The sequence below is a fragment of the Magnolia sinica genome, chromosome 14, assembly GCF_029962835.1.
Source record: "Magnolia sinica isolate HGM2019 chromosome 14, MsV1, whole genome shotgun sequence".
NCBI lineage: Eukaryota > Viridiplantae > Streptophyta > Magnoliopsida > Magnoliales > Magnoliaceae > Magnolia > Magnolia sinica.
Window position 1 is genome coordinate 45,219,863 of NC_080586.1, and position 72,089 is coordinate 45,291,951.

The window sequence follows — 72,089 nt, forward strand, 5'->3', positions numbered from 1 at the left end:
CTTTTTAACAAGGACCGTTACAGAAATTTCTTCACGCCCATCTAACTGTAGGCCACCATTGAAGTGCTGCAATCTTTGAATATATAAGCTTTTCAAGGAACATGCCATCCAGTGGGGTGAATATAATATCGAATCAACGGTTTAGATTGCCCCTAGATGTACAAATTCCTAGGGTAAAGCAAACAACAAATTTCCGCATGAGAAAGGAACCTATACCTATAACACCTCTAGGTAAAGATCATTTGTTTCGTGCAACCGCATTATAAAACTGCCATAGGAATGTAGTCCAATCATAAATGTTCAATTTGTGGGCCACAATTAAAATGGTCTACATCAATGAACCATGGACTTCACAGGCGGGAAGCGGATCGACTAATGTACCGCACATCACTGACTTGGCTATTATGGATTAGTGTCGTGCTAAGATGAGCACTAATGCTTTGTAAAAGAGGTCAAGGTAGCATGGAAGGCCACTATAACATTTATTTTTCATCCAATCAACTCAAAATCACCTGGATTTCGATGAAGAGTGTATATATATATATATATATATCATAATTCAAAACTTTCATTACTTGAAGCAGGGTTCCAATGGTAGATGTTCAAGCCCTCACTTCTTTTTGCAGTATGGTGGTGCACTTGATCTTTGGATTTATTGGTTTTTTTTTTTTTTTTTACTCATATCTTATGACAACCTCGTCTAATATACAAACGGCTTAGATGTAACACATTCTTCGTGACAGGACTCACAGTACTTGGTACCATTACAAATTACAAATATACCACACCGTTGATAACAGTAAGATTAAAACATTAGAAAAGCCCCAAAGTTGCTATAATATTTATTTTCCATCCAATTAATTCATAAGGTCACCCAACCTCAATGAAGAGGAAAAAGAAATATTATCGTACAAAACCCCTGTGACCTAAGTAAGGTTTTAATGGTAGATGTTCAATCCCTCACTTTTTTTTATCCTAGTGGTGTACTTGATATTTGATTCTACTTTATTTTATTGTAGTGTACTTAATATTTGGATCTAGCTTATTTTTTGGCTCATGTCTTACGATGAGCTCGTCAAATGAAGGGACGGCTTGGATATAGCGAATGCTTCAGGGCAGGACTCAGAGAAGTTGGTGATTTCAACACACCAGCCGACTCGGTAACGTGTGGTACACTAGCCAATCCGCTTCCGGGCTTCGCTTGGATGTAAGAAACCGAGAAAAAATATCTCATCAGGAAACATAACCGTTTTCTGATGAGACGGGTTACATACCTGTGGCGACATATTTTAACCATCCAAACCGTTCATATGATGGGCCATGCAGCAGGTAAACAACATACAGAAAATCTGCCACATTGGGAATTTGAACCCATCCACAACTGAACTATCGTTATTTTAATATGTACCGTCTTTTAAACCATATTTTATTGGTTAACTGATCTACGAATTTTCATTTTCCAATCATGAATATCTTTGACATCGCCCCATCAACGGTCCAACTCATCGCCTCAACAGTACGGATCATCCAAAAAAACGTGTGACATGTACGTAATGAGCCGAGTCAGCAAATGTAGGGATGAGATTGTTGACGAGCAGAGAAACCGGTGATTCCTCGTATGTATGTACAGTCGACCAAGGATCCTATAATTCCTCGTCTGCCCGAGTATGAAATTACACCTCTGCCTTCTCTCTCTCTCTCTCTCGCCCTTGGGATCGGCGGGTTTTTGTTTTTTTCTGAGGTAAAAAGGAAAGGAAAAGAGAAGAAACGCTCCTCCTCTTCTCTGTTTATATATATCTTCCCACGCCCGCTCCCTCTCCCTCTCTCTCTCTCCCACTCTCTGCAAAACTAGGGTTTTCCTTTTCCTGAATAGAAATGATAAAGCTCGAAAGGTAAGCTTCCATTCTCTTCTCTCTCCTTTTCAATTTGCCCTAGAAATGCAAATTCCTTGCCATTTTATTCCAATCCCTCTGGATCCGTTCTCTATCGAATTGGCCCTTATTGCCAATCCCTCGACAAGATTACATCCTGTATTTCAAGTCGGACGGATTTCATTACCAATTTGTTTTGTTTTTGGATTTGTTTTCAGGCTTCAAATGGGCGTGGATTTTCGATTCTTGTAGTTTGTTTGTTTGTTTGTTTTTTTTTTTTTTTGGGAATTTAGGAAGGCAGATACAGTGGGCGGGTTGGATAGTCATGACCGATTTCCAGCAATTGCAGCAAAAGCAAGAGACGAACGATGTCCATGCTGAGTTCCGGCGCGGGCTGGAGGAGCTGATGCGGGGCCACCTTGATGATTGCATGTCCCTCGCCTCGTGCAGCTCCTCAGCCCGGGATCAGGACGACGATGACGAGGACGGTGATCAGCTCGTCCGCCGCCGCCGCCGTTCGGATCTCGAGGGTGATGACCTAGCGGAGTCATCTGCCGCTCGGAGGCGCCACTCCCGCATCCTGAGCCGATGGGCCGCCCGTCAGGCACAGGAGATGATCACCACCATCGAGAGGCGGAACCGGGAGTCGGAGCTGATGGCCCTTGCCGGCCTGCACACTGTTTCCATGCTCGATTCATCTTTCCTGAGGGAGTCACAGTCTCCAACCTCCCGCTGGCAGGGGGCCGTCGAGAGGCCAGCCACCCAAGCTTCGTCACTCCTCCAGATGTGGCGGGAGCTTGAGGACGAGCACATGCTCAATCATGCCCGGGAACGGGTGCGGGGCAGGTTGAGGCAGCAACAGAGTGCAGGGTCAAATAATGATGTTTCGAGCGTGATTGCATCCGAAAGCCGGGTCAGTGTGCCCCAAGGCAGCTCTGAAGATGCGAGCGAGAGTGAGAATGAGTATGGGATCTGGTCCCAAGGCCAATTAGGGTTGCAGAATGATCGCGGGGACAACAATTCTAGCAGGGAACAGTCTCCTGATCTCGGAGAAGGTGAGAGGGAGCGAGTGAGGCAGATTGTTCGTGGATGGATGACGGACAGTGGGATGAGTGACCATGGGTCACAAGTTTCTCAAAGGAATGGCAGTCAGAGGGCAGAATGGCTCGGTGAAACCGAGCGGGAGCGGGTGAGGCTTGTGAGGGAGTGGGTCCAAATGACAAGTCAGCAGAGAGATGCCCGTGCCAATAGAAGGCAGGAACAAGCCTTGGGACCTGGTGTGGAGGTTGATCAGGTTCGGGATGGGTTGGTCCATGCTGAACAGGATGAAGGCCAGCCCGAGCATATACGTCGGGACATGCTGAGATTGCGCGGCCGGCAGGCACTCATTGATTTGCTTGTGAGGATTGAGAGAGAAAGGCAAAGAGAACTTCAGGGCTTGCTGGAGCATAGGGCTGTTTCAGACTTTGCTCATCGCAACCGCATTCAGGTCAGTGGCCCATGCTTCCTACCTTCTGTCCATTTTCCCTCAAATTCTGCACTTGCACTTTGTTATCGGTGTCGTAAATAAAATCACAGTACGACTTTTCTGGAAGAAAACAATATGCATTTTTTTTACCATATACAAATTCCATGATTGTACATGGGAAATGGGTCTGATTTCACCTTGCCAGGAATATTTGTTCAAGATTTTTTTGTTGTTATTGAGGTTATGGATCTAGATATTTATTATCCCATATGTGCAAATGATGTACTATTGGAAGATTGATAAATGAGTTAAAAAAATGTCCTTTTTTGTTTGCCAAGCAGCCATATGTGAGGACCCATGTTTCTTTGATCCCAGCTGTGAAAGCCATCCTAAATGAGTCATGCCCCAAAAATCTTACTCATCAGAGAACCCTGCCCCAAATAATCTGCAGATTTTTTCTTGTTGAATGTGGATGCTTGATTAAACCATCCGTGTGCAGGCGCCTATCAGAAAATATCATCCAATGGAGGACTTTTTGAGATGTGGCCCATTTATTACAGAGCCCGCTTGATAAGCTGCCTGAATCCCCAAGTGGTAGACCCCACACATTTGCTATGCGATATAAATAATGCGGTTGAATTTGGTTGCGTGCCATGAAATACGTATATGGAAAGTGAGAACGTTCATTTATGTGATGGCTTTGAAATAGAAACCCCTGGATTTAGAACCCCTTGGATTTGAAATCCCCTGGATTTGAAATCCTCGTATTGTGTTTGGCACCCTGGATTGGGAATCAACTTTAATCCAAAAGTAGCTATGCATGGTGTATTTACAGGGGTTTGAATTTAATTACTAAATCAACTTTAATATCTCTAATCAGTGAACGTATCTAATGTTTGACACAATGGTTGTAATAAGCCCGCTGAAATATATACTTTGCCCGAAAATGGTGAAATTCCAAGTCTCGGATGGGCCACGAGCACAAGATCATGTCCGAGTGACTAACCAATGATTTTTAACCATTGATTTAAATGGACAATGTTTGGACGGCACTGATAATCATATTAAAGTAATTATAGTGATGCAATTGATAATCTAGTTGTTTTGGGATATCATTAGTGGGCCATGTGCCCAATAGTTTAATAGTCTAGTGACACACATATTACACATGCAACTATTGGAGGGATTTTAGATGTAATCCAAGCTCTCACCATGGATTTCAAACCCCCTCTTTGAGGGGATTTGAAACCCCCAATTACTTTATGATGCCAAACAACCTGGGGATTTGAAATCCCCTCAAATCCCCCCAAATCCATGCCGCCAAACAACCCTTTATTTCGTGTAATTACTTGGCCCTTTTAAAGTATATGAGTAGAAAGGTAAATGTCATAGAGACCCTTTCTTGGAGGGTTGTTTAGGGGCGATAATGGAAGGGCTACAGTCTTCCAACTTTTCTTTTAAGTATTAGTTTTTGCTTATTTTTATTCACTGACTTCTTTTTGCCACTATCTTGTTTTCTTGGCTTTTGGTTGGAATGAAGAAAGTTATGCTAGTTTCATTCTTTCATGACTTAATTACGTTGAGCTCTGATAAAAAACCTGAAACAGTGTTCAGTTCAGCTGGTTATTATGGATTTAGTGATCATGGCCAAAGAGCTTTTTTCTACTTCTTTGCAGATTCAACTCGAGGGATATCTTTGTAAAATGATAACAAAGGCAAAATGTCTCTCCATGGCCTGCAGTTCTCAGATTGTTGGCATAACCTGTTAAAGTTTCATTACATCAGTGATTTACAGTGGCTAATAATGGAAGTCTATTCTGTTAGTGAATGGTTAAAATTTATCCAAAAGGAAGGAAGAGGCAACAAAGAGGCTAATAGGGGGAACAAATTCCTAATTGTGAATGGCCCTCTTATAGCTGCATTTTTAGCAAGTGAATCTGTGACCCCACTTGCTCTCTAAGAAGGCAAATGATAGATCCGAAGATGACAAAATATTACAAATCTCATTGGAGATAAAAGACAAGCTTCCTCTCTCCAAATGCAGATGCGCGAAGCTTAACTAATGCTGTTTGTGCATCGCCTTCCACAATTATGGCTGTGGAGAAGGACGAAGCAAAGAGATGAAGTCCGTGATGAACAGCTTACGCTTCCCCTTCATTGGAGTCTTTGTGATCTCATGGCCATGAAAACCCATCTTCGATTGGCTTTTATCATTCCTAATAATGCCGTCAATGGTACCAATGCTACCTGGGCCCAGGTTGCCAAGATAGCAACCCCCCTTCCAAAAAATAAAAAATAAAAAATCCTTTTAGGAGGAGCACACCATTTGGGCTTATGCTTGGATGTCTGGGCCTGTAAACAATCGTTCTCCTTTCACTCCTGAAGAAAATCACCAAATGAGGCATCTAGAATCTCCTTCATGATATTATCCCCCTTCAAACAAGGAAGAAAATGGAGTCTCATTGTCTTAAGGAGAATTTAGAAACTCAAAATGGATGAAACATGTATTAAGACTCATAAGTTGTATTTTTGTATTAGCTTTCATTATCTTAACAATACATCACATTTGTAATCCAGTTATCTGCTCTGCCTATGAACCATAGGGAAGTGATGCTTGTGTTTCTTGGAATTCTGTATTATCTTGTCTCAGTCTTATACAATGTGATTTTCCAGTCATTACTCAGAGGTAGATTCTTACGAAGTGAAAGATCTAATGATGATGAGAGACCACCTTCAGTAGCAGCAAGAGAACTAGGTCAGTTAAGGCAACGACACACAGTCTCTGGTTTGAGGTAAGAGTTACTTTTATGCCTTCTTCGGGATTTATGTTATTCTTTCCTCTTCTATTGGTAGGCTGGAATGCGTTTGGGCCATAGCAACATGGCATACAGCAAAAAAGAAGAAGTGTACGGGAAATGTTCGTGTTTAATTCGGTCCCAATTGTTAAAAATACAGTAAAAAAAGGGAAAAGCCAATAATTTGGTGAATGAAAAGTTCGGGTTTAATATGGGTCGGACTAAAAAAACGGAGTAAAAAAAGGGCACATATGCATATATGTGTCAATAATTTATATATAAATAAGGTTAAGTAGAAAACTTTAATAAAAATAATTAGAATTTCTATATGCATGAACGATAATGTATATAAACAGTCGAATGATGTTCTTTGCCTCTATCAAATTCTTCCTTAGTGATCCACATAAAAATCATTTTGTCGCTACCACAAATTTTCACCTTCTATTCAATTTTATCAATCGGTGGTGACCAATCTCAATTTTTTAAAGCAACCCCAAAAGTTTTCTTTTGTTTTGTGTTTTTTTTTTTTTTTTGGCATATCTTTCAAAGTATACAGAGTTTTAAATGTTTGATCAATTATATATGTGTTTATATATATATATATATATATATATATTTTTTTTTTTTTAATGCAGATTTTTGCTAACAAAGGTGGCCATTTCTTTTTCTGTTTGACCATTTATCATGATTACTTCTCTTGTTTACCAGAGCTGCCTGAGCAGTTCTGCCAAGGAGTTTTTGAAATGGTTAAATATGTTAGGGATGAATCAGGACTAGTTACGTGCATTAGGGTGTTAAAGGGATGGTTTTGTATGTATAGGAAAAAATGGTTAATTTTTTGACTCATCTAGAAGCGAACCTAAGACAAGGTGTTTGACAATGAAAGCCATTCCAAACATGTGCATCATGTGCAGAAAGGATGTGGAATCTGTCAATTGTATATTTTATTCATTGTTAGGTTGCTCATGCCATGTGGACCCACTTAAAAAAAAAAAAAAAACCTATTCAGTACTTCTTGGGTCGTAAATGCATCCATTTTCATGTCATTGCTAGATGGATGGCTAGTCCTTCAAATGCATCCTTATGGAATAATGTGGGGGCTGTGGAGAAAGAAATTCTAGGATTTCTGATGGAAATGTCACTCAAATCAGATCACTAATCCAATCGATTTCCTTGTTGATATTTGGGCGGGTTCGCTTAGGTCTTTGAAAGCCTTAATGAATATCGAAGCACGTATCCAAATTGTTTAGTTGCTAATAACAAATAGGAGGTAGCTTCTCTAGCGAGACCTTGATTAGGCTCCTTTCAGCAACTTGCAACTTCCAAATTCTCCTAACAAGTGGGGAAGAGCTCTACAATCCTCTATCCAAATGCTAGAGATTGCAAACTCTCTAAATCTTCTTCTAGGGCGAAGAAAAGCAGGAGAGAGGAAAAAAAAAAAAAGAAGCTCAAGAACTTTTTACTTCCAAGATATTGTAATGCTTTACAACTCCAAACATAGTGCTATATAGGCTTAAGCAAAAGAGAGAACCCTAATAGTGGAAGATACTAAATTACCACTTGAAATTTGTCACCACACCATGGGCCTTCTGTAACTCAGCCATAACTCTTTCTAACAGTATCAGAATCCCATGATCTTGGGGTCGTTTGAAGCTTACTCAATAGGTTAGGTTATCAAACACAACCAATTTCATGTTTTTCTGATATTGCGTGGTGCCCCAAAAGTGGCCCGCCAAAAGAGCGACGAAATTACAGAAGGAAACTTATTAAATACTCAATGTAACACTAAGGAAAGCAAATAAATCCTATAAATTTGAGAGCCATTTGATTAACCTCATCAGCCACACTCCGTAATCTGACTGTTGATCACATCACGTTGATCATCAGACCATCGATCTGGTCCAGGTCGTCAACCAAGACAATGTGAACTGTCAAATTCGTCAGATCTTCAATAAATCAGCTTGTGTGGCCATGTGGTTGCATCAGTGCATCTTATAATAAAGTTTTCTTGGTGTTTTGGCTTTTGTTTCTGTATGTGTTGTTTTCTTATCTCCTGGGGACAACTGATGAGAGGTCATTTGCCTTTTGGGTTCTTTGCCATACCACTTTTTGGCTTTTTGCCTCTTTTATTAAAATTTTAATTATCTTCTCAAAAGATGTTGATTTATATAATGGATTCATACTTAAATCTTGTATTGGCAATAATAAGTGCACTGATGGTAAAAAAGGAAAATTGGAGGTCCAGATAAACAATTGGCAGATGTATTATTATTGGTCAGCTAACAGAATGAGGGCACAGTCAAAGATATATCACGCTAAAACCTATATGGAACCCTATGTTTGGTTAGGGTTCAACACAAAACAAACGGAAGAATTTTCTTTGCAATTGCTTGAGCAAAGTATTGTTCAACAGCTTGATGCAGCTGAAGATTGGCCACGATCATGATACCAACAGTGAATTCGGTTCATGAAACTGTTTGATTAGTCAGTGTGGCCACCATGATGGTATGGTTGATCTTCCGGCCCATATGGACCATACTATTGTATCATTTCATATATTTATTATTTTTTTAATTTTATTTTTATTTAGAAACATAAATTATTTAGCAACAATTAATAGACTTTCTTATACTCAGCACTCATTAATTGGGCCATTTTTGGGTACCAAACATAGCAGATGACACGAACTGCTCCTGTTTGAAAGCCTGCTAAGTGTGCTTTCAAAGAGGCCCAAGATCATGCCCTTTTATGGGTCTTATGACTGATTTATAGAAGGCTATCTGGTTATGACGGGACTAAGGATTTGAGTCATTAGTATAATTTTTTTATTAAAATGATGGTAGGGATTATAAATAATGAATGGTTTGGATTAGATCAAGATTTCTCTTTCTTTCAGGAAAGAACATGATTAGATCAAGGTTTCTTTTGCTTTTTGGAAATGTGTGTGTGTGTGTGTGTGTGTGTGTGTGTGTGTGTGTGTGTGTGTGTGACTTGTTGATTGTGATCAACCTATGTAATAGACTATCACATTGTGCTTGTGGGAATTTTGTGCTCTCATTGCTGGTTCCAAGCCCAGATAAAGAAGGGTTGTGTCAGGTTGGTAACCTGTGTCAAACTTATGACAAAACTTCCAACATGAATCTGAAAAGTATAACACCCACGGGACCTGGGAATGAGACAATGGTCTTACCTCTATCATCCCTGATAGAGTAGAATGGCAAAACAAGATTCATGGTCTTCCATTGGGATAAGGCTTAGACGATCTATCTATCTGTCGATATATATGTATGTATGTATGCATGTATATGTATACTATAGATAGATAGATACATATAGAAAGATTTTGGGAAAAGAATATATACATGTAAAGATTCGTTTATGATCGAATGGTTAATAGTGAACAAAAAGAAATTCTTTTTTTTCTTTTTTTTTAAAATTATTATTATTTTTAACCTTCTTTCTTTCTCAATCTTGTGTTGGATGAATTTGGGGGTGTGTGGTGATCCTATTTCAACCAAAGGATCCAGGTTTGATGTGATTCAACTCAACTTGGTCCAAGATTGATTCGTAGGGAGGGGTGTTTTCTATCTCGTAGGGAGGGGTGTTTTCTCAATCTTGTGTTTTCTATAGTGAACAAAAAGAAATTCTTTTTTTCCTATCCCAAAAGAGCTCCATTCGGGATTTTGCTAGCTATTCATTTCGGTGTATGGCCCGAACTTAAAAGATAGAAGGAATGATTTCTGGGATGAACAAACAGCTTCTAGATCCAATTTTAGCAGACCGTGGTGTATCACGGGTGATTTTAACTAGTGTTTTTGGTAGCGCTCGTAGTGTAGCTAAAACACTACGTAGCGTATGTAGGCAGCGTAACCTACGGGGCACGTAGTGTAAGTTATAGAGCATGTAGCGTAGCGTATGCTACCTAAAATCTTTTTTTTTTTTTTTCTACTATGCTAGTTCAACACCTATTTTAAAATGGTGGTGACTCATCCCCATCGCACATGACACTCTACATTAGATCAATCTGGACCATCTAAATTGCGGTCCATATTGTGGATATAGTACTTAGATCAATTCAAACCATCCAAATTGTGGTCTATATTGTGAATTTGTGATGTTTCCATTAAAAAAAAGAGGTCACACTTAGAGATGTGTGAAGGTAAAGAGATAGAGAGATTTTGCATGGAAATATGTGGTTGACGATCTAGATTCATAGTAAAAAAAACTTGTAGGAATTATTCATTTTGTAAATTTTATCATATTTTCTATTATTTTAATTAAAAATATTAAGTATCATGTAGCTTACGCTACATGCTATAGAGGTCCAAACGCTACGCTATACGCTACTCGCTATTTAAAACACTGATTTTAACATCTAGAAACTAGAATCACTTGAAAAGATTTGAGAGCGATATGAAGTTTTTGGGCTTGATCATGAAACCGAGGTGGGGACACCGGTTAGATGCAAGGTAGTAATTTACTTGGTCGAATGGGCAGTCGACTCCAATGATGTCCAGATTAAATAGATTCCTCGTTTTGCCAAATTGGATTGAAAATTTCCCTTTAATTCCCTAAGGAGCTGTTCCGAAGCCAATATCTAACCATTGCTCGGTATTGCTTTCCATGGATGAAGAAAATTGGGGTCCTAAACTGTTCAGGTTTGAGCTCTCTTGGCTTAAGATCAAGGGCTTTCCTCAATCAATAAGAGATATTGGTGGAGTGGTTTTGACGTAGAGGGGTTTGCAGGCTTTAAGTTGTGTTGGAAATTAAAGATGCTCAAGGATAAAATCAAGACATGGAAGGGGGTTGAACTTAGTCAAAGGGAGATGGAAACGACTAGTATTCTTTTTGAAATTTAGGCCATTGATTTAAAAGAGGAGGAAGGAGAAATCCATCTGGAGGACAATGCTAAGGGTTTGCAACTTACTCAAATTTATTCAGCTAGGGTTCTGGAAGATGAAATCAAATGGCGGCAGATATCACGGAGTGCGTGGATAAAAGAAGGTGATAAAAACACGAAGTTCGTTCATAGAATCACTAGTGCATGTGCAAGGTTTCATAAGATCAACAATCTTATGGTTGACGTGGTCCGTATTGAAGATAAAAGTTAGACTTGCGGAAGAGCCGAAGAGGTCTCCTGATATTATAGGGATCTCCTATAGGGGGAAGATTGAAGTAGGCCAAGATTGGATCTCCTTCAATTTAAAAGGTTGTTGGCTGAAGGGGCTTCTGCTCTTGGGCGCCTCTTTACTTGAAAGTGGTCAAATTAGATGTGAACTCCTTGGGAGGAGACAAAGCTCTGGGTCTGGATGGGTTCTTGATGGTGGTTTACCTGATATTTTAGGATACAGTCAAAGGAGACGTTATGGACTTCATGGGTGAATTCTACCATAGGGGTTGACTCTCCACTGACCTTGGTGCTTCCTTCATAGCCTTAATCCCGAAGATATCAGCTGTGGAATCTCTGAAGGACTTCAGTCCTATTAGCCTAATTGGAGGTCCTTACAAGATTTTGGCCAAAGTCTTGGCATCCCGATTATGGGGGGGTGCTAGGGAATATTATATCAGACAATCAAAGTGCCTTAATTTCTAGTCAACAAATCCTTGTGATGGGGACATCATATTGTAGACGCCATTACACGCATATTAGAGGAGGTTTCGAGCCCCAGTGTCCCTGTGGCTAAGCGATTACCCGTTCGAGTCCCGAGGAGGAGCTGAAGACCCCACGTAACATGAGGGTTGTGTGGAGGATGTTTTCAGACCGTTAGATCATGAGGACTTTACGATCGGGCCGTTAGATGCGACTTGATCGTGGCTCGCCGTGATTGTGGACGTTTTAAGAGTTCATTGGATAGTCTTAGTTTCTTAGGATTATAGTGATTTTTTTGAGCACTTAGTTTACTTTTTGAGATTTTATTTGCATGTTTTATTGGTTTTATGCTTTTACAAGGGGGTGTTTGTAATTTACAAAGTAGGGGGTTAAAAACAAACATGTTTTTTATTTTATTAATGGTCTTTTTGTAAAAGACCAACTTTTAGACTATAAAGTAATGCAGGGGCATTTTCACACCGGGCTCGAGTGGGGCGGCCGATGGGATGCAGGGGCACACTCGGGGTGGGCAGCCCATGTGAGGCGGGCCCCACCCATGTGAAGTTTTTTTGTGGGGGGGGGGGGGGTTGTCCACGATGAGATGTGGGGCTTGGGCTATGAGATAAAGTGATTGATTCGCCATGCTCTATCAGTTCGAGCTTTTAGAGCAAGTGGTTAATTGTCCTGCATCATAAAGGCTTGGACGTCCAACCTTACCCCCCCCTTTTTTTTTTTAAATTTTAATGTGATGTTAATGAAAAAGCTTGAAGTTCTCCTCTTTCTCTTGCGTTTATGGAGAATGTGGTGTGAAACCCATTTGGTGTGAATCCGAATGAAAACTACCTTGGATTTCTCTCATCTCTTCTCTCTTTTTCTCTCAAACCTTCTTCTCCTTCATTTTTTTTTCCTTTTCTTCTTAAACCCAAACCATCCCAACCTATAATTGAACAAAAAGTCCAGCCGTATGTGTGAATCCGTACATTCGTATGACTGCACGGACAGTCTGTACGGACTGTTTTGTGGACCTCACTTCAGCCCTTTTCTTACATTCTTCCTTATTCTTCTTTCTTCAACCAAACCCTAACCTAAAACCATAGATTTCCAATTCAAATAAACCCTTATTTCAGTTTTCCGCAATTTTCAAATCCTAACTCTAATCCTAGAGTCCTTTAGAATCCTTTTCGGACTCTCAGGTGATTCCCTTTAAAATAGTTCTACCCTCATGTTTCGGATGGAATTTCTTAATTCCATTGTGCCTATTTCAAATTAACATCATACTAGTTCCTTCATAGGAGCATGTGGTAGCATAGGATTACATGTAATTGCTTATTTGATTAATTGTTTGGTTTATGATGAGGTTGCCGAAATTTCATACTGTTGTTGCTCATGTTTTAAATTGAAAATCTGATTTCATCTATCATCCTAGGTTAGAAAACTATCCTGCATCAAATTTTGATATCAAAGCAGGTTAAACATAGGGTAGATTGATCTTAAACTTAGCTTAGGGTGTTCATCATCATACTTGGCATAGTTTGCATCTTACTGATTTTTTTTGGAACTAGTTATTTCACTGTGTACTGCTGAAATTTATGGTAGTAGTTAATTCACATGCTGCATTGCTGGAATTTTCCAGTGTTAGTTATATCTCGTGGTATATTGCTGAATTTTAGTGCTAGTGGTTCTTTTGACCTATTGCTGGAAAACTAGCACTATTATTTCCTTTTGTCCCATTGCTGAATTCTCCTAACACTCGTTAAGGGGTTTTTTGATTTTTTAATTCCAATTGTAATTGAGGGTAAATAGGTAATAATTATTTTCCAATGTAATTACAGTTGGTTTCCCAAGTTGACATTGACAGCCACCATTTTGAAAACTTTTTGTTGTGTGGACTGAGGAGGAAAGCTTTAAAATTGTGGGGCCCACCATGATGTTTGTGTCTTATCCATACTGTCCATCCCTTCTGCAATATCATTTTATGGCATGAACCAAAAAATGAGGCAGATCTAAACCTCAAGTGGACCACACCACACGAAACAGTGAGAATTGAACACCTACTGTTGAAAACTTTTAAGAGGCCCCTGAAGTTTTGGATCAAGCTGATATTTTTGTTTTCCCATTATCTATAACAGTGTGACCCTATGAACAGGTTGGATGACAAATAAACATCACTGTGGGCCCTTGGGAGGAAATAAGTTTCAACGGTGGATGTCTTTAGGGCCATTGTTTCCTAAGGTGTGGTCCAATTGAATTTTAGATCTGCCTCATTTTTGGCGAATGCCCTAAAATGTGCTGGTAAAAGGGATGAACGACATGGATAAGTCACATCATGGTGGGGCCCACAAATTTAAATCAATACTAAAAGGCTCTTTTTGGAACCAATTTTCGAGGTGAAAATCCATCTCAATATCCCTATCAAACAATTAAACGTAAAAAGTAATTATTAGCCATTTACTTGTATTTACCATAGTGAGTAAAAAATTAAACAACCCCTAATTCTTCTTGCAAAATTGCTGAATTTTAGCACTAGGATATTTCAGTAGTTACATTGCTGGATTTTTAGGATTAGCTCACCTTGGTCATATAGAGTCACATAGGTTCATCTAGAGTTGTCTAGGGTCATATAGGGTCGTGTAGGGTTTTCACATTAGGTTTCCCTGTGCATGCCCACACGATTTGGGCGTGGTTTTGGTCATCACCCCACGATGAGTCTAGAACAACTCACTGAGCTCATGCAAGCTATGAACACCTGTTTGGCAGCCAGAAAGGCACAAGGTCGACGTAACAATAACCAATTGGTAGCCCAGAATAACCGCATTAGTCAGTTAGAGAGGTTTCAAAATGGTAATGGTGGCCGGCCACCACTTTACGGCCACCACTGTTACCGTTATGATATAGGCTGTAATGGCTGTTATGACCCCTTTTTTTTTTCGAAAAAATTGTTACAGGGCTATTATGGACCGTTACGCGACTGTTACAGGGCCTTTACGACTTATTATTATTATTATTATTATTTGTAATGGTTGTTATGGCTGTTTTGACCCAAAACGCGTAACGGTTATGACCGTTACCGTTACATAACGGCCGTTACGTAGCCGCTTTTGAATACCTTGGTTAGAGACCTCCCTGCAAGCTAACCCCAACACTAGGGAGGATGGCTTGTCCCAAGTGGAAGGCCTTGCAAATAATGATGTTGTAGGAGGTCGCATTGGAGGACGTGGAGGAATCCTAGCTTGATGTGGTGGCCGTGGTGGGGCGCATTATCAGGCACCCCAGAGAGTTTCATGATCGCTATGATTTAGATAAGCGGGTCATGAAGAACGTGAAGGTAGATGCGTTGAGTTTGATAGTCTCTTGGATCCCAAGGTGTTCCTTGATTGGTTTGCGGACATGGATCACCACTTTGAGTGGTATGAAATGACTGATCCCCTTCGAGTGAGATTCGCTAAGATAAAATTGGTGAGCTAAGCGAAATTGTTTTGGACAAACCTGGAACGCAAGATGGCGTGGACGGGCGAGGAACCTATCACCCTTTGGGTTGAGATGAAAGACGTTCTGAAGGAGAAGTATCTTCCCCCCTCTTAGTGCAACAAGCTCTTGGATTAGTGGCAATCCCTTCGCCAGGGATCCGTGTCTGTGGTTGATTACATCGCCAAGTTTGACGAGTATATGATGTGATGTAGCATCCAAGAGAACCAATTAGTCACCTTTTTTAGATTTAGGATGGGCCTTAGATCTGAGCTTTAGTGGGAGCTTATTCCTCATGTTGTCGATACTTTTGAGCACACCTATCAGGTGGTGCAGGAGTTGAGTAGTACGTGAAACCGCAGTTCAAGAGGCGATTTGACACTCGCGAGTCCAGTGTTAAGGCTAATCCCCTAGGGGACCAAGCCTAACTTTGGGAGTTAGTCCCGAGCCCTAGCTGGTGCCCAACCTAACCCTAGGGATACTAAGGGTCAAGGTGTGGCTAGTATTAGTGCAAGAGGAGGTGGGCCCATGCGGCGTTACAACTGCTAAGGGTTTGGTCATTACGCATACCAGTGCCCCACAAAAGAGCCAACCTAAGCGCTTTTCATTGATGACTCTTGTGAGGATGCGAATGACCAGGGTGAATACGAAGAATAAGTCTATGAACCTGAAGGAGGTGCTAGTGACAAAGGAGACCATGCCACTTGCAGTAGTCAGGTGCGCCTTAGCTTAGGCTAAAGTTAGCGATGATTGGCGTCGAAACACTATTTTCTATACTTATGCCCAGTGTTCGTAATATCAATACTATCGGCCGATATTTACGTTATCGATGGCCAGCGATACGAAACCCCTAAGAAGTCTCTCAGAAATACAAAAAGTCCCCGCTATCCTATGTATTGTGCGATATATCGCACAAATATCTTAAAATATCGTGCGATATATCGCACAAATATCTTAAAATATCGTGCGATATCGCTGATATCGATTATATATTGGCATTTATCGTGAATTTTCTCTTGATTGTATACACGATATCATCGATATCTTACTGTAGCCACCTAGCATTCCATGAATTTGAAAAAAAAAATAAAAAAAAATAAAGGAAACAAATATTTCTTACGTCAAACCTGCTTGAAGGGGTGGCCTTCGACTGGATTTGGTGGGCTGAAAACACCAAAAAAGCCTAAAACCCTTTTTTTTTTTTTCCTTCCAAAGAGAATAACTTTGAAAGAAACTAGAATTCCGTCAAGGTTTTTGGGATTTGGGTAGGGATTTTGAAAAAGAAAGAAAGAAAGAAGTTAGAGAGATTTTTTTGGGGATTTTGAATGGATTCCAAATCGCATAGATTGCGGGCTACGCCTTAACGGAGAAGAAGATGGTTTCGCCTTTTGATTCGAGTCCTCTTGGGTTCGGTGCAACTACGGTTACACTTAAGATAGTGTAGCCCTTATGGTGGGGCCCACCTTGATGTTTATATTTTATATTCTTCCGTTCATTTGCTTCGAGAGATCAATTTAGGTCACGGGACAGAATTATGCATATCCAAAGCTCAAATGGACCCATCATAGAAAATAGTGAGAATTGAACACCTATTATTAAAAACTTCCTGAGGGCCACATAAGTTTTTTATCACTCTAATATTTGTGTTTTCCCTTAGTCCATATCTCCATGAACTTAAGAACAGGTTGGATCTCAAATAAACATTATGGCCCATCCCACCGTAAGTAGTCAAATTTCAACGGCGGACGTCACTTTCCCCATTGTTTTCTGTAGTGGGGTCCACTTAAGCTTTAGATCAGCCTTGTTATTTGGTTTATGCCCTAAAATAATCTCTCCAAATGGATGGACGGTGCGGATAGAACAAATACATCATGGTGGGGCCCACAGTTAGGGTACCACCCACATCATTGGTTCCATGTGTAGTGCGGATTGGGGAGTACCCAACTCACTCCGAGTGTGGTTTCGGTGGATTAGCTCAATGGGTCCCTAACTGTGGGGCCCATTGTAATGTATGTCTTATATCCACACCGTTCATCTATTTCATCAGATGATTTTATGGCTTGAGCTTAAAAAAAAACATATATAAAGATCTAGTGAACTACACCACATGAAAAAGTGTGAATTAAATGTCTACCGTTGAAAAATTCTTAAGGGCCACAAAAGTTTTCAATCAAGCTGATATTTGTTTTTCCCTTCATCCAGGTGTGTGTGACCTTATGAACAGGTTGGATCTCAAATAAACATCATGTAGGCCCTAGGAAGGTTTCAACAGTGGGCGTCACTATCCCCACTGTTTTCTGTGGTGGGGTCCACTGAGCTTTGGATCGGCACAATTCTTTGGTTCATGCCCTAAAATGATCACTCCAAATTGGTGGATGGTTTGGATACAACACGTACATCATGGTGGGTCCCACCCATGTAGTTGTTGACGTGAATTAGGACATACACGGATTGCTTGCTTGATACTTCCTGTGCCGAGTTGCTAGGTGGCTACTGGACAGTACTATGTGGGCCCCACCATGATGTATGTGTTATATCCATGCCATTTATCTAATTTTCCTTATTATTTTAGAGCATGATCCTAAAAATGAGGCGAATCCAAATCTCAAGTGGACCACACAAGAATAAATAAGTTGTGATTGAACGACCACCATTAAAAACTTCCTAGGGCCCACTGTAATTTTTATTTGCCATCCAACTTGTTGATTAGGTCACGAAGATCTTGATGAAGTGAAAACACAAATATCATATTCATTTAAAGACTTGCCATTCAACGGTTGTGGCCCCAAGAAATTTTTAACAGTGGGCGTTTAATTTCCACTATTTCCTGTAGTGTGGTCCATATGAGATTTTAATCTGCCTCATTTTTGGCATTGTGGTCTAAATTTATTTGGAAAAATGGATGGACATAGTAGATAAAAAACATACATTATGGTGGGGCCCACACAACACCATTCAGTAGATCCTGGTTGTTGACAACGTTAGTGGGCAATCCAGGTTCTGTTAGGAACTAGTTAGACACGAACGGTCTTGTGGGGCTTGTGGTGGGGCCCACTATGATGTTTATAAGAAATCTGGTCCATCCATCCATTTTTCCGGAGTATATTAGGGCATGTGCCAAAAAATCAAGCAAATCCAAAGCTTATGTGGGCCGCACGATATGAAACAGTGAAGATTAAACGTCCATTTTACCTCATTGTTTCTTGTGGTGTGGTACACTTGAGAATTTGATCTGCTTCATTTTTGGGCCCATGCCCCAAAATGAATTGGCAAGAAGGATGGAGGGCGTAGATATACAACACATACATCGAGGTGGGACCCACATAATAGTAATTGTGTCCAATAGTCTTATTTTAACAATAAAGTGTCCTCATTGGTTAGAATTTTTTTATCAACCAATTAAATATCTACTAACTAAATGTAAAATTTATAACTACCCACAAATTTAGTTGCATTGGTTCAGTTAGACAACACATAGCTTATGACCCTATACAAAGGAAACCCATTACGTGTACTTCTTTTTTGATATTTTATGATTTAAAAGTATGTATTAAGGTATTTTTTAATCACCCCTGAAGTTTCATTGAAAAATTCAACTATTTTCTCAATGTTTCCCAATGTTTCCCAAAAAGTGCGATAAATTGCGCAATACAAACAATATATCCCGTGCGATAACTGATATGTATCTGTATCCCTTAGGTGCGATACATTGTGTGATACCGATATTTTGAACACTGCTTATGCCAAGTGTGAAGAAATGAACTGCAAGGTGATAATTGACATTGGCAGCTGCACCAATGTGGTCTCGGCTAGCACCATTAGCCGGTTGGGTTTGACACCCATCCCGCAACCTCAACCCTATAAAGTGCCATGGGTTGATGTGTCTTCTATTTAGGTTTTGCAGCAGTGTGTCATTCCTATTCAGATCACATCTGATAGAGATACACTGTTGTGTGATGTTGTGCTTATGGACATTGGCCACATTATTTTGGGCAGGCCTTAGTTGTATGATAGAGATGTGATACTATTTGGTTGCTCGAATACGTGTTCTTTTATGCACAAAGGCAAGATGATAAACTTAAATCCTTTCCCGCCCAAAAGTACTCTGGAGAAGGAGGACGTTAGAAAGGGTGATCTCAAAGAAGTGAGGAAATCCCAGCCCAAGTCTCTCCACATTATAAATGCAAAGGAGCTTGAAAAAGAGAACCGAGTCGGATTTGACGGTGTATGCCCTTGTGGGTAGAGAAGTTACGCCCGAAGCTAGAGTAGAGTTGTCATTTGAGGCGATTCTAGTGGTAAATAAGTGTAGTGATGTTTTTCCCGATGATCTACAGCATGAGCTTCCACCCATGAGGGACATCCAACATGCCATTGATCTAGTCTCTGGGCCGACTCTATCTCCTCACTACTGAATGAACGCCATGAAGCATGTTGAATTAAAGAAGCAAGTTTATGAGCTTCTAAGAAATGGTTCATTCAGGAGAGTATTAAGTCCGTGTGCCGTGCTTGCCCTTCTCATGCTTAAGAAAGATGGCATTTGGCTCGTGTGTGGATAGTCGGGCCATCAATAAAATCACATGCTCAGGTACTAGTTTCCTATAAAGCATCTTGATGATATGCTAGACATGATGGCCAATGCCACAATATTTTTGAAGATAGACCTCAAGAGTGGGTATCACCAAATATGTATACGCCCAGGAGATGAGTGGAAGACAACCTTAAAGACAAAGGACGAACTATACGAGTGGCTAGTCATGCCCTTTGTCTGGACCAATGCTCTGAGCACATTTATGAGAGATGATCCAAGTGTTGAGACTCTTTATGGGTATCACCAAATATGTATATGCCTAGGAGATGAGTGAAAGACAACCTTCAAGACGAAGGATGGACTATACGAGTGGCTAGTCATGCCCTTTGTCTTGACCAATAATCTGAGGACATCTATGAGAGATGATCCAAGTGTTGAGACTCTTTATTGGTAAGTTCCTGCTTGTGTACTTTGACGACATTCTTATGTATAGTACCTCTGAAGAACAACATCTCCACCATTTGAGGCAAGTTTGCGGGGTCCTCAGAATTGAAAAGCTTTACGCCAACCTGAAGAAGTGTACATTCATGTCAGATAGTGTTATCGTCTTAGGGTTTATAATTTCATATGAGGGCATGAAGGTGGCCCCGAGAAGGCCAGGGCTATAGTAGAGTGGCCTGTATCGTACAATATTCACAAGGTGCGAAGCTTTCATGACTTAGCCACCTTTTATAGGTGGTTCATCAAAGGATTTATTTCCATCATGGCTCCCATCACTGATTGCATAAAGAAAAGGGAGTTTACATGGACTAAAGCAACCTCTTGAGCATTTAAAGAGATAAATGGTAAAATGAGTGAGGCTCCTGTCATGCACTTTCCAGACTTTGAAGGTATGTATGATGCTTTAGGTGTGGCTATAGGTGGAGTGCTTAGTTAATAAGGGCACCTCGTTGCTTATTTTAGTAGGAAGTTGAATGATGCAAAGCAACGGTACTCTACCTATGACAAGGATTTTTATGTGGTAGTATAGTCTTTTAAGACATTGACGACATTATCTCCTACCGCAGAATTTGTCTTGTTTTCTGATCACGAGGCCTTTCGTTACCTTAACTCCCAGAAGAAGCTAAACACAAGGCATGCTAAGTGGGTGGGTTGAATTTCTCCAAGAGTATTCGTTCGTGTTGAAACATAAGGCCGGGGTCGAGAACAAACCTATCGACGCCCTTAGTCGTAGAGTGACGCTTTTATAGTCCATGAGTGTAGAGGTTATTGGGTTTGAGCAACTCGGAGATGAATACCCTGCTTGCCCAGATTTTGGGAAGGTGTATGCGTCACTCTTGGATGACCAGTCGAGGAATGATATTGGTTTTGTCCTGAACAATAATTTTCTATTCAAAGGTGGCAAACTCTGTATTCCCTGTACCTCTCTCCGGGATTTCCTCGTTTAGGAGCTTCATGCCAGAGGAGTTGCAGGTCAATTTGGTTATGACAAGACCATTGCCCTCGTGGAAGATAGATACCATTGGCCTAGTCTCAAGTGGGACGTAGCCAAAATTATTGAGTAGTGTCATGTTTGTCCGCTAGCAAAGCAGAAGAGGCAAAATACAAGATTGTATACGCCTTTGCTAGTGCCACACGTGCCGTGACAGGACATTAACATGGACTTCGTGCTTGGGCTTCTTAAGACTATTAAGAAGCACGATTCCATCTTTATTGTAGTGGATTGTTTTTCTAAAATGGCTCACTTCCTTCCATGTTTTAAGATTTTGGATGCCTCCAATATCGTAAAGCTATTCTTTGGGTAGGTATTTTGTTTGCACGGTTTAACCAAAATTATTGCATCTATCCGGGACGTTAGGTTCATGAGTTACTTTTGGAAGACACTTTGGCACATGATGGGCACGAGGCTCCAGTTTTCGTTGGCTTACCACCCTTAGACTGACGGCCAGACAGAGGTGTTTAATAGGAGTCTTAGTGATTTGTTGAGATGCCTTGTGTGATCACACTAGGACGTGGGATTCAGTATTACCTATTGTGGAGTTAGCATATAATAGTTTAGTTAATAGGTCGATAGGCATGACTTCATTTGAAGTTGTACATGGTTATAAACCTAGAAAACCTATTGACCTCATTTTTATCTCATTATCACATAGGCCATCAGAGTTCGCAAAGTCCTTTGCACAACACATTCATGCATTACATAATGAAATCGGACAAAGGATTAATATGAGCAATAAACATTATAAAATTTTTGCTAACTCTCATTGTAGATTCAAAGAGTATTAGGTAGGTGACTATGTGATGGTCCACATTAGGCCAGAGTGGTTTCATCATGGGACTGTTAAGAAACTACACGCTCGTAGTGCGGGATTGATGGGGACATTAAATGACCTACTTGGGTGTACTAGAGACAGAGGCGATTGCCCACATAAGCACAACTCTCTTTGTGGATGGGAGACGAGTTCCAAATGGGACCCATCGGGCCATTTTGAAGACCCCACATGTATTAGACGTGCATCAGGAAGACCCCACTTTGGGATGATGTATGTGGGCTTCTTAGGAAACCGTTTTAGTCATAGGATTTTTATTTCGTGTCAATCTAACCATTGGATCTTATCAATCAGGCCATCGGGCCACCGGATTTTTATGTGCATCCTACCCTAGTGGAATAGTTTTTAGAAGGAAAAAAAAAGAAGGCTTTCTTTTGTGAAGGTGTTTTCCTCTTTGTTTTTTTAGGGTTTGTGAGAAATCCTCCCTTTCAATTGAATTGTGAAAGTGTAGAGGCTTGTTTGGTGGTGAATTCCCCAATGTGCATTCTTCTTCTTTCTCTTTTCCAACAAAGTATTCCTTTTCTTCTCTTTTCTTCCTCATTTCCCTTTTCTCACAACCTTTCTAAACCTGTCAAAACCCTAACCCAATCCTTCCCTTTTCTTCTCTCCCTACCCATCCACGTGTGGACCTGCCTGCCTGGTCGCTCGTGCATCCGTACGGACCTTCACGTGTGGGCCCCGTTTCGTATCCTTTTCCTCTTTAATCTCCTTCCAACCCTACCTCATTCCTAAATCCTTTAAACCCCTACGGCCCCGTCCGACGTCGAAACTATTTGATGGTCTAGGAAATCCTCTATTTCCTCTCTAGGTGTGTGAAGTTTGGATATGTGAGGTAGAGGTTGGGAAGAAAGGTTGGGAAGAGGCCATGGATCAAGGGACAAATCTGGGGAATCAGGATGAATGGGCGAAGGGCCGGACAAGGTATCAGTGGTCCCCTGAAAAGTAACTAGATCTTCCACATTGAATGTGGAACTAATTCCCATGGAAGGTGGAAGATCTACCTCTTACGCATTAAGACCTTTTCGTTTTATAATTTTGAAGGGTCCAGTGCTATGCACGTGTAACTTGCGAACGGCCCCCGGAGGATACCGCTTGGGCATAATGCGGACCATCACAGAGTCCCTAATATTAAATTCTTTGAAACGCTTATGCTGGTCTGCAGAAAATTTGTAATGTTCATTAGTAGTAGTGATCTTTCGCCTGATTTCTTGATGCAATGAATGAATGTGATGCGCAAAAGACTTTGCAGACTGTGATGGCCTATGGGACAATGACATGGGGACAAGATCAATAGGCTTCCTAGGCTTATAACCAGTAACGACTTCAAAAGGACTTAGACCTGTGGACCTATTGATAGAACTATTGAATGTAAACTCGACTATAGGTAGTACGACGTCCCACGTCCTGATGTGCTCCCCTACTAAACATCTGAGCAAACTCCCTAGGCTCCTAGTGACCACCTCAGTCCGACCATCGGTCTGAGGGTGGTAGGCAGAAGAAAATTGGAGCCTAGTATTCATCATATGCGATATTGTCTTCCAAAAGTAACTCATGAATTGCCCGTCATGGTCAAACACTATGGTTTTTGGTAACCCATGCAGTTTGACGACCTTACTAAAAAACAACTTGACAACATGAGATGTGTCGGAGGTCTTAGAACAAGGGATGAAGTGGGCCATTTTAGAGAAACGGTCCACGACAACAAATATGGAATCATGTTTCCGAATAGTCTTGTGAAGTCCAAGCACAAAGTCCATACTGATGTTCTGCCAAGAGATGAATGAGACTGGTAAAGGTGTGTATAATCCTGTATTTTGTTTCTTTTGCTTTGCCAGTTGACAAGTATGACATTGCCTTATAATTTTGGCCACGTCTCACTTGAGGCTTGGTCAATGAAACCTATCCTCTACTAGGGCAATTGTCTTGTCTCGACCGAAATGACCCGTGACCCCTCCTGAATGTAACTCTTAGACAAGAAAATTGTGGAGGGAGGTGCGTGGTATGTACTAGCGGTCACTTCTAAACAAATACCCGTCTAAAATCAAATACTCACTGTTAGCTCCTGACGGACTCTCTAACAACGACGCGTACACAACTCCGAAATCTGGACACTCAGAATACTCTTTTTTGATGCGCTCAAGGCCCGTAACTTCAATGCTCATGGAGTTGAGTAATGCGACTCAACGACTCAATACGTTGGCAGGCTTATTCTCTACATTGGCCTTGTGCTTAAGCACAAAAGTGTATTCTTGAAGGAATTGAACCCACTTGGCATGCATAGGGTTTAATTTCTTATGAGAGTTCAGATATCTTAAGGCCTCATGATCCGAGAATAATATGAATTCTTGCGGTGATAGATGACGCCAATGGCCTACCGCATAGAATTCTTTTTCATAGGTGGAATATCTTTGTTTCGACTTATTCAGTTTCTCACTAAAAAAGGCAATAGGGTGCCCTTCCTAACTAAGCACTCCTCTTATGCCGACTCCTGACCTGTCACATGCGACTTCAAAGGCTTTTGAAAAATCTGGAAGTCGCGTGATTGAAGCTTCGGTCATCTTGACCTTTATCTCCTTGAAGGCCTTCGAGGCGGCCTTTGTCCATTGAAACTCTTATTTTTTTATGCAATCTGTGATGGGAGCCATAATGGAACTGAAACCTTGAATGAACCGCCTATAGAAGGTGGCTAAGTCGTGAAAGCTGTGCACCTCATGAATATTGCGGGGTTCAGGCCAATTGACGATAGCCTTGGCCTTCTCGAGATCCGCCGATACGCCCTCAGTTGACACAATAAAACCTAAGAAGATCACACTATTAGACAAAAACGCACACTTCTTTAGATTGGCGTACAACTTCTCGGCCCTAAGGATCCCACAAAATTGCCTCAAATGGTTGAGGTGTTGCTCCTTGGTCATACTATAAATTAAGATATCATCAATTTATACAACGAGGAACTTCCCTATGAAGGGCCTCAACACTTGGGTCATCACGCGCTTAAAAGTGCTTGGGCCACTCATATAGCTCATCCTTTGTCTTGAAGGCCGTCTTCCACTCATCACCAGGGCGTACACAGATTTGGTGATAACCACTTTTGAGGTCAATTTTTGAGAAGATAGTAGCATTGACCATCATATCCAGCATGTCATCAAGACGCGGTATGAGAAACTGATACTTGACTGTGATTTTGTTGATAACCCTATTATCAATACACATCCTCCATGTGCCATCCTTCTTAGGTGTAAGAAGAGCGGGCACGACACATGGGCTCATACTCTCTCGAATGAAACCCTTCTCTAGGAGCTTATCAATCTGCTTCTTCAACTCAGCGTGCTCCTTTGGGTTCATTCTATAATGTGGGAGGTTTGGTAGAGTCGCCCCAGGGATTAAATTAATGGCATGTTGTATATCCCTTAAAACTAGTTCCATCCCTTCTAATCCCACCTAATGCAACCGGCCAAACACGTCATAAATGGCCTCAGTGAGTAACTTTACACTAACCTCTGGTACACTCTCCCTAGCCACAAGGGCATATACTATCGAGTCCGCCTCCGTTTTTTGCTCAAAGTCTTTGGCATTCAGAATATGAAGTGGTTTGGACTTGGACTTGGACTCCTTCAATTCTTTTGAGCCACTCACACCACCTTGTGTGGTGGATTCCTTTTCAGTCTTATTCTTGGGTGGCAGAGGATTTAGCTTGACCTTCTTACCCTCAAACCAGAATGTACACACATTTAAATGACCAAATATGGGGACATCCTTGTCATAGAGCTATGGTCTGCCCAGAATAATATGACTAACATCCATAGGAACAACATTACACCAAAGTGTGTCTTTATAAGATCCAAACTGAATAGGAACAAGACATCGGTGTGACATTGGAATGGAAGTTTCATCAACCCAGGAGACTTTATAGGGTTGAGGATGGGCTTCCAGCTTTAAGCCCAAACGGCTCAGTGCTAGTTGATGCCATGTTGGCACAACTACCAATATCCACGATCATTTTACAGCTCTTTTCCCTACATTTTGCATTAGTATAGAAGATCTTGTTGCGGCACCAATCGTCCGTATTCTTGGCTTGAGCAAAGGCGCAACGCACAACTGCGAGGGTCACAAACTCTTGCAGTTCCTCTTCATCATCATTAGGGGTTTCTAGTGGCTCATGTTCTTCCTCACCATCACTCTCTGGGGGCACTACTTCTACTTGCCCATCAATAAGGAGTACTTTGGTACCCTCTCTCATGCCGCACTGGTGGGCAAAGAGACCAAACCCCTAACACCTAAAACACCTAGTGGCCCCACTTCCACGTGAACTAGACTCGACAATTTCTTTACCCTTATCATCCTTGGACCTAGGTTGAAAATTGTTGTAAGGTTTGTTTTGGTATCCAATGTTAGGTTTAGCCCCAAAGGGATTGGCCTTATAGCACTAGAATCGCGAAAGTCAAACTGCCTTCTCACAGACGCTTTGAGATATCGCTTGACGTCCAACACTACTTGATACAACTGTTCAATAGCGTCTGTCTTTGGTGAGCAATTCTCTCCTAATGTCAGGACGGAACCCCTTTTTAAAATGAGCAAGGGTGAGTACGGGGTCCTCATCAACCTTGCAGTGGGTCAAGTTCTCTTCGAATTTCTCAATATAGTCAACAACACTCACGGAAGCCTGTCGAAGAGACTACTACTCAATCAACTACAAGCGATAAGAGAAAGGGAGGTACTTCTCTTTAAGTGTTTCTTTCATTTCTCCTCAATGGACTATTGAGAGTTTCCTCGCTCTTTCTTTCTTTCGCTCAACCGTCGCCCAAAACCTCTTTGCTTGGCCCACAAGCTTCATCTTGGCGAATTGGAACCGTCGAGCATTCGACATGTCATACCACTCAAAATAGTGGTCCATATCCACTAGCCAATTTAGAAAGGCTTTAGGTTCCAAGTAGCCATCAAATGCAGGGCATCTACTCTAACTCCCTTGAGGAGTTGCGCATTTGGGTCATATTGATCATGATATCCCTCGCGGGGTGAGTGCACAGGTGTGCGCCTATGACCAAGTCCTTGGCCGCCCTCATTCCTTGGTCTAACTTCCTGACTGCCTGCCTGAGATCGGGCATCTTCCCTAATGGTGGGTTTGCCACGAGGGAGGGCTCTATTTGGGTAACGCGATCATTAAATTGGTCAAGGCGTTGATCTATGCATTGTTCCAAGTGCTTACTCAAGGAATCAACCTGCTGGGTTAATTTGTCCACTGATTCCTGCAGTTGCCCCATGTTTAGGTGCAAGCCAAAACCATGGCCCGTATGTGTGAGCATACATTTATTCACTCAACCTAAGGACCTCCTACTGCGACTATATGCGTTTAAAAGAAACTAAATGACCCTATGGGACTCTATATGAGGGAAACTACGCAGTGCTACCAAAATCCAGCAATATAGCTGTCGAAATAAGGGAATAATAGAAAGTTATAGCAATGTGAATTGCTAACTTCCTGATAATTAGAAATTTCAGCAACTAATATCAGTAACTAAGAACTCCTAAGCAGCTATATATGATGAAACTGGATGTATGATGGACTTAAACAAACTAACCCTAAACATGTAATGCATTCCCCTACAAGAACCCTAGGCTCTGATACCAAATTTGATGCAAGACATGAAAATTAAATATGGTATGCAAGATCTCAGGCTTAGATCACACTAATTCAGAACAATCACATAATAATTACACATCCCACACAAAAGCTCAATCATTCAAGCAAGGGGAATCTGCATGGGTCTAGGCCTATACAGGCTAGGACTGGATTAGTAAAATTATGGACCAAATAACAATCATTCACACATGCACAACAATCAGTCCCTAATCCAAGGGATTCATGAATTGCAATTCAGAAAAACCCTAGGGTAAGAAAAGGGACAAACGAAGTAGAAATCACGCAACCTAGGGTTAGGGTTATGAAAAACTGGTGTGAAAGGGGAAAATAGGAGGAAAATCTGAACCAAACGACAACTCCCGGGTGTAGACTGCGGCCCGGGCCTGTCGCACGTGCGCAGGAGGTTGGCCACACATGCGCTAGGGGTTCGAATTCCAAAACGGGCTTCTAGGCTCTGGTCGGCTGGGGGGGACTACAAACCCTCCAAATCTCGTGGAGATCCGACGTGTGGTCTGGGCACAGTGCTTCGTTGAAGTTTCAGCCCTCTTGCATGGCCAAATTCTGGAAACTGGCTATAGGAAGAAGAACGGCTGCAAAACAGGCGGATTTGAAGCGAGGATGATCGTAGAATGAGAGAAATATGGATGATAGGAGATGGGCGGATTGGGATAGACGTGGCTTCGCACCACGATAGTTAGCCCTTCGCAAAGGGGGGACTTCGCACCCACTTGAATTTTTCCACAACTCAGAAACTCAGGAGCAGAAAAACATGCAGAAATTTTTATTCAACTTCAATGAATGAAAAAGCTACAAGGGGTGTCTATTTATAAGCAAACCCTATACCCCAAAACTCGCGCTATGTGCGCAACCTATTACTTGTTGATGAAGTAAACTAAAATAAAGACTAAGCAAAGAAATCTAATCCGTCCATGATATTCTAAAAAATATAAATAAACAAAACCTAAAGTATGAAATTAATCAGAGTAGTCAGCCCTGATCATGAGATCCCATGATGGGCTTTACTTGACTATCGTGCCCATTTCAATGAACCAAACCCTACCTTCTAACTAGGAGGCCCTCCTTGGAGGTCGTTATCGATCCAGATCGACGGTGGGGCCCTCCTTCTGGCGTACATGCGTAGGGGGGACGGCGTGTGTGTGCATGCTCGCGTGATGTCCCCATCAACTGAAACTGCCTGTGTGTTTTGTATGGCAAAGGTGGGATATAAGATATACCATGGGATATATCGGCTGATATTGTCAATATTTAAAACACTAACTAAAACCCTAACGAAATCTGATTTTTTTTTTTTTGTAAAACCTTTCCCAAACCATAAATGTACTTGCGTCATTGTCTATTCACGTGGTTGTTGCACTACCTACGCTAGATTGGAAGTCCCTACTTCTAAGTGGGCTACTTTTGAACTATTTTATACTTTCGTGCACAACGTATGTGATAACTTGGGACCTTTGTGTTACAAATCTAAATTTCTGAATCTATTTTGTGGATATGTTTGATTTTACATGTTGATTGCTGAAAGTAATGCGAAATTGATCTCTCATCTTGCATCCTAGGTTAATTTCCATCGTTTTACATCAGAGACCTTATAAGATACTGAAAAGAATTGGTTCTAATGTGTACATTATCGATCTTCTACGTTCCATGGGGATTAGTTCTACATTTAATGTGGAAGATCTTGTGTCTTATATGGGGTCCCCAATTGCAGCTAATAGCATTTCACTTGATCATCATAGTGATCCAGACTTGTTCCATGACCCCATGGCCTTTACTTGACCTGTCTTCCCTGCCTTTGCTTCCCTTGCCATCTGTACATGCTAGACGAGAGGAGATTGAGAGTATCTTGGATGAGTAAATAGTTTCTTCATGCCAATGAGGGTTTCAGAAGTTCCTCGTGAAGTGGAGGAATATGCCGATTTCAAGCAGTACTTGGATCATAGAGACAGAGTTTCAGGGCATCGATCCATACTTGAGCGGTACCGAAGCTTTATTTTGCTAGAGGCGAATTCTTCTCAGCCGGGGAGAGTTGATCGTGACACCACATTACGGACGCCATTACGCACATATTAGAGGGGGATTCGAGCCCCAGTGTCCCTATGGCTAGGAGACTACCTATTTGAGTCTCAAGGAGGAGTTGAAGACCCCACATAGCATGAGGGTTGTGGAGGATGTTTTTGGATCGTTGGATCGCGAGGACTTCACGATCGGACCGTTGGATGCGACTTAATCATGGCCCGCCGTGATAGTGGACATCTTCAGAGTTCATCGGATAGTCTTAGTTTTTTAGGATTATAGTGATTTTTATTTTGAGCACTTAGTTTTCTTTTTGAGACTTTATTTACATGTTTGATTGGTTTTATGCTTTTACAAGGGGGTGTTGTAATTTACGAAGTAAGGGAGCATGTTTGATTTTTGGGCTCAACTGTAATTACCATGTAAATGGGTAATAATTATTTACCTAGGTAATTAGCACATCTTTCCCAATACAGATGTGACAACTTACTTTTTTAACACTTAAATCGAGAAATTTACAAAATCAATGTGGGGCCCACCGTGATGTATGTGACGTATCCACACCGCTCATTTGTTATGCTAGCTGAATCTAGGGCCTGAGCAAAAGAATGGGGCAGATCCAAAGCTTAAGTGAACTACACCATAGGAAACAACGGGAATCGAACATCTACCATTAAAAACTTTTTGGGGCCCTTAAAAAGTTGTGGATAATGCTGATATTTGTGTTTTCTCCTTATCCATGTCTGTGTGACCCTATGAACAGATTAGATGATGAAAAAACCTCAATGTGGGCCAAGTGAAGGAAATAGCTTTCAACGGTATACGAATTAAGGCCATTGTTTCCTTTCGCGGGGGCCATTCAAGTGTTGGATCTGCCTCATTTTTCGCCTCATGCCCCAAAATGTTATAATAAAATAGATGGACGGTGTGGATATATCATATACAGTACAATGGGGTCCTCATATTTAAGTCAACAGTTTTGTATCGATTTTCGAGGTGGAATTACTCTCACCTTTTCAAACGAAGTGAAAAAGTAATAATTACTTATTTACCAGTATTTACATGTATTATGGAAAATCAAACAGGCCCTAAAAGTAAACAAGTTTTTCATTAATGATCTTTTTGTAAAAGGCCAACTTTTACACTATAGAGACTTGGATGTCTAACCCTAGCCTTTTTTTATGTGATGTTGATGAAAAAGCTGGAAGTTCTCTTTTCTCTCTCTTGTGTTTATGGAGAATATGGTGTGAAACCCCATTTGGTGCAAATTTGAATGAAAGCTACCTTGGTGTGAAGCCTTTTTCTTGCATTTCTTCTCTCTTCTCAAGCTCCAAAGGTATTTTCTCTCATATCTTCTCTCTTTTCCTCTCAAATCTTCGTTCCTTTATTATTATTATTTTTTATTTTTTCCATTTTCTTAAATCCAAATCATCCCAACCTATACCCAAACAAAAAGTCTAGCCGTATGTGTGAATCGGTACGCTTGTACGACTATACGGATAGTCCGTACGGACTGTTTTGTGGACCTCATTTCAGCCCTTTTCTTACATCCTTATTATTCTTTCTTTAACCAAATCCTAACCCAAAACCCTAGATCTTCCTTTCAAAAAAACCCTAATTTCACATTTCCCCTATTTCCAAACCTTAACCCTAACCCCAATTTCCTAAAACGTAGACTCCTTTAGAATCCCTTTAGGACTTGGGTGATTCCCTTTAAAATAGGTCTACCCTCATGTTTTGGATTGAATTTCTTAATTCCATTCGGTTTATTTCGAAGTAACATCTTACTAGTTCCTTTGTACGAGCAAATGGTAGCCTAGGATTACATGTAATTGCTTATTTGATTAATTGTTTGGTTTTTGATGAGGTTGCTGAAGTTTCATGCTTTTGTTGCTCATGTTTTAAATTGGAAATCTTATTTCATCTATCATCTTATGTTAGAAAACCATCCCGCATCACCTTGATAGTGCTTTAATTGCACATGAATGCGTGGACTCTTAGACACAGATCGAGAACTAAAGGCATTGTGTGCAGGCTAGACCTGGAAAAAGGCTTATGATCACGTCCATTGGGGCTTTTCGGAGTACATTTTGCTTAGGCTTGGGTTTGGGGAGAGATGGAAAAAGTGGATAAGAGTGTGGGATCGACGCGATTTTCAATTATGCTTAACAGATCTCCCAAAGGATTCTTCAAAAGCTCTAGAGGCCTAAGGCAAGGCGACACATTATCTCCATTTCTCTTCGTCATCATTGTGGAGACTTTGGCCAGGATGTTGGTCAATGGGCAGGGGGAAGGAATTATTCGCGGCTTCCAGTTGGAAGGAATGGAGTTTTCGATCTCTCATCTTCAATTCGCAGATGACACTATTATTTTGCGATGCCGATCCGGTAAAGGTGGAAAACTTGAGAACAATTGTCTGTTGCTTTGAGGCGGTTTCGGGGCTTAAGGTAAGCATTATGAAAAGCAAGATGTTCGAGGTGCATTTGGCGAATGAAGAGTTGGAGGTATTGGAGGACTCTTTTGGCTGCAAGATAGGGGCTCTCGGCAACTTTTGTCGGCTTTCCTCTTTGCATAGGTAAACCGCCAAATCATCTTTGGGACAAGGTTATCGAAAGATTTGAAAAGTATTTAGCTAGATGGAAATGTCGATATCTATCTCTTGGGGGACGCATAACGATTATCAAGGCAGCTCTTTCGAATCTTCCCCTATATTTTATGTCAGTGTTCAAGTGCCCGGTGGCGGCGTTGTCTTGGCTTGAGAAATTGCGACGTGATTTCTAATGGCACGGGATGGGAGGCAAAAAGAAATTTCACCTTATGGGATGGAACGATGTGTGCAAGTCATTCGAAGAAGGTGGTGCGGGAATTAATGATCTCAAATTTATGAATTTGGCATTGCTAGGAAGTGTCTTTGGAGGTTTGGGAAGGAGGATGGGGCTTTATGGAAAGAGGTTATGAAATCAAAATACGGGTGTTTGGAGGACGGGTGGTGGACCAAGGATTCTTCTCTTTATAGATTGTTGGCTTTGTGGAAAGGAGTCGTTTTCGTAAAATCAGCATTTTTGGAGAGTATCGGGTTCTCTCTTGGAAATGGTGAGAGGATTCATTTCTGGGAAGATGTGTGGGTAGGAGACTCGCCGTTGAAAGCAAAATTCCACATAATATACCATCTAACTCCGGATCCATCCATTGTAGTTTGAGATTGCTTCTCATTTATAGGGGGAGAGTTGTTTTGGGAACCTCGATGTAGAAGATATCTTCGGGATGAGGAGATCGAGGAATTCATTGCCCTATTGAATCGTATTCAGCTCAGGTGGCCAGATTTATCCTCTTTGGATAGTTTGCTTTGGAGATTTGACAAATCAAGTGCCTTTTTGGTCTGGTCATTCTATGCTTGTCTTACTAGGAATTCCTTGGTTAGAGATGAGGCTCTTACCAAGCATGTTTGGCACTACTAAGCTCCCCCCAAGATAGTGGCTTTCGGTTGGTTGATAGGGCGGAAGAAGGTTTTGACTGTTGATAATCTTCAGAAATGAGCAATGATTATTCCGAACATATGCTTATGTTGTATGGGAAATGAGGAAATGGTGGACCACTTGTTTGTTCATTGTCACTTTATTGGGCTGATTTGGATAGATATATTGTCCCGATTTAGAGTTATTTGGTCTTTTCCGGCATCAACAGGCAAGCTAATGATAGCTTGGCATGGGGTAAGATTGGGGAAAGAAAGGACAATGCTATGGAGGACAGCCCTTCTTGCTGTCTGGTGGTCAGTGTGGGAGGAAAGAAATGCTAGATGCTTTCATAATGAAAGCAAGTCGGTGGAGAGTATCTCCCAAAGTGCGAGGCTTCTAACCATTGAGTGGGCCTCCAATTGTGAGAAGCTCAAGGGTTGTAATAATTCTTTTTTGGGATTGTAACTAAGTTGCCACCTTGGAGGCTTAGCGTTGTTTGTTTGTTTTGCTTGCTTTAAAATTCAGTCATCTTTAAAAAAAGAAGAAGAAGAAGTTATTAAGGTGGTTACTTTGTTTCATTTATCCTGCATTACGCCCCATACAAATGACACAGATATATGAAAAGAGAAATCCTGTGTAACTGATTAGAGAAATCATGGTTTAGAATATCGAATCTGAACCCTTTTTTTTGTGTGTGTGTGTGTGTGTGTGTGTGTGTGTGTAAAAGACTGCTATATTTGTTTGTGAACACATCCCCCTAATAATTCACAAAATATAAGGCGATATGATCTATACATAACAATTGCATCGGCTGATGTAGTGCTCATCAATGTTTTAAATATCGACGATATTGGCCTATATATCCCACGATATATCTTGTATCCCACTTGTGCGATATGTAATGCACAAGTAGTGGGATATATCCCACATGTTCGATTCAGTGATCACTTTTTATTTTTGATCCTTTTTTATTTTCTTCCTCTGTAAATTAATGTCAAATTGTTACAAATCCATGATTTTTCCTATTTTGCATGAAAAATCATGGATTGGGAGATTCGATTTCGAGATTTGGAGGAGAAGGACCGAGTTGCGGAAAATTGAAAAAAAAAAAAGTTCCCAATTATTTTCAAATTGGTTGCAATCTTTATGTCCAAACATAAGATCAAACATGTATGTAACTTGATCTAGTGATTCTTCTTTTGCTTTTGAATGTATTGCTTGTGTTTCCACACATCTTTTTACATTTATAAATTATATAAATAGACTTTGAATGTACTTGCATCAATTCAGTTAAACAGTGTATAGATTTGGACCCCATACAAAGAAAACCTATTATATGCCCTTGTTTTTTGCAATGTTTTGATTTATAAGTGTGTATTGATGTCTTTTTTAAAAATCACTGAAGTTTCATTGAAAAATTTGACCAATTTCCAATGTTTCCCTATGTTTCCAACAACAACACATTACACGATACAACCGATATATCCCATGCGATAATCGATACGTATCTGTATACCAAGAGTGCGATATGTAATGTGATACCGATATTTCGAACACTGGTGCTCATATAGGCTAATATCCACACCGAAGACCTGTTCTTAACATTTTTTCACCTTTTTTTTTTAATTTTTATTTTTTTGACTCTCTTTTTTTGCCTCCGAAAGGGTAAACTTTTTAGGGATTCTTGACTCAGCTTGAGAAGAAAACCATAAATTGGATACACGCTGATGGATCAAGCCACTCGTCATGATCTGAGAAATCTTCACGAGAACTAAATGCATGACTACTAATCATTTTTTTGCTAGGCACATGAAAGTGTCCCTAACACATGCACTCGTTTCTCTGTGTGCATGCGTGGGCTTGTGTGTCTGTTTGTGGGCATGGGTGATGTGCAGGGTGTCCCATATCGGTTACGTATCGACCGTAATGGTAACGGTGGGGTCCGTCACGCGATACGGGGGCGTAATGGGCGATGCCTCGATTTTGCTACCGTAACGGCTGTTACGGGCGAAACGGCCGTTACTGACCCGTAATGGCTGTTACGGGCCTTAAACAATAGGAAAAAAAAAAGAAGCAAATACTTAACCTTTTTTTTTTTTTTTTTTCTTCTTCTTCTCGGGAAGTTGCGTCTACGGTGGCCTCCTGCTGCTGCTGCTTCTTCTCTCTCTCTCTCTCTCTCTCTCTCTCTTTTCCCTCTTTTTTCTTCTCTTCTTTCCCTCTTTTTCTTTTCGGTTTCCCTCTCTCCCTTCTTTTTTTTTTTCTTTTTCTTTCGGAGGTGTACCGCGCACCAGCTGGAGGTACGTGTCATGCTAAGACGAGCGCTGACAGTCCTCGAGCTCCCAGTTGTACGAACGGTTTAAAGGAGATCAAAGTTAAGTGGGCTCCACAGTGATGTATTTATTTTTTCTACACCGTTCATCTATTTTTAAATATCATTTTAGAGCATTAGCCAAAAAATAAATCGTATCCAAAGATCGTCTGGACCACACCAAAAATAGTAGCGAGATGATGATTTTCACCGTTAAAAAATTCATAGGCCCACCATAACGTTTATTTTCCATCCAATCTGTTCAAAAGGTCAAAAAGACCTGAATGAAGAGGAAAAACAAATTTCATATTGATGCAAAAGTTCTATGATCCTAAAAAGGGTTTCAATGGTAAACGTTCAATTCCCCACTGCTTTTTGCAGTGTGGTCCACTTGATAATTAGATTTGTATTATTTTTCGTGTCAAGCCTTAAGACGAGCTTGTCAAATGAATGGACGGTTTAGATATAACACATACCTCATGATCAGACCCACAGGACTTGCTTGCGTCAAATGAATGGACTGGTACGTGTTACGCAGCACGTTGCACAATTTAATAAAATGTACACGTGCCACATGGGCCCCACCATGCTGTATGTATTTTATCCATGCCATCCATCCATTTTGCCACATCATTTTAGGCTATGATTCAAAAAATTAGTAAGATCCAAATCTCAGGTGGACCACAGCATAGGAAACAGTGGTTATAGAATGCTCACCATTAAAAATTTCTTAGGGTCCATTGTAATGTTTATTTTCCATCTAACTAACCTGTTAATAGGGTCACACTAACGTGGATGAAGGGAAAACACACATGTTAGCTTGATCTAAAACTTTTGTAGCTCCGATAAATTTTTAATGATAGTCGTTTAATTCACAATTCGAGTCTTGCCTAATTCGAGCTTTGGATCTGCCTCATTTTTGGGCTCATGCCCTAAAATTATTTGGCAAAATGGATGGATGGTGTGGATATAACACATTCATCACGAGTGGGGTCCAAAAAACTTTGATACTCGTGTGCTACACGTCACAATCTGAGTCCTACCTAATTCGAGCCCTTAAAAAATTGTACACGAGACATATATTAACTTAAAATTTACCAATTAAATTATGGACTGTAATTGCTAACTCAAAATGCCAAAATCAAATTGTTTGAATAGTTTTAATTGTTAATTTGTGGATGCTTATTTTTTAAAATAGGGCCTTTTGATTTTTTTTTTTTTTTTCCATGATTCACTATCCAATAAATGTCCACCAATTCACAAGTGGGATAATGCCAATAAATTGCATGAATTTGAGGCTGATTTGGGGCATGGATTGGTCCTCCAAATCAGCCCCAAATTGGCAACGCGATCTACTTGAATTTAATTTCATTTTTTAAAAGAACTATTGGGAGAAATGATATCAAATTGTTAAGTATATAAATTAGATATTTAGAAAATTAAATATATGAATTTTGTAGTCAAATTCAAGTTATCTGGTTCATAAATTTATCAGACAGTCCGATACAATTTCTCACCAAAGAGTTGACCGTTACACCACCATAAACATGTTCCAATTTATAAATGAATGCATATTTGGAATGCTTAGAATATTCCGGATTTAATCCATATTTTTTCATTATTTTTTAGCAAAAAAAAAAAATTTGCTCCGTTATGGGCCATTACGCCCCCGTACCCGTATTGGTTTCGGAGGGCATCGTTACGCCAACCGATACCGATACGGGACACCTTGGTGATGTGGCTCACAAGCAAACACCTTTTTCTTTTGCATTTTGTGATTTGGAAACTACTAAAATGTTCTGTAAAACTAAAGTCAATATCTATACAAAAAAGTCAATCAGTTCACTGTAAAAGGGGGAAAAAAGTCAAAATTGTACACTCGATGTTAGCGGGCAAACAACCACAGCCATATGTACTAAAAACACAATAAATATCACAACACAGATTTACCATTTTTTTTTTCTTGTTAATCTGATATTTAAATATTTTTGCTTAAAAGTTTCACATTGGTATGAGTTATGATGGACACATAATGCATATTGGTTAATATGTACTGTTATGTATAAGTTTTAGGGCCAAAGGACGTGCTCTTATGCATACGTTTTGTACAATGCTAGAAATCATCCTCCCCATTTTTGGTTTCCTCATCCTATTATGTTCTAAAACCCACACCACCGTACTATTTTTGTAAGATAACCAACAGTTAATCTTATTAACTATGAACACTTCTTAAAGAGGAAACTATATTTAATTCCTGTTTAAGATACTTGAGGACCCTTACCTGTTTTGAGAGATTACTTAAAAGACTCCTACTAATATTGATTCTTGCCAACCATCACCTGCACCCAGATAACTACTCCAAATAAAGATGACTACCAGATCTCAACCTCCCTGTGAAATCTTTCTGAGCATCCAAAGTTCCAAGCCTGTTTTAAGCTTCTCTGAAACCACAAGCTAATGTTATGTGGCCCCCATGTTAACATTATCACCAAAAGGACCCTCCAAACCTCCAACTCTAGTTAGTAAATCCTCTTTAGGCCTAAATCTTGTTAGTTCATGGCTTTAAAAGCCTTTTAGGCTAATTGCACTTTCATACACACGCCGGTTACACTATAAAATATCCCCTAGGCTTGATTTGTGGACCTAGGGCCTTTTGGACCTGTCGCTCATGGCCGCCCTTCAAGACCTAATTTCTAAGTAAAATGAAACTCAATAATGTTATTTTTAAACAGGCTAAAAACTAGTTTTCTAACAATGTCAGTTGCTGGTTGAAAATAGGTCTATGAAATAAAATGCACGATTAAGAAGAAGAAGAAGAAGAAGAAGAAGAATGCAACTGATCTGTTGTAGAGCTATTATACATTTTTATTTTGAATGCGAAGTTATTGAGCTATAATTGTGCTGAACAATGCATTGGTTCTTCTATAATGGTGGAAGATTGCTTTCTGTTCTTCTCTGGTTAGTGCTTGATTGATTTGTTGGTCTCATAACTTTCTGCAAACAGGGAAGGTTTCCGTTTCAGATTAGAGAATATTGTTCGTGGTCAAGTGAGCAGCCAGATCGATACTTCTGCCAATCAGAGTTCTGCTGGCTCTAGAAATGATCAGTCTCAAGCAAGTGCTTCAGATGAGGTACCAGATGAAAATCATGAACAATCTCAACGTGGGAATCAGGAAAGTGATATTCATCGAATTTCAGAGCAGACGGGAGACTTGGACAGCAACACTCCTGTTGAAAGTATAAATTGGCAAGAATCTCCTTCCCAAGGAGGGAACTGGCCGGAAGAAGTTACAGAAGATGGGGAAAGGGACTGGCAGCAATCTAATGAAGTTGGTTTTAGTGAATGGCAAGATGGTACTGCAGAAGAAATGGATGGAAACTGGCAGGAGAATGCAGCTGGGGATTGGCCCGGGGAAGTTCCGGAAAATGAAGGTGGAGAAAATAGCCACCTGCAAGAAACACATGAATGGCATGAAGATGGTTCTCAAGAGGTCGTGGAAAATTGGCAAGATGGGCCTTCTGCCCCTCCCAGAAGTCGCCGGGTTGTTCCTGTTAGAAGGTTAAACAGATTCCACCCACCTGATGATGATAATGTATACAGTATGGAACTCAGGGAACTTCTTAGCAGGTATTGGATCACTTCTTTTCGTGGAATGTCTTTAATTATTTTTTGTTGTCTTGAGCTATGTAGTTCCCTCCTGATGGATACTGTCTGTGGTTTTTAGGTTATATTTTTTTAACCAACTCTGTTGTTGTTTCAGGAGAAGTGTCTCTAATCTTCTTCATAGTGGATTCCGTGAAAGTTTAGACCAATTGATACAGTCATATGTTCAAAGGCAAGGTCGTTCTCCCATCGACTGGGATCTGCCAAGAACATTGCCGACTGCTTCACCAGAGGAAAATCAGGAGCAGCAGAGAGATGATCAGAATGATAATCAACCAGAAACTGTGGCTAGACCACCGCTTGTGCTTCCGTCTCCTCCGGCACCACCACCACCACAGCCGCTTTGGCACCAGGAACTGCATCATGCTAATTGGCCTCGACACAGCATGCATCGTTCAGAAATTGTATGCAATCTTTCATTTAATGCTTGAATTTGAAATCCTGGTAAAAGCTGGAAAATTCGTATGCCTCGTTGGTTTCGTGTAAAGTCAAGCATGAAATATCTTCTACTAGTTCTGTTGCACAAGTCCTTGTAACCATTTGGTCATATCCTAAGGCGTATGAGACTGGAGATGCTGCTTCCTTGACTGGTTATTGCACTCCTGCTTTGTTTGGTAGTTTCCCCAATAGTAGCCAAAAGAGGAAAAGAGTAAACATTGTTTCTTTGGCTCCTTTTTTAGTCCATGTTGAATGTCATTGACATGTGTTGGGGGGGATGAGCTGCAAGTTTGAAATATCTGGTCTTGAGCTCTCCCTACTTTTACTGTTATGTACAAGAATCCTACCAATTTTATGTATCCATTTGTGTGTTCAGAAGTGTGAACTGAATGTTGGTGTTTTTTTTTGGTGCAGGAGTGGGAAATTATTAATGATTTAAGAGCTGAAATGGCTAGACTTCAGCAAGGGATGAGTCACATGCAGAGAATGTTGGAGGCCTGCATGGACATGCAACTAGAGTTGCAGCGCTCAGTTAGACAGGAAGTCTCAGCTGCTTTGAATCGCTCCTCCAGCGGACATGGTTAGTATAATTCTTGGGAGCCATATGCATGTTTATGAAGGAAAGAATGCTCATAAAGTCGATATGATGACCTTTTATTCTGCATTCATCTTCAAAGTCTATTCTTCTTCGTTTTTATGTTTGCCTTTTTGAACATTATTAAGATGGCTTATTTTGCTTTTAATTAGCTCAGGTCTCTATCTAGCATATTTGTGCCATTTCTTTATTTTGTATCCATGTTAATGCTTAGTCATACTTGTCCTATCTTCCTTGTTTCTCCATTCTATGTAATTTTTTTACTACTACTTTATTGTGCATGCACAATATATTTGGGATGCGTTCCAAATGTCAAATCACATTAGCAATTTTAGCTTGGAAGTTTTGCTTTTGTAGACTGCTGTTAGGTATATAACCAATAAGGCAAATGCCCTAGGACTGATGGTACATGTTAAGTTAGGCCATTAAACCACCGTGGATCATAACATACCACCACTCTCTACAGCCAATGTCTGTGGCAGCCTACTCTGGGGTGATACTCCTTGCGGCCTATCCACTCTGACCTTTCCACCTTGTGGCAGATCTCACTCTGGTCCGGCAGATCTCACTTTGGTCCAATTTGCCTTTCCATCCTTTCCACCTTGTGGCGGATGCCGCAGATCTCACTCTGGTCCTACTTGCCTTTCCATAGGTCGCCTCTTCCATGACTTGATCACAGGATGTGGTATTGGCTCTGATACCAAATGTAAGGTACCTAGAATATGCCAAAAGCCCTTTGACTAGTGGAACACATCAAGTTAGGCACTTAAACCCATAATTTTAACTATTTCATTATCATTATTGCATTCACATACAATTTGGCTTGAGGTATTGTTATGGACAGAGAAGTCACAATTACTGAATAATTGGAACTTTAAAACTAAATAAGTACCAAGTCCAAAGGAACAGCTCCATGCAAAGAGAAGTCCAAACATTTTGTAGTAAGCCAGAATCTTGTTCAGAAATTACAGTTTTTGTCCATTGTGTTAAAATGATTCAACACTTCCTAGTTTTCGAAGATGCCTACTCTGTGTGTTGGTCGATATTGATTATCCCTTTGGTTTTTGATATAAAATAATAATACCATTGGTCGATATTGTTTATCCATTTGGTTTTTGATATAAAATAATAATACCACTTTTTTTTTTTAAAAATTTATATATATATATATATATATATATATATATATATATATATATATATATATATATATATGAAATTTTAGCATTTACTTTACTTTTTGAATAATCTCTAAATATGGATGTTTTATAGTAGCAGATATTTGCATGCTTTATAATTACGGAGAGACCTGATACAGGACATGAAATTCAAATATGATGTGCGAGATTTCAGGCTTAAGATTACGTTATTTCAGAAACAATCACACAAATTCCATGTCCCACATAGAAGTCCAAACCATTCAATTAAGGGAAATCTATGCGGGTCTAGGCCTACACATGATAGGGCTGGATCAATAAAAATTATGAACCAAACGATACTCAAAGATAAGAAATAATCATCCATAAATGCATAGTAATCAGTCCCTAATCCAAGGGATTTAGAAATTCCAATTCGGGGAACTCTATGGTAAGAAAAGGGGCATAAATTTGGAGATTTGAGTAATTTAGGGTTAGGTTTAGGGATTTTGGGTGGAAGCGGAGTGAAAGAGAGGAGAGAGACGAACTAGAGAAGTACCGCACGTGTGGACAACAATAATGGCCCAGACGCACGTGCGTGTGATCTCGGCCGCACGTGTGTGGGGCCCACTATTTAGAAAAGGGCCACCTTGGCCCTGGTCGGCCAGGGATGGACTCCAAAATCCTTAAATCTCAGCTCGATCCGATGTACGGTTTGTGCGTGGTGTTCCGCCGAAGTTTCAGGCCTCCTGTAGGGCTAGATTCTGAAATTCTGCTGTAGGGAAGAGAATTGCTGCAATTAATGATTGATTCGAAATGTAGATGATGGGGTGAGATGAGAAGAAGGGATGGTAGAAGATGGGTAGTAGAGATGGCAATGGATGGGGGCGAATCGGGATAGATGTGGCTTCGCACCACGGTAGTTAACCCTTCGATAAAGGGGGGGCTTCGCACCCAATTAGGCTTCACAACTCGGAGAGTAGGAAAACGTAGAATTTTTTTATTAATCCTCAATGAATGAAAAGAACTACAAGGGGTGCCTATTTATAGGGAAAATCCTATACCCCAAAACTCGCACCATGTGCGCAACCTATTACTTGGCGGTGAAGTAAACTAAAATAAAAACCGAACAAAGAAATGAAAAACGTTCACGATGTTCTAAATAATAACAATAAGCAAAACCTAAAATATGACATCAATCCGACGAGTGGGCCATGATCATGAGATCTCACGATGAGCTTTTGAAGCAAAACTTCGTCTTCTAGCTAGGAGGCCCTCTCTGGACGTCGTCATCGAGCCAAATCGATGGTGGGGCCCTCCTGTGTACGTACGTGCGTAGCGAGGTGGTGTGCGTGCGCGTCCCCATCAAGACCCATCCAACCACATTTAATTTTGACCAACTAAAGACCTCTTGCTCCAAGCCGCTTTTATTTTGAAAGCACCGATCATTCCTTTCTCCCCAAATAGCCCATAAGACTGCCAATAGGACCAACCACCGCATCACCCTTTGATCTTTTCCAAACCCACCACGGTGCCAAGCCAAAAGAAAAAAGAAAAAAGAAGGCTTCAATGGTTCCCTGCATCACCCATGGAACATTGAGAAGGGGAAAAAAAAAAAAAAACTTTTTTCCAAATCTTTTGCACAAAAGAGTAATGGATGAAAAGATGGTTAATTGACCCTACATCCTCCATGCACATCATGGAAATATTAGGAAGCACCATTGATCTTTTTTGAAGGTTGTTAATCGTTAGCACTTTTATCCTTCCAACTAGCCACACGAAAGCCGCAGCCCCAGGGGGAGCACTGTAGGACCAAATCTTGGAAGTGCATACTCTACCCTCTCCTACCGTGGTAGACTGAAGCATCATATAGAATGACCCGACAGAGAAACAGCTTGACTTGTCCGTCCTACACACTAACGCGTCTCTATCCCCCATTGACTTGACACATCCTTTAAGCCTTTTTTGAAGCCTTAAAAACTCGTCCACTTCCTTGTCCGACAAATTCCTTCGATATGGAGGCATCTGAAAATAATGTCTCTGCAGGGGGAAAAGCAACAAGCAATCAGAACATTTCTATCTGGAGAAAGCAAAGCTAACCTTAGGATCTTGCAACGGAGCAAGGTTTCCCCCAAGCCACACATCCTCCAAAAAACGAACTCTCTTCCTACCCTCAATAAAAAACTGATCCTTTCCAACTGCAATAGATCCACTATCTTATTAAAAAGTCTCTCTGGACAGATGCTCGCTGCTGCCTTGCATTCGCCTGACACAGGAGTTGGATTCCACCCTTCCATGATGCGTTCAAAGTGAATGGTGAACTTGAACCTGATGACACATTAGTGAATTTATTACTATGACTATGAGTAACACAACTTTGAAGGGAAAGAAGTACAAAGAATGCTCTGAAAGAGGCAAGTAGACCTAATATCAAGTGGTTCACTTTGGCAAGAGAATTTGGCTACGTCATTTGCCTTGCTTGGAATCAGAGGAAAAAAATATCCAATTGTGAGAAAATAATCCAACTATCACAAAAAATAAAAGAATTTCCACGGTTCTCATTTGACAAAGGTACCCCACTTGCTGATGTTGCTAGGATCACCTTCCCCCATTAGAGACCTCAAACGTTAGTAAAGGCTGAAAATGCAAAGAGCTTCATAGAAACCACCAGTCTTCACCTCATTCAAATCTTTTATCTCCAAATACCCATAAAAGAATCTCATCTGTATCATTTCTAACAACACCAGTGGCCTCTTTTGACCCTGGGTTACCATGAGAGCTTCTGCAGGATTAAGCTTCCAAACACCCATCAGTGGATCTGTTGAACACGCTTTAGGATTTAAAACCCATAGTCCCTGAATTAAGCATTGCCTTCCAACTCCCTAGGCCATCCTTTCTGACAAACTCGATGACTTGTTTTAAAAATGGAAAATAGATTTTCTGCAAGAAATGCAAAAGAATGAAGAGAAATCATCTTCTCCGAACACGACCACAGACCCCAGAAAAAAAGGGCCTATTGAAAAGATACGAAAATAAGGAACAACTATAAATCAATCCATGAAAACGTTTCCTAGGATGAAGAAGAATCGGGGATCGAAGGCTCCACTAAAGGCTGGGATAATCACAGCCATTTCATAACCATGGAAAGAAAACTATCATGTGTTTCTATCTTAAGAGATTCTATGTTTCTTTCCAAATTCCCCATAGCATTGCTCAAGGGAGCTTCTTCAAAAGAATAATCCCATGCCACAAGAAGAGAAAGGGGTCCTCTCTGCTGACTGCTAACATATCGTGGATTGATGAATTTGAGACACAGGAAATTCAATCTCCCCCCCCCACCAAAAAAAAAAGGAAGCCCGAAAAAGGAATTCCAAACACCTCTGGCAGCATCACAATGAAGAAAAAGACGAGAAGAGAAGGGCCCTTTGCCCAACTGACTAACATATATGATGGACAATGGAATTAGGACCTAAGAGATTCCAAAAAGCCCGAATCAGCTCTTTGTCTAATCTCCGCCACCACTTCCTGAGAAGAGCCCAATTCTTCCTTATGACTCAACCAATCTAAGATGACCATCCATTTAGGGTTTTTGCAGATGGAATTGGAGTCAAACCTTCCACAAAAATTCTCTCTGCAGTTTTAAAATTTTTTTAATTCTCTTTGCAACCATCGCTTGCATTTTGAATGGGGATCAGAAGCACACGGAAATTAGATAAGACTGACTTGAGAAGAATGATTTTGCCCGTGAAGGATAGGAAAGTTTTTTTTCCCACCAGCTATCTTTTTTCTATCCTTGAATGAAAAATAACCTTTACAAATACCAATTGATGGAGGAATTTGGCTACTGTTTCTGTCATGGATCTCACTTTCTTCTAAAAGATTCTCTTTTCCTCGTCTTCCGTATTCCCCACATGATAATGGAAGGAACTATTCCGCAAAAGTTTTATCCTCTTGAATGGAAATGGCCAAAAGAGTATGACCAATCATTTTGATTATGAACAAATATTGTTTTAGGTGGATAAATTGTGATCTAAGAGTGGATATGGGCCAGAACCAATTCAGTGAGAGAAGCATGTATTTTCTTGTTTTAATTTATTATTATTATTTTTGTATAGATTATGAAAGAGCAAGTTACAAATTCATATCCTTTTTTTTTTTTTTTTTTTCATTCAAGAGGATATTTTATTAAAGCCCCGCAAGCGGAAGCGAGTAGGGAAAGCATTCAAGAGGGGAAAATCCCTAGAAAGCACCGGAAAAATATACAACTAGCACTCAAATTCTTTTAACTAGGAAGCCTATTTAGAAACAAATACGGAGGCCTTGGCCGAGACTTCCTATATTGAACTTGAGGCTGTCTATGCATTGATATTTACAAACACTGAGGCCTTGGCCGAGCAAGTTACAAATCCATATCTATGCATGATTGTTATGCATTGATATAGATTTGAAACAAGTTTGTTCTAATTTAAATGTACAAAATGGAAGAAATCGGGGAACTCCCTCTCAATAACAACCTCTGGGGAACAATTGTGACCATTGTGAATTAGGAATTGGGAGGGAAATAAATCGAGCTGATAAATGGTTCATTAGAATTTCTGGTTTAAAGGAATGATAAGTGCACATCTCTACTATATATAACACGAGCAACGTTTGCCCATTTTACCCCTGCATTTAGTTATGGTGAAGGGTGTAAACTTTTGGAAAATGGGATGTGTGTGGCCCTTCAACTTGGGTGTTCTTGTCCTTTCACTTAATATGAGTAACCTACTCTTTGTGTGCAGCCCACACCAATGGTGGTAATAGGGAGCCATTGCAAGAAATACTTTGGGAGGCCCATCATGATGACAATGTGACATTTACTCTATGCATCTGTTGAGCTGGTCCATGTTAGGATGTCATCCCAAAAACAACATCGATCTAAAACTCGAGTGGACGACAATGTGGGAAAAAGTTGGGATGGGTCGCCTGTCATTGAAACCATTCCGAGAGCCCCTCCCTGTGTGTGTTGCACGCGCCATACCTCATTGGTTATAGTAGGATCCTCGGTTTTTTTTACTTGCCTTTGTTAGAGTCATAACTGGCTTGCATAAGTTGGGATAAAACAAAGGGTCTTGTGTTGCTTGGAGAAAGTGTGGCATGGAAATAAGTAGCAATGGTAGAATATTTAAAGCAGGATTAAGAGTCACATATCATCGTTCGTATTGGATTGTAAGTAATTTAGCACCATTAGAAGGCGGGATGTAGGGTACTATTCATTCATCATCATCAACATATAAGCCTTATCCCAACTAATTGGGGCGATTCCACTATCAAGGACCATAAACTCTATAAAAACATAGCCATATGTAGTCAATTTTATTTTATTTTTTTTTCCAAGCTACCTCCACCAATGTCCTTCCCCTTGCCCTTTTAGAGCCTTCAACTTGAACCAACTCACTCATAACTTGTGCAATTGTTGGTCATCATTGCACGTGGCCAAACCATTTAAGTTCACTCTCTTATCTTATTACCTCAGAGCTACTATTAAAAACTATGAAAGAAAAAGGATGCAAGAAGAAGAGGAAGAAGTAGAAGAAAACAGAGAAGGCAACACTTTGGGCAGTGTGTTAGAGGCAAATTGCAGATAGGGTGACATTAAAAGGTGGTTATGGAAATGGGAGTGGGTGTTATGGTTCCTGATCATACATCGGTGAGATTTCGTGTCTTGAAGTTAGTAGTTTGGTGATAAAGGTGTTCTCCTGAGGTGTATTGACACATCGCCTTGGCATCAAGGTGTGCTGAAACGGTTACATAACGGCCGTATTGGTGGTTACGTAATGGAATTGACTGACCCCATTATGTGATACGGGGTCAAATCGGTGAGCCTTGAAAAAAACACACCATAACGATTGTGACGGAGCCATTTAAAAGAAAAAATTACTTACCTCTTCTTCTCTATTGGTGATAAAGGTGTTCGCTTGAGGTGTTAGGCAATCACGTACACATTGCCTTGGCATCGAGGTGTGCCAAAACGGTTACGTATTGGCAATTACGCAATATGACGGATCGGTGAGCCCTGCCCCATTATGCCATATGGGTCGAATCGGTGAGCCTTGAAAAAACGCACTGTAACAGTTTTGACAGTCACGCACACAAACCCCCACACACACACACACACACACACACACACTTTCTTTGGTGAATAGAAGCTTTGCACTGTGTTTAATTCTTCACCATCCAATTAATGTGCAGTAATCCGATAGTCAAATGGTGAAATAAGCATAATTTGGAGCCTATTGTATTAATGAGATGAGATGAGTGCCATAGATTGCATGAATTTCGGGCCAATTTGGGGGCACTTGAGTGATCCCCCAAATTGCCGACACTATTCATCCAAATTTAATTCGAATTTTTTCTTAAAATTTCTTAGGGAGAATTATGTAAAATGCTTAGAGATATGGACTAGTGGGATGAGTTCCATGTAGATTGCATGAATTTGGGGACATTCGAGTGGTCCCACAAATCGGCTACATTATTGATTCGAATTTCAAGTTAATTTTTTCTGAAAATTACTTTGGGTGAATGATGTTAAATGCCTAGGGATGTGTATTAGTAGGATGATCATCATAGCTTCATGAATTTGGGGTCAATTGGGGGCATTTGAGTGGTCCACCAAATCGGCAACATTATTCATTCGAGTTTTAATTTATTTTTTCTTGAAATTTACTTGGGAGAAATGATGTTTAATGCGTAAAGATGTGCATTAGTGGGATGAGTGCCATAGCTTGCATGAATTTCGGGCAAATCTAGGGTCAATCTAAGCCTATTGGTTTCATGATAACCATTAGACAGCCTAAGACAACATTCTCACCAAAGAGTGGACCATTACGCCATCATAAACACGATTAAAAAAACGAATACATATTTGGAATCCTCTAAATATTGGGGAATTTCCCCACATTTTTTCAGGATTTTTTTGAGCAATAAAATAAAATAAAAATAAAAAATAAAAAAAGGGAAAGAAGACCGATGGGGGAATTTTCCCACATTCATTGGCTGGCAGCTGATGCGGCATACCTTGCCTGGCATTGCCCAAGGCCCAAGTGACTAACTGCAAATTTTTGCTGAACAATAGGCATGTTATTGTGTGAGTCGTGATGCGATTTTTTTTTGTCTGTGTATGCGGTATACTGCTTAAAGATTATTCTCTTCTGGGCATTTTGACTGACATTGGGATCTAGTTCGATGACCAGGGGTGTTTGTAAAAGATTTTTGTATCTATGATGCATTGACATTGATACTTCCGCCACATGAACACACCAATGCAGTAGGGTGTCACCGATCAAGGACAGCCCTATAGCATCGTCTTTAGGATGATGATTCAGCTGTGACCTATGACATGTATATGGAGTTTTAGGTATCTATGGTTCTACAATTTTCTTTTTCTAAGAAATGCTTTTCCAGTTTGCAAATCCCTTTGTAACATTGGATGTCACCCCATTCAGTTGGATTCCTTTTTAATAGAGTGAGTCTAAAAGATCCAACTCTCAATGCATCTCTCCATCTCTCTCAAAGCTTGTTTCATTAGGTTAGAATACAGCACTGGTGAAAAATGCTTTGCATAGGGGATGACAGCATGACTTGTAATGAAGCATAGTTATTTGTTGCAGGTGGTGGGATAGAATCATCAGAAGATGGATCAAAATGGGGTCATGTGAGAAAAGGGACATGCTGTGTCTGTTGTGACAGCCACATCGATTCCCTGTTGTACAGGTCCACTTCTTTCCCCTCTTTCCTTCTATGGAACAAAAGAAGTATGTCAATATTTCATCTGTGGCCATTAGAGCTGTCAATGGGCCAGGCCAGGTGTTAGCCTTAGCCCAGGTTTTGAACTCTTTCAGGTTGGGCCATCGGGCTGGGCATATTCAAAATTTTGATTTTGTCATGCCGAGCCCACCCCATTGACTGCCCTAGTAGCCATGACTACTAGATATAATGCCAATAGCTTTGGACATTTTTTGCCCTTGCAATTAGTCTTCACAACATGGGTTAAGAGGGTAAATTCGTCATAAAAATGTAGCTGGTTGGCGAGGAACTGTTGAGGTTTTACTGCACAAGGGTTGGCTTAGATCGAACCCACTTCCGCTTTTAATGCATGTGACCTGCATGACTTCTCTTCGGGTAGACTTCACAGAAGAGACATGCGACACTCTGTGGGGTCCCCCATGTTGTATATGTAAAATCCACTATGCCCATCATGTGAGACTCATTATTTGAACCTTAGAAAAGATAAGCTTGATTAAAACTCACATGGGCCACACCAATCGAAAAAAGATATAAAATTGCTCCCAAAACAACTAAGTTCAAACGGTCTGTCCCACCTAAGTTTTTATCAGGCTGAATTTTGTATATTCTCTTTATCATGGTGCGTTTGACCTGATTAATGAATTTGATGAAAGATACACAATATGGTGGGGTCCACACAAACCTATGGTCAGTGATGTGGTCCATCTGAGTTGTGGATCTAGATTATTTTTGACCTCATTACCCTAACATGAAGTGTAGAACCTGATGGCCAGAGTGGGTTTTACATGTAGAGGACTGCGGTTCTCCTCCAAATTCCTCTCCTCTTTCCCCCCCAAATCTCTCCCCCTTCTCTTTGTATCCCATTGCTCCATGTGCGTCATATCGTTTTTATCAAACAATGGATTTTTCCCCCTTTGATGCAGATGTGGGCACATGTGCACTTGTTCCAAATGTGCAAATGAGTTGTTTAGAGGCGGAGGGAAGTGCCCATTATGTCGTGCGCCCATTGTCGAGGTGATTCGAGCTTATTCCATACTGTAAATAAAGAGGAAAAATGACAGGAAAAAGGAAAAAAAAGGAGGAAGAAGTCGGGGGCCGTGTTTTAAGATGAAAGAGAACGCTGGACGTGCTCTTTCCTTCTTTCTTTCTTTTTTTTTTTTTTTTGGGTCTTTTTTTTTTTTTTTTTTTCACTGATATCTATAAAATTGATGTTGTCATTGTCGCAGCTGTTGTTCTAATTATGTAATTGCACTAGGAATAACAAATGGACACTTTTCGATTCATCATCATATTCATGCTTCTCAATAAAGAAATTTTTGAGTGGAAGTTACAGTTTCCTTCCTTTCCATCTTACAGTTTTTGAAACCTTTTACAATTACGTGGTTCTGGCTAAATATAGCAGGACCCTTACCTGCACTACATCTGATGTTACACATGACCAGAGAAATTGCATCCAAGACCCTCCAACTAACCTGGAAACTGGAGGTTGTTGTTGGACTGACGAGATTCACTGGATTTTCAGTCACACAGTGCATGGATTGCATGCAGTTACGCAATGGAGATTTCATGGGCTGCAATTCTCATTCAGCATTGCACAGCTATCCTTTTACCCTCCTTTCATCGTTCAGTACACTGACTAGGCAAGGAGACCCAGTTGCATGCTGATTGCTAATGATGAATTCCCAATATCTACGTGATGGATCACTATTGGCACATGGATTCTTATGGATTCCATTTTTGTCTGGTCTTATTTCGGTACCTATATGGTACTTGGGTCAGGATTGCCATCCCGTCATGAGAAAAGTCATCCTTGTGTGTGTGTGTCTGTGTGTGTGTATTTTTTTTTTCTTCCAAACATGCCAGGTGGTCAACTAGCAGAATTGTAGGACAGATAAGAGAGCTGTTCATGGAATGGGTTGCTCGTAGAACCTGTTTATACAAGCAGAAGGGAAGTTCCCCGTGAGATCCCGAAAAGTTTGACCCGTCACTATTTGTTTCACTTGAAATTTGGTCTGTATGTGTGTATGATGCTGGCCCAGCCAGAGTCTAGTAAGGATTGATCCGAACCAAATGCCTATCGACCCTAAGCGTTGTGATAGGCAGATACCATGAGTGATCACCTATGATCAAGAACTAAGTGGTACTTAGTTTGGCCATTCTATTTAACCACCTATAAAGGAAATTAGACGATTTGTGAAAGATTCATTTTTTTTTTTTTTTTGTTTTGTTTTGTTTTGTTTTGTTTTTTTTTTTTTTCTGAGATAAACCGATTCGCATAATATGAGAGTAGAATGAACTCAATTGTATAAAATGTAAATGAAAATAAATATTTACAAAGATAATCCTTGGTGATTCAGTGTTTGTGGTGCAGATGGCGAGGTCGTTGAGCTAAGTCTTCCTTGGTTCATTGACTTGAGTGTAGACGAAAGGAATTATACCATTCCTAAGCTAAGTCAGTACAACGTAGTAGGGTAGATGGATTGTATTGCACTACTCCTAGGTTAAAGCTGGTCCAACATAGATGAGTTAGATTACACTAATCTTAAGCTAGGATAAACTACGATAAGATAGACAACATTATGCGATAATTTGCCTTGTGTTAAGTTGGCAAAGGCCTAGAACTTTTCGATCTTTCTCATATTGATAGAACTTTGAGGTGGTATGAGGTGGTAGCTGAAGAAAACTTTGTAGCCACTTCTCACATATGCTAATGTGGAAATAATCATCTGGGCCTGTAGACAGTTGTGGCTTATCATGCAACGCCATGTGTGCAAATCATTTGTCGTGGGTTGGCTGTTGGTTGTGCGCATGTCATGCTCCTATTACGTGGATGAGAATTCTTCTTGTGATGCTATGTGTTAGTGATTGTTATCTCTTTTTCCGCATCAACGTGTGTACTGTTCCTTGAAACTCTGTCAACTTGATGTTGTTGTTACTTCGCTCCTTAAGTGATTTCAATTGTAAGGACTTCTTTTATGAGATGTTATGGTGCATGGGCGGAATCTGTCACTTGTCGTGACCGTGTTTTGATCATTACCTTCAGTTATGAGGCCGTTATGGTGAGTAGTCAGCATTGCCATGTGTGTAAGATACGCGGCATATATCCCATGACAATAGCCCATTGGACTTAACTCTTTTTTGGGTCACTCACCAACTTTTCGAATTTTGATCACATTCAGCTGTTAGGACAGTGGAAGAGATCTTCCATTTATTTCTTGTTGAGATTTTGTTGCCACATGGCAGCATTTAAGTCGCTAACATAGTCAAATCAGGCTAAAACACTATTTTGTTGAAAGTTTTTCAATCAGTTGTTTTACACATCCACAGTCTAGATTGATCAGATAATTGGTCGTTGAATCTATATACTACGACCATGCCAGTAACCCTATTTTAGTGTGATTGTATTATATACATGAGAGAAAAAAAAGAAAAGAAAAAAAAAGAAGCATCAAACACTTATGATGGGTTAAGATTCTCATTCCTCTCTTGGTCACCAATTTCCTACATATCAGTGAGCTTGAAGCATGCAATAATAGTAATAACAAGTTAGTGATCCAAGGATGCATGCTTGCCTCTTAAAATCTGATATAGATGCATGGTAACGTTGAGTGGAGTATCATGATTGTTTTAGATGTTGCTACTCGATGGCATCGAGGATTCTTCGATGTCATCGATGGGTCTTTGATGTCTGTAGGGGTGTACACGAACTGAGCTAGATCGGTCAACTCACTCGGCTTGAAAAAGCTTGATTCGACTCAATTCGAAACTGAGTTCGATTCAAGTCGAGCTGGTTTTTAGAGCTCGAAAAATTTGCGAGCTGAGTTTGAGTTGGCCCGAGCTCGATTCGACTCAGTTCGATATATAGCTCAAACTCGGCTCGACTCGATCAGGTAGTATATGTGTGTGTGTGTGTGTGTGTGTGTGTGTGTGTGTAGGGAAAAGGTACTATGCGCTCGACCTCACAATAAGCTCCCGTGAGGTCGAGTTGTGTGGGCCCCACCATGATGCGTGTCGACCATCAACACCGAGCATATGATGGGTCCCCTTTAAATTATGGGATATCCCAAAAATCAGCCGTATACGGAACTCAGGTGGGCCATACCATCTATACCATCTAAAATCATGTGAAGACATCGTTAAAACATATAAAAGCACCTGGTGGGGCCCACCTGAAATTTGCATGCGTCTGAAACTTGGTCTGAACCCTCATCTAAGTGGGACACACATAATGGATGGGCTGAATTTGCAAACCACATCTCGGTGGGCCCAAAAAATGGTTATAAATTGTTTAATGGTGCACGGCCCCTCTCCACTTCTGTATGTGGTGTGGCCCACACAAGTCACGGATTGACTTGATTTTTGAGACCTAGGCCCACGATGGAATGGTGCATCTGATTGATGGAGTAGATGTTCGAAACGCATCACGGTGGGGCCCACACAGCTCGACCTCAAGGGACGGACTCGTGAGGTCGAGCGCATAGTACCTTTTCCCATATATATATATATATATATATATATATATATATATATATATATATATATATATATATATATATATATATATATATATAAACCTAATCTTTACCCTATGTTTGGCTAGCCGAACTGGAGGTTCGGCCAATCTAATTTTGTCTTGGGCCAGTCGAATTTCCAAATGCTTTAGCTATCAATAGAGGCCTTCTCTCATTTATTTCAACAACAAAAAATCGTGAGCAATTACTCAAACAAGGAGAGAAAGTCAAGGCCTTCTAAAGCTATTTGTGTGGTAAATCTGATATTTAATTTAACTTAATCTATTCTCTTTCTCAAGTGAGTTTTAATTGTTTTCAATAGAGTAATCCATGCTCTGCTTAAGAATTAGAGAATTGAATTTGTAGCATTAGAGTTTTTGTTTATTACTTGAAAATACATTAGATCCCTACATTCTTTTTGAGTTGAACACATACACGTCTTCATCAATATCCCAAGAAAGAAGATCACTGCAATCAAATTACAGTTACGTCTTTGACTTGACATCTGAAGATAAGTATTGTATTTACTTTTATTATCTTTTGAGTTTTTCTGAGATAGTCCGAAAATCTCAGCGGTTTGTTTTGTGTTGAGCTCGTGAAAATCACGAATTGGGTTTTGTTGTAATAGCCCATGAAAATCACACGAATTGTATAAGGTTGTTAAGGTGAACCTGTGAAAACCTTGAAATAGTGAAAGATAAAATTATATGGGTAGTAATTTTAGGAGTGGAGTAGGTGTGGGGTTAAGCACCGAACCACTATACCTCCCTTAGCAATTGTGGTAAATGTTTATTTATTTATTGCTTTCATTGTGATTGATTATCTTTTACTAAGTTTGATATTTTGATCTCAAAGACATTAGTGAAATAAGATTGTCCTGCCTAATATTTTAGGTGAAGGTTGTCCTACAAATTATTTGAAATCAAAGTTTCAATACTTAGGCGATTGCGATTTTGTATTATTTATATATTTCACTTTTATTTTGATTATTTGGCATTGTCTATTCAACTCCCCTCTAGGACATTGTTAACTCTCCTTTTCGAGTGGTATCAGAGCAAGGTTGATCTTTTTATTTATTTATTTATTTTTTATTAACCTCCTAAAGCAAGATCCAAATCTATTAGAATGTCAAATTTCGAGTGTCTGTCCATTACCAGGCCACCTCCCTTTGTTGGCTCAAATTACTCTTATTAGAAAGCCAGAATGAAGATTTTCCTCAAATCTATTGATGAAAGTGTGTGACAAGCCACTTTAACTAAATGGACCCCTCCAATGCTGGAAGTATTGGCTGAGGATAGAACCATGTCCATAAAAAAAAAAAACAAAAACCGCTTATACTTATTGGACAACTGTTCAGAAAAGTGAAAGTAGTGCAAATGTAAAAGCCTTAAATGTAATAACATGTGATCTATCACCAGATGAATTCAAAAGAATCATTTCTTGTGATATAGTAAAACAAGCATGAGATATTCTCAAAATGACACATGAAGGAACTAACATTGTAAAAAAGTCTAAGATCCAAATCCTCACAACAAAATTTGAGGAAATTCGTATGGAAGAAAGTGGGTCATTCATGGATTTCTATATGGAATTAAATGACATTGTTAATTCTATGTGGGGTCTTGGATAAAAAGTCCCTGAAAGCAAGGTTTGCACAAAAATAATGTGATCACTTCCTTACTAGTTCAATTCAAAAGTTACTGCTATACATAAATTGAGGGATACTAATACTATGAAGTTTGATGAATTAGTTGGATCTCTATAAACCTATAAGCTGAATTTCAAAGCTCCTAACAACGAGTTCATAGCTCTGAAATCCTCTAAATTTAAATCCAAAACTATAAATGTAAATTCTAATAATGATGAGAATGAGGATGATATAACAATGTTGGCTAAAAATTTTTATAGAATTTTCAAAAATAAAAATAGATTAAAATTTTAAAAACCTTTTGGCAAAAGAAAAGAAAATTCAAAATTTTGGAAATCAAAATCTAAAGACACACAATGCTTCAACTGTTCTAAATTTAGGCATCTAGCTTCAAAATATCCTAAAAATGATAAATCTAGGAGAAGAGGCATGATTGCCACTTGGGATTAATCATTGGAATTTGAATCCAATTCGGAAACTGACGAATCAGACCAAGAAACTGTGAAAGATCTAAAGGCTTTTATAACTATTGCCATAATCACTTCTTCAGATAAATGTGAAATTTCTGATTTTGAAACTCCTGAAAGTGATTCTAAAAATGAAGATGATCTCCAAGTAGCATATGATGCACTATACAAAGAAAGTTGTAAGATTGCGGCTAAACTAAAAATTCAAAAAGAAAAATGTGCCAAACTTCAATTTGAACTAGAAAAAGCCATTTTGGAAAAATCTCAGTTTTATGATTACTTTGAAAAGACAAAATTAGATTTAAACTTAAAAATTTCTGAAATACAAAACCTCAAATTTGAAAATGAGAATCTAAAAATAGAAGTTTCCTCCATTAAGACTTCAAAAGATACTTGGATATATACTCAAGGAAACTAGAAACTTGAAAAATTATTAATTGCATCTTGCCAAAGTGGTGACAAATCTAGCTTAGGTTATATCAAAAGTCACACAGAAAAATATAAAAATTTCACTCCCATATTTGTAAAGGAGAATCTTTAAAGTCTAAAGGAGAAACTCTAAAGGAAGTAAACAAAAATGTAAAATCCTTTAAAAAAACTTCTAATATAAAAACTAATGCCAACTAGCACAAATATCAATGGAGAAATAATAATCCTCCTCTAGCCGATAAGATAGTGGACTTGCTTAAAGAGCTCTTGAAATCTAACTCTAGAAATAATAGGGTAAGTAGAAACAGGAAAAACTATTACTCCCAAACATAACAAATAGTAAGAGATCCTCTTAAACTTAGAACCATAATGAAATGGGTTCCAAAGGTAGTGTCTTGTCATCCACACTACTTTCAAAGGAAGTAGCCATTCAAGATGGTACCTAGATAGTGGATGTTCGAGACACATGACAGGTGATAAGGTAATACTCTCAAACATTAACCAAATAAATGGTGGCTTGGTTACATTCGGAGATGGAAGCAACTGCAAGATTGTTGGCCAATATAATGTACAACTTCCCAACTTACCTATCTTTGAAAAATGTTCTATATGTTGAAGGGCTAAAACATAATCTTTTGATCATATCTCAGATCTGTGATAATAAACATAATGTAAAATTTTCAGATCACGGATGTGAGATAATTAATGAGAAAAGACATGTAATATTAAATGGTCGCAAAACTTTTGAAAATTACTATATAATTGATGACTCTTGCTTAACAAATCATTCATGCTACATGGTCCAAACAGATGAAATTGAACTATGACATCAACGTCTTGGACATGTAAACTATAAAGATCTATATAACTTGAGCAAAAGAGATTACTTACGTGGCCTATCTAAATTTAAAAAGATAGAAAAAGTATGTGGCGCCTGTCAAGTAGGCAAGCAAATTAGGATTGCTTACAAGAAAGTGAACTCCTTAGCCAAGACAAGACCTCCTTAACTTCTCCATATAGATTTAGTCAGACCAACTAAAATGGAAAGTAAAGGCAGAAAGAAATATTTTTCTAGTTGTAGTTGATAACTACACTAGATATTCTTAGGTAGCCTTTCTGAGAGAAGTCAGATGCTCTTGACAAAGTTAGAAAACTTATAAAATGCATCCAGATTGAAAAAAAGTTATCTGTGATCATAATTAGAAGTGATAATGGAACTAAATTCGAAAATAACAATTTTGAGAAATATTGCAATGACTAGGGAATACTGTATGAATTTTCTGTTACAAAAACACCTCAGCAATATGGGATTTTTAAAAGAAAAGCATAATTTTGCAAGAAATGGATAGTGTAATGCTAAATAGCATGAATTTACCTAAATATTTATGGGCTAAATCTGTTAGTACCGCATGTTACATAATTAATCGTGTCTACATTAGAACAACTAAAAACAAAATAACTTATGAACTATGGTTCAACAAAAAACCTACTGTTAAATATTTAAACTTTTGGAAGCAAATGCTTTATTTTACGTAACCATGAAGATTTGAAAAAATTTGAAGCAAAAAGCGATGAGGGAATATTTTGAGGATACACTATAAATAGCCGAGCATATCATGTCCTAAATAAAAGAACTGGGGTGATTCAAGAATCAATAAATTTTGTAATTGATGATCAATCGATCAATCCCAGTCATTGCCAAGATGATGATGATATTATTATGATTAATCAAAGTGAACCATCATCCAAATCAGATTCTACTGAGTCAATGTTGGTAGAAGACCATCCAATGAATCAAATACTTGGTAACCCTCTTTCTGGTGTTCAAACAAGAAGACAGATGGAAAATATTTGCAATTATATTTGCTTTACTTCCCAAATAGAATCGGCCAAGGAAATGATGCACTAGCTGATGAAAGTTGGACTTTGGCTAAGCAAGAGCCTAAAAATCATTGATCCTGAGATGCCTGCTCTGTCTGAATTATTTGTAATAGTTTAAGTTTTAACATGTTTACTTGATACTTCTTAGATATTTCATCTATTTTTGCTTGTAATAATTTTAAATTTCTTTTTAGATTACCTGCACACTTGTTTGGTTGCTCTTAGAATATTTGGATAATAGTATTTATGAACAACTTTTGACAAAAAGGGGGAGAAAATGGTATATATATATATATATATATATATATATATCTGAGAGCACTTGCATGCATGATATGTGATATGATATGTTTGGATATGAAAAGAATTGGATTGGATATATATATATATATGTGTGTGTGTGTGTGTGTGTGTGTGTGTGTGTGTGTGTGTGTGTGTGTGTGACTAAGTGCTCAGGGGGAGGTATTGATGATTGTTCTAAGGGGGAGCCTCAAGTAAATAACTTTAAGTAATGGTACTAAAAGTGATGTACAAATGTTCTCTTGAACCAGAGCTGGGAATAGTGTGATGAGTTTATGAGATGTTGTATCATTGTATGAGTTGTGTATGATTGTGTTTTGTCACGAACTCGACAAAGGGGGAGATTGTAAGTGCTTATACTTAAAGTACACTTAGTGTTTTCAAATTTTGTAAGAAAAAAATGCTTCAAGTCAGATCACAAGTATGGAATCACAACTACTTTATATGCCTGAAGATCAACTCAAGATCGGCTTATGATCAGCTTAAGATCTGCATATCTTCTCAAGTAGTCGATGCTCGATTTCTAGAAAAGATTAAGTCAAAGTTCAAGATAAGTTGTCGCATATATTTGCTAAAACATAGGTGGTATAACCCTAGAAAGACCTTAGGTTAGGTACTTTAAAAAATTCATTGATTTTTGGTTTTTAACAGTGTTTTTTCTCTAGAGTTCGGTCAGCCTAACTTTGGGTTTGGCTAACTTAACTTGGGATTGGGCCAGTTTGTAAATTCATGGGTTAAGTTTCTAGCAATGCATTTCTTCGGAATTCAGGGAGATTCGGCCAACTAAACCCTGTGTTCAACCAATCAAACTGGAGGTTCGGCCAACCGAATTTTCAAATCCTTTAGCTATCAATAGAGGCATTTTCTCATTCATTTCAACAACAAAAAATTGTGAACAATATACTCAAGCAAGGAGAGAAAGTCAGGGCCTTCTTAAGCTATTTGTGCAATAAATCTGATATTTAATTTAACTTATTATATTCTCTTTCTCAAGTTAGTTTTAATCGTTTTCAATAGAGTAATTCATACTCTACTTGAAAATTAGATAATTGAATTTGCAGCATTAGGGTTTTTGTTTATTACTTGAAAATACATTAAATCCCTACATTCTTTTTGGGTTGAACACATATATGTCTTCATCAATATCCCAAGAAAGAAGATCGCTGCAATTAAGCTACATTTATATCTTCGACTTGACATTTGAAGATAAGTACTGCATTTACTTTTATTATCTTTTGAATTTTTTTGGGATAGTTAGAAAATCTCAACGGGGTGCTTTGTGGTGAGCCTATGAAAATCATAAATTGGGTTTTGTTGTGATAGCCCGTGAAAATCACAGGAAATGTATAAGGTTGTTAAGGTGAACTTGTGAAAACATTGAAATAGTGAAAGCCAAAATTATGTGGGTAATAATTTTACGAGTCGAGTAGGTGTGGGGTTAAGCACCGAACCATTATAACTCCTTGAGCAGTGGTAGTGAATGTTTATTTATTTATTACTTTCCTTGTGATTGATTATTTTTTGCTAAGTTTGATATTTTGATCTCAAAGACATTGGTGAAATAAGGTTGTCTTGCCTAATATTTAGGTGAAGGTTGTCCTACGAATAATTTAGAATTAAGGTTTCAATATTTAAGTGATTGAGGTTTTGTATTCTTTATATATTTCACATTTATTTCGATTATTCGGCATTGTCCTATTCACCCCCTCTAGGACATTGTTAGCTCTCTTTTTCATTGGTGCTCATCCCAGCCACCCGAGAAATCCATCATGTAAGCCCAAAGCATATTCTCAAAGATCTGGTTGACCCTCTTGGTTTGACCATTAGTCTGTGAATGATACGTGATGATGACTTTAAGGTAGGCCCCATCCTTGTCTGGAAACTCCTCCAAAACTAAGATGTGAATCTTGGATCTTGGTAAAAAACAATCGAAACACGACACCTTGCAGTCTCACTATCTCATCAACGTACAATCCAGCAAGATGATCTAAAGGCTAGATCACACGTATCATAAGAAAATGTGCCGACTTCATCAGACGATCAATGATAATGCAAATGGTGTCATGACCGCGCTGAGTCCTCGGTAAGCCCATGGTAAAATTTGTGGTCACATGCTCTCACTTCCACAATGGGACATTCAATGGCTGCAAGGGACCTGGTGGTGTTTGATGATTGGCCTTAACATGCTGGCAGGTGTCGCATTTACCACAAAACTAGCGATCTGGTGCTTTATCCCTACCCAAATATATTGCCTCCTCATATTGCAATACATCTTGGTGGATCTGGGGTGGATAGTAAAACTCGATCGGTGTGCCTTGGTCATAAGATTTCTGCGCAACTATAGAATATTCAGAACACACAACCGACCTCTGAAACGGAGTTAACCATCAGACCCAATCTGCCAATCCGACTGACCCTCGAACACAACCTTTGCTTGGGAATCCTGCAACGACTGATCCGCCTGTTGAGCCTTGATCACCCTTGCAACGAGATAGGGTTGAATTGACAAGCTTGATAATTGAACGATGGAAGACTTCAGGCTTAACTCAAAGTCATACTGAGCAACATCCTCGAGCATCCTCCACTCCTGGACCATTATGTGCCACCAAGTCCCGTGGTTGTTGACTATGGGCATCCACCACCACGTTAGCCTTGCCGGGGTGGTACTGAAGATCAAGATCATAATCCTTCAGGATCTCCATCTAGCGCCTCTGCTTCATGTTCAACTCAGACTGCGAGAAGAGATACTTCAAGTTCTTCTGGTCAGAGAAGAGCTCGAACCTAACCCCATAAAGATAGTGCCTTCACACTTTCAGTGTAAAGACAATTGCGGCCAACTCCAGATCATGCGTAGGGTAGTTATATTCATGGACCTTAAGCTAGAGAGACGCGAAGGTCATAGGCTTCCCTTACTTCATCAGGACAAAACCCAAAACAATATGTGAGGCATCTGTAAAAACCACAAATCCTTCACTCACAGAGGGGAGGGTGAGGACTGGTGTGGACGTAAGATGATCCTTCAGCTCTATGAATGCATCCTTCAGCTCTATGAATGCTTACTCACATGCATCACTCCAAATGAACTCAGTGCCCTGCCGGGTCTACCTGGTCAACAGGGCTGCAATATGGGAGAATCCCTCAATGAAACATCGATAGTAGCCTGCTAACCTAAGAAAACTATGGATCTCAGATGCGTTCGTGGGTTGGCCCCATTGATGCATAACATCAATCTTTAAAGGGTCTACTACTAGGCCTTGCCCCATCACCACATGATCGAGGAACTTCACCTCTGAAAGTGCTATGGTTATTTGCTCCTTTTGATTGTCAAATTTTGTTTTGCCAAAACCACAGTATGTGTCTTGTGTAGCACCATTGATAAATCTGTTCAAGGCAATGCATCACACATACAAGGACAATGCTTTAAGTCAAGTACAATGATTTACTTCAAGAACTGCAAGATCAAGTACATTGTTTAGAGTTTTAAAACTACATCGAAAGTCAAGATCATGTTTAAGACTCAAGGTGAAGTACATCTCAAGAACTACAAATTCAAGCTTCCAAAAATTTCAAGTTCAAGATTTATCATGTGTCAAGAACTCAAGCTTCATGAACTTCAAAGATCATTCAACATCTAAAGAAAAAGAAGGTTCAATGTTCATACTTCATGTTTAAAGGTATGAATGACCTTAGATTGACCTTAGGGTAGGTCATTTTGGATACATAAGTCAATTGCTTATTTTATATGTGTTTTGCTCTGTTTTACGACTAGTCCTAGACTCTGTTCGACTAGTCCTAGAACTGGCTCGACCAGTCCAAGAAATTTCAAGACCAGTCCTAAGTTGTTGCAAATTTTTGAAAATTTTTGATTGAGCGACGACCAGTCCTGGAGTCTGCTCGACCGGTTGTGTGAACAGTGTTGACTCATTCAAGACTAGTCCAGCAGCTACGACTCAAACTCCAGCAACGAATTCTGGTTTCTCACGGCCAGTCATGGGCAAGTCATGACCAGTCGTGGAGGACTCACGACCGGTCGTGAAGTGCTTACGACCAGTTGTGGAACAGTTTTATCCGATCGTGCTCAAAATTTTAAAATGTTGTTGGTCATACGACCAGTCGTAGTATCCACAGGACCAGTCGTAGATGCGATTTCTGCAACTATAAATAGAGCATGATTTTTAGAGTTTGATATCCAATTCAAGTAAAATCAAGGCATCACTCTGAGAGATAAGTTTGTAATCTTCTAAAGCTAGATTGTGCATATTTAATATTCTCTTTTGTTAGCTTTTTATATTTGATTTTATTTCTGCATTCCAATCTGATTTGAAAGAGGAATTGTAATATTTCACTTCTTGGAATCAAAATCAAATAGAGCTAGCCCAACTTGATTTAATTTAAAATCAATTAGAACTTAGAACCATTTCTTAAGTGAGTATTGGATATTGAACTTCTATTTGAACTTCTATTCCGACTTGGTTCTTCCGGACTGCAACAAAAGGAGAAATCCAGGTATTTTACATTTGCGTAAATCTTCTATGTTTTTAGTTTCTTTAAGTTAAGCCAGAAAAATCTCTAAATGTTGGTTATCTGAGGAGAGCCAGAAAACTCAGAGTGTGGGGTTTTTTGAATTGTGTAAGCCCACTTGAAAGACACAATTGTGAGGGTTTTAGGTGAACCTGTGAAAAACCTATTTTCATAGTGAAACGCTAATATCCACTGTGTGAGGATATTAGGAGTGGAGTAGCTAGCTGTGTGGCTGTTGTTTAATAGCTGGTGAACACACAGGCGAACCACTATAATTCTTTGTGTCTTGTGATTTGAATGTTTGTTTATTTGCTATATCTTTTATCATTCAAAGTTGTGGGATGTATGTGTGGATGTGAATGTTGTAATATTTACATTTCAAGCATTGTAGGGAATGTTGTAATAGTTTAGACTTCTATTCTTGCTATTTACTTTTTATTCCTCTTCAGTTTGAGATATATATACTTAAACCGTTCTAGTAAGGTTGTCTTGCCATAAACCCTTGGTTTTTATGGTGCAAGGTTGTCCTTAAAACAACATTTGTATCAACCTCTCAAGACTAGAATTTTGAGGTTGTTTATGGCTCCGATTATGCTTATTGGAAAGCCAGGATGAAATTTTTTTTAAAATCCATGGATGAGAGCGTGTGACAAGCCACAGTGACTGAATGGACCCCTCCTACCACTGAAGTAACTGGTATCGATAGCTCAAAATCAATGAGAGTCTCACCTTATTTTTCTTGGACCACTCTTCAGAAAGGTGAGAGTAGTGCCAATGTAAAAGCACTAAATGCAATCACTTGCGCACTATCGCCGAATGAATTTAAAAGAATTATATCCTGTGATATTGCAAAGCAAGCCTAGGAGATTTTAGAAATGACACACGAGGGAACATCAATTGTCAAGAAATCTAAAGTCTAAATCCTCACAACCAAATTTGAGGAAATACATATGGAAGAAAATGAAATGTTTATGGACTTCTATACTAGATTAAATGACATTGTGAACTCTATGTGAGGTCTTAGTGATAAAATTCCAGAAAGTAAAGTGTGTGTAAAGATACTATGCTCACTTCCTGAACGGTTCAATTCTAAGGTAACTACGATCCAGGAACTTCGTAATACGGACAATATGAAGGTAGAAGAACTAGTTGGATCTTAACAAACCTATGAGTTAAACTTGAAAGCTCCTAAAAGTAAATTTATCGCCCTTAAATCTTCTAAAAATGTTTTTCAAGAAAATAATAACAATTCTGATTTAGAAAACTTAGAAGATGATATGGCCCTTCTAGCGAAAAAGTTTTTCAAAATTTTCAAAAGTAAAAAGATGGTTGATTTTAAAAAAGCTAATGATAAGAAAAGATCTAAATCTAAAACTTGAAAATCATTAAAAAATAGTCAATGTTACAACTGCCAAGAATATGGGCATTTGGCAAACAAGTGTCCTAAAAAAGACAAACCCAAAAAGAAGAGTATGATGGCTACTTGGGATGAATCTTCCAGTTCTAAAGCTTCTTCTAAATCAGAAGATTCTGAAACCAAGTCGGGCAATGAAGTCAAAGCCCTTATGACTCTAGCCAAGTTCACTTTTTCAGATAACGATGATCTAACTAGTGAAGAAAATCTAAACAGTGATCATGAAAATGAAGAAGATCTTCAAGATGCTTATAATGCTCTTTACAAGGACAGTTGTAAAATTGCTGTTAAATTAAAACTTCAAAAAGAAAAGTTTTCAAAGCTTAAAGAAAATTTTGATTCTCTTATTTTAGAAAACTCTCATATTTTAGATTGTTTTGAAAAGTACAAATGCGATTTAGAATTCAAAACCTCTCATATTGAAAATCTGAAATCTGAAAATGAAAAACTTAAACTTGAAGTCTCTTCACTTTTGAGTTTAAACGACATATGGAGGTATGCCCAAGGTGATCCAAAGTTAGAAAAACTTTTCTGGATCAAGAAAATGTGGCGACCGATCCAGTTTGGGCTATGATAAAAATGTTCCTCCTAAACAGAAGTATACTCCTAAGTTTGTAAAAGGAGAGTCCTCAAACTCAAAGGAGAAAAGTTCTAATTAAAAGTTTTCTAAAAATACCTAAACATTTCAATCTTTTAATCCTAAAAGTAACTATATCAACTATAAAAATCAGAACTGAAACCCGTTAGCTGAGAAAATAGTTGATTTACTTAAGGAGCTCTCAAAATCTAACTCAGTGGGTCATTCTTACAACAACTACAAACATAAGAAGACCAACTATACTCCTAAACCCAAAACAGTTATGAAATGGGTTCTTAAGGTTACTTGCTTGGTTGCCCACATGACTTTCAAAGCTACAAGTCATACAAAGTGGTACTTAGACAGTGGATGTTCAAGGCATATGATTGGTGATAAAGGTCTATTCACCGATCTTAAAGACATGGCTGATGGGTTAGTCACATTTGGTGATGGTAGCAACTGCAGGATTATTGGCCAAGGTACGGTTCTACTTTCTAACCTCCCTTTATTTGAGAATGTTTTATATGTAGAAGGTTTAAAACATAACTTGTTAAGCATTTCTCAAATATGCGATAAAAATCACAGCGTAAAACTTTCTAACCTAGGGTGTGAAATTTTAAACAAAAAGGGTTCAGTAATATTAACTAGTCGTAGAACTTTTGAAAACTGCTACATCATAAGTGATTCTAGCTCATCTAATCAATCATGTTACATGGTCCATACTGATGAAACTGAGTTATGGCATAAATGCCTTGGACATGTACACTACCACAATTTGTATAGATTGAGCAAAAGAGAACTGATAAGAGGTCTATCTAAATTACAGAAAGTAGACAAAATATGTGGTGAATGCCAGATTGGGAAGCAAACTAGGAGTATTCACAAAAAGGTGAACTCCAATGTCACATCAAAACTGCTCGAACTTCTCCACATGGATCTTGTAAGACCAACTAGGACAGAGAGTCGAGGTGGTAAAAATATATACTGGTAATCATGGATGACTATACCAGATTCACCTGGGTAGCCTTGTTAAGGGATAAATCAGAAACCCTTGATGAAGTAAAAAGAGTTCTTAAACAAATTCAAACGGAAAAAGGTTCTCAAGTCTGTAAGATCCGTAGTGATCATGGATCAGAATTCGAGAATAGCAGTTTTGAGAAATTCTATTGCGATTAGGGAATATCACATGAATTCTCTGCGCCGAAAACACCATAACAAAATGGAATTGTTGAAAGAAAAAATTGAGTGCTTCAAGAAATGGCAAATGTAATGTTGAATAGTATGAAGCTCCCTAAAAATCTTTGGGCTGAAGCCGTGAATACTGCATGCTATATAATCAACCGGGTTTATACAAGCAAAATAAATAATAAAACTGCTTATAAAATGTGGTTCGATAAGAAGCCTACTGTCAAATACTTTCGAGTTTTTGGTAGCAAGTGCTATATTTTACGTGACCGTGAAAATTTGGACAAGTTTGACACTAAAAGTGATGAAGAGATCTTTTTAGGGTATTCTTTGAACAATCGAGCATATCGAGTTCTAAATAAGAGGACCGGTGTTATTCAAGAGTCCATTAATGTGGTCATTGACGATCACTTAAACACACCTGCCTCAAGATCTGATAATGATGAAGTTCTTTTAATTGACAAACTAGAAACTTCATCAAATCAAACTAACTCTGAACTGAGGACTGATAAAGATCATCCAACCACTTAAATTCTTGAAAACCCTCTCACTGGTGTGCGCACTCGTAGACAACTAGAAGATATATGTAATTACGTGTGCTTCACATCCCAGATAGAACCGGTTAACGTAAAAGAAGCTCTTACTGATGAAAACTGGATAGTTGCTATGCAAGAAGAGCTTAATCAATTCGTGAGAAATGATGTTTGGTACCTAGTACCTAGACCTAAAGATAAACATATTATTGGAATTAAGTGGATTTTCAAAAATAAGTCTGATGAACTTGGTAATATAATTCGAAACAAGGCTAAACTGGTTGTTCAAGGGTACACTCAAATTGAAGGCATCGATTATGATGAAACCTTTGCCCCAGTAGCTCGTCTTAAATCAATCAGACTATATATCCATTGCTTGCTTTAGAAAATTCAAAATTTATCAAATAGATGTAAAGAGTGCCTTCTTAAATGGCAATCTACATGAAGAAGTTTATGTTGAACAACCAACGGGTTTTGAAGACCCTAAGAATACTGATCATGTCTATCGCTTAAAAAAGACTCTCTATGGTTTGAAACAAGCTCCCAGGGCATGGTATGAAAAATTGACTAAGTTTCTACTAAGTCATAATTTTCAAATGGGTAGTGTTGATAAGACTCTTTTTGTTAAGAAACATAATGATCATATCTTAATAGTACAGATCTATGTTGATGATATTATTTATGGTTCTACCTATACTAACATGACTGTTGAGTTTGTAGATTTAATGAAATCTAAGTTCGAAATGAGCATGGTTGGGGATTTGAATTATTTCCTAGGGTTGCAAGTAAAACAACAACCTGATGGTATTTTTATTTCTCAAACCAAATATGCTTTGAACTTAATTAAAAAGTTCGGATTTGAGAATGGGAAAAATTTTGATACTCCTATGAGTATAACATTAAGACTCTCAAAAGACTTTACAGGTAAAAATGTGGATCCTAAATTATATCATAGTATGATTGGCAGTTTACTTTATTTAACTGTAAGTAGACCTTATATTGCTTTTAGTGTTGATATTTGCGCTAGATACCAGTCTGATCCTAAAGAGTCCCATCTAACTACTGTTAAGCGGATTATGCGATATGTCGCAAGTTCAGCTAATTTGGGTCTCTGGTATCCATATGATACTAGTGTTCAATTGGCTGGGTACACAGATGCTGATTGGGCTGGTAATATCGATGATAGGAAATCAACTAGTGGTGGTTGTTTCTATATTAAAAATTGCTTACTTTCTTAGTTTAGCAAGAAGCAAAGTTCCGTATCGCTCTCAACTGCTGAGGCTGAATACATTGCAGCTGGAAATGCATGTACTTAGCTTGTATGGATGAACAAAATGTTAAGTAATTACAGAATTGCACAGGATTCAATGGCTTTATATTGTGATAATTCCAGTGTGATAAATATATCTAAAAATCCAATGCTACATTCACGAATCAAGCACATTGACATTAGATATCATTGCATTCGTGAATTAGTGGAAGAAAAAATAATTTCTTTGAATTATATTCCAACTGAGACTCAACTTGCTGACATTTTAACTAAATCCTACTCCTTCAGGATCTGATTAGGTGTTTTTATCCTATGGTGTAAGACCCGTATCCTAGTCCGTATTGTTCTGTCGATTCCTGCGATCCTCCCGGACTAATTCCGGCAACCTGCGACTTATAATCGATGTTTGCACACGACCCTAAGTCGTATCTTGTAGATTTGAGTCAGCTTAATCCGGTACTTGTACCATTGCGATCGCACTGTCGCCGTGGTTCCAACGCCGCGTCTTGCATACCGATCTGATACCTGACAGGGAGATGTAGGCTGGCGTTTATTTCGAAGAAAACACCACGCATTTGCAATTCCAAGAGAATCTCTACAACATGTCCCATCAATCAATCAATCAATCACCTCATGTCAAGTACATACACCCATGCTTTCTTTCTCCACAAGTTAAGCAAACCTAAAAGTCAACCAATCTCTCACCTCACCCATCACTCACTCACATCTATCACTCACATCTTTCTTACAACCACCACACCTGTAAGACCCGTGTCCTAGTCTGTACCATTCCGTTGGCTTCCGCGGTCCTTCCGGTCAAATTTCGGCAACCTTCGCACCATAACCGACGTTTGCGCGCGATCCTAAGCCAGGTCCCACACACCGACGTCGGCTCGACCCGAAGCTTGTATCATAGCGACTGCATCATCACCGCAGTTCCAACGCCGTGACTTGCGCACCGAACCGATACCCAGGCTAGAAGATGTCGATCTGCGTTTATTCCGAAGAAATGCCGCACGTTGCAAATATCGAGGGAATCTCTATGATATGTCCAATCAATCAATCAATCAATCAATGTCAAGTACAAGTCAAGTCTCACCTTATCCAAGTACAACAACCTATCCCTCTTTCTCTACAAAGTCAACTCTCTCTCTCTTCACCCATTCCTCTTTTCCCAAAATTTCAACCCAAACCATACCTTCCATCACCCCTCCTTACATCACCCATCACTCCATCACCTCATATCACCCATTACTTCTCCCTCTCCCTCATTTCTTCCAAGCAAAAAAATTCACACGTCCAACCCCTCTCTCCCAAACCACAAGTGTGGTCCACCTTCTCATCTTCCATCTACACCCTCTCATCTTTCATCTATACCATTAATCTCCCATCATCTACCGTCCAAGGCAAAGGTAAAGAGCATTTGAGGCCAAGGGAGCAAGAAGGAGGCCAACGAGGTGGGTGATCCAACGTTGAAATCTTATCTTTAGGGCCCACTTGTTGGTGGGACCCATTTTGTTGTATTTGATTTAATCAAGGGTGGCCCATAGTGGCGGGGTGCCTCTGTCTCACCGCATATCTCTCTCTCTTTGAATGGTAATGATGATGAAGGGGTGAGTGTGGCCCACCATGAATCATGTAGTTCATGTAGGACCCATTGGATGAATGTGTTGGATCTACGCCATCCAACCCATTAGCGGGCTGAGATGAAGGAAGAACACAAATATCAGCTTAATGCAAATCAGGTGGGCCACGTTCACGTGGGACCCACCTTGATGTGTGGGACACGTTGATATGGGACCCACCACAATGATGTGTATCAGGCCGTCCAGCGTCCAGTGGACTCCCTGTCCACGTGATTAAAATAATAATAATAAATAAAAATTTTAAAAAAATAAAAAAAATAAAAAAAATAATATCACCGTGGGCCCTGTCCGTTTGAATGGCAAATAAATATTACAGTGGGCCCTATCCAGGCCCACGTGACCTTGTGAATAGTTTGGATGTCAAATAAATAGTACAGCGGGCCCTACGTTTGAGTGGCCTTATGAACGGTTTGGGGGTCATATCAACAGTGCAGTGGGCCCCAGTCCAGTGGGCCCTCCTCTGGTCCACGTGACCTTATGAATAGATTGGATGATAAATAAATATTACAGTGGGCCCTACCCTGGTCCACATGACCTTATGAATAGTTGGTTGGAAAATAAACATTATGTTAGGCCCTAGGTTGCTTGGAAAATAAACATTACTGTGGGCCCCGTTCTGAATGACCTTATTAATGGGTTGGATGAGAAATAAACATTATGGTAGGCCTCACATGGGACCCACTTATGTATGTATTGTAAACCATACCCTCCATTAGAGTGGGCTCCATCATGATGCATGTGTTTCATCCAACTGTCCAACCATTTTGGAGATAATTTAAGGCCCATTGTTGAGGCCCACCTTGATTTGTATAAGGCCCATATTATGAGGCCCATTGTGAAGTATGTAAGAATCGTGTGTTTAGGCCCAGCTTGATGTATTTGTGGCCTGCCCACTAAGGCCCACTTGAGATATATGAGCCCATGGTTTAAGGCCCATTTGATGTATTTAGGCCCTTGGGTCGAGGCCCAACAAGATCTATATAGGGCCCATTACAACGTAATTCTACCATGGTTCATGTGTTGATTATTGTAGTGGGCCATGCCTTGGGAACAATGTTGGTTTGACGTCCACATTGCAAGTACAATGTTGGTTAAATGTCCGCATTGTCACTCTCCCTAAGGCCCATTAATAGGCCAATACTTGTAGTATATAGGCCGTCTAGGCCTATCTTCATTTTGATCAGAGCCCATCACCACATAATATGTATAACATAGATCCATGATTCATGATCATACGCATCATATGTATGCCTGATATGAGAAGTGACTGATCATAGCATATGCCTTCGGGCAGATCGTTATGGGCTCCCTGATAGGCGGAGTCGCCTCACATGAGTGCTCGGTACGCGCAGGATTGTTGCATGTTTGGTAGGGTGATTCATGCACTTGCATTTGTGTGATCATGATTATTGTATGTCCTAGCAACATCAAGGCCATAGCCTCCACAGACTCATCGTGGGCGGCTGGGTTGGATACCGGAAATGTTTAGTTCTAGCATACGGGCCCCATAGATGTCCCTGGGTGAAAATTTCTAAACCCGATGGTACTAGAGGATGATCCAATGTCGAGACCGAGTAGATATATGAGCGCATGAGGGCCGAATACCAGGAGGCCGCGTCTCCCACTATGTCGTGGTCAGTTGGAAAGGGGTGTGGCCTTACTTGCCCGAGGGTAAGGGGCAATACTAGGCTGAGTTTGACCAGCTCGTGAATGGGTCCGCTATCGACGTGCCGGATAGGTATTGGCAGACTATTGGCCAGGCGGATAGTGAGGTTTCTTACACTCATTTGGACTGTTCGGCTTGGAGAGCGGCAGTGCCTCTTGGAGTGTACTAAACCTTGGTGATTATCCATAATGAGAACTGTACTGATACATGATGAGATTGGCATGCTTGAGTTGCATCTCGCATCGCATGACCGTATTATGGCCGATAGCATTCATATCTTGCACCGCATAGCTTTGGTACGGCTGATCGCATTCTTGTACTCATCACCATGATTCCGCATTACTCTGACCTTGCATTCTGAGCACGCTTATAATGCGCACACACTTACACCACCCTCTAAGCTTCCTATAAGCTTATGCACGATTGATGCGTGCAGGTGACGCCAGGACGCAGCCATAGCATAGTAGCAGCAAGAGCGTGCAGACGAGCTTTGGAGTTTCTATCTTTTGCATTATCTTGTATTTTCCCATTTCTGACGCATTGTACTCAAAAGTTTTTGATCATAGTGGATTTTGTGGTGGTGTTCTTGTGGTTATTGTTCGTGGGTTATGCTTTTGGTTATACTCATTACAATTGAATTGATGATTTGAAACCCTCCTTGTAGCATCCCAGGATCGGAATCTGGTGTATAGGTGCCGGGAGCCAAGAATGGGGTTCTACGGAGGCTGTCGGCGTCGGATTCGGCGATCGAAAATTTTGTGAGCTCGGTTTCTAAGTTTGGGGTGTGACAACACCTCTCTCTCTCTCTCAACATAAATTCCAAGCAACAAAGAGAGCAAAAGAGTGGACGTCCATGACTTTCCCAAGTGAGAGAAAAGTGTGATGTATGTGGCCCACTCCCTATTCCAAAAATCCTTCATCCTAGCCATTCAATCCTCATC

At 39.7% G+C, this 72,089-nt stretch overlaps 1 protein-coding gene across 2 annotated transcripts; it reads left to right on the forward strand.

The window, feature by feature from the left end:
- Nucleotides 1-1,700: 1,700 nt before the first annotated feature.
- On the forward strand, nt 1,701-50,426 carry LOC131225171 (uncharacterized). Of its 2 annotated transcripts, none has more exons than XM_058220634.1 (8): nt 1,701-1,892; nt 2,090-3,360; nt 6,013-6,131; nt 38,487-39,110; nt 39,244-39,550; nt 39,999-40,164; nt 48,965-49,067; nt 50,024-50,426. In XM_058220634.1, exons 2-8 carry the CDS (start codon nt 2,197-2,199, stop codon nt 50,139-50,141), a joined length of 2,601 nt encoding a protein of 866 aa, XP_058076617.1. In that variant the 5' UTR covers nt 1,701-1,892; nt 2,090-2,196; the 3' UTR covers nt 50,142-50,426. The 2 variants fall into 2 exon arrangements, with proteins under 2 accessions (XP_058076617.1, XP_058076618.1); XM_058220635.1 differs by having other exon boundaries at nt 2,165-3,360.
- The last annotated feature ends 21,663 nt before the right edge of the window (nt 50,427-72,089 follow it).

What these genes read in the sequence shown, in the direction of transcription:
- LOC131225171 (XM_058220634.1), top strand. Translation starts at nt 2,197, where the DNA reads ATGACCGATTTCCAGCAATTGCAGCAAAAGCAAGAGACGAACGATGTC. An exon ending in CTCAGGGAACTTCTTAGCAG is followed by an intron (nt 39,111 to 39,243) that starts GTATTGGATCAC and finishes TTGTTGTTTCAG; the next exon opens with GAGAAGTGTCTCTAATCTTC. An exon ending in GCATGCATCGTTCAGAAATT is followed by an intron (nt 39,551 to 39,998) that starts GTATGCAATCTT and finishes TTTTTGGTGCAG; the next exon opens with GAGTGGGAAATTATTAATGA.